At 35.2% G+C, this 72089-nt stretch overlaps 4 protein-coding genes, 1 long non-coding RNA gene and 1 other non-coding gene across 8 annotated transcripts; 1 reads left to right on the plus strand and 5 right to left on the minus strand.

The window, feature by feature from the left end:
* The first annotated feature begins 10470 nt into the window (after positions 1-10470).
* LOC111904777 (leucine-rich repeat receptor protein kinase HPCA1) lies at positions 10471-16521 on the plus strand. The gene is made up of 19 exons (XM_023900502.3): positions 10471-10784; positions 11257-11377; positions 11471-11542; positions 12253-12327; positions 12409-12480; positions 12617-12778; positions 12879-12953; positions 13029-13100; positions 13195-13266; positions 13351-13419; positions 13504-13578; positions 13708-13776; positions 13878-14009; positions 14083-14552; positions 14653-14784; positions 14870-15012; positions 15206-15425; positions 15584-15816; positions 15914-16521. The coding sequence occupies exons 1-19, from the start codon at positions 10703-10705 to the stop codon at positions 16379-16381; spliced, it is 2814 nt and encodes a 937-aa protein (XP_023756270.1). The 5' UTR covers positions 10471-10702; the 3' UTR covers positions 16382-16521.
* Positions 16522-16735: 214 nt separating this feature from the next.
* On the minus strand, positions 16736-24650 carry LOC111904776 (leucine-rich repeat receptor protein kinase HPCA1). 3 transcript variants are annotated; one of them, XM_023900501.3, is made up of 19 exons: positions 24032-24650; positions 23707-23799; positions 23549-23620; positions 23349-23423; positions 23173-23244; positions 22625-22786; positions 22069-22143; positions 21916-21987; positions 21731-21802; positions 21552-21620; positions 21383-21454; positions 21197-21265; positions 20929-21060; positions 20243-20721; positions 18628-18789; positions 18414-18556; positions 18127-18346; positions 17491-17726; positions 16736-17363 (listed from the first exon to the last, which is right to left on the minus strand). In XM_023900501.3, the coding sequence occupies exons 3-19, from the start codon at positions 23605-23607 to the stop codon at positions 16887-16889; spliced, it is 2646 nt and encodes an 881-aa protein (XP_023756269.1). In that variant the 5' UTR covers positions 23608-23620; positions 23707-23799; positions 24032-24650; the 3' UTR covers positions 16736-16886. The 3 variants fall into 3 exon arrangements, with proteins under 3 accessions (XP_023756269.1, XP_023756268.1, XP_023756267.1); XM_023900500.3 differs by having other exon boundaries at positions 18628-18768; positions 23707-23827; XM_023900499.3 differs by having other exon boundaries at positions 23707-23827.
* A 12137-nt stretch (positions 24651-36787) lies between these two features.
* On the minus strand, positions 36788-38782 carry LOC111904775 (uncharacterized). Its single transcript, XM_023900498.3, has 2 exons — positions 38546-38782; positions 36788-38193 (listed from the first exon to the last, which is right to left on the minus strand). Exon 2 carries the CDS (start codon positions 38113-38115, stop codon positions 37210-37212), a length of 906 nt encoding a protein of 301 aa, XP_023756266.1. The 5' UTR covers positions 38116-38193; positions 38546-38782; the 3' UTR covers positions 36788-37209.
* A 2253-nt stretch (positions 38783-41035) lies between these two features.
* On the minus strand, positions 41036-45002 carry LOC128128813 (uncharacterized). The gene is made up of 2 exons (XR_008226861.1): positions 43159-45002; positions 41036-42457 (listed from the first exon to the last, which is right to left on the minus strand). It is a non-coding gene; the product is annotated as an uncharacterized LOC128128813 (long non-coding RNA).
* A 12490-nt stretch (positions 45003-57492) lies between these two features.
* Positions 57493-64989, minus strand: LOC111904784 (leucine-rich repeat receptor protein kinase HPCA1). Its single transcript, XM_042898072.2, has 19 exons — positions 64838-64989; positions 64380-64500; positions 63963-64034; positions 63800-63874; positions 63477-63548; positions 63241-63402; positions 62995-63069; positions 62826-62897; positions 62663-62734; positions 62522-62590; positions 62346-62420; positions 62186-62257; positions 61956-62090; positions 61257-61744; positions 60844-60993; positions 60453-60586; positions 60147-60366; positions 58355-58590; positions 57493-58127 (listed from the first exon to the last, which is right to left on the minus strand). Exons 1-19 carry the CDS (start codon positions 64911-64913, stop codon positions 57654-57656), a joined length of 2850 nt encoding a protein of 949 aa, XP_042754006.1. The 5' UTR covers positions 64914-64989; the 3' UTR covers positions 57493-57653.
* A 5101-nt stretch (positions 64990-70090) lies between these two features.
* Positions 70091-70197, minus strand: LOC111904791 (small nucleolar RNA R71). The gene has a single exon (XR_002854629.1). It is a non-coding gene; the product is annotated as a small nucleolar RNA R71 (small nucleolar RNA).
* Positions 70198-72089: the final 1892 nt, after the last annotated feature.

Consider the following 72089-nt stretch of genomic DNA (forward strand, 5'->3'; position numbering starts at 1 on the left):
TATCTTTATAGACTTTATCAGTAAGTAATGATACCCTTCCTAGGGTATCTACATGAAATGATTGGACGAATGCATAACAAGAAATTTGAAAAGAATACGTTAATTCATGAGACACAAAGGAATCTGAGATACCAGAATCAAATAAGATTTGAGTAGGTCTAGAATTGACAAGAAATGTACTAGTCACAATATTCGGGTTTTTGCGTGCCTCCTCTAAAATGTACGGTCTTTAACTTTTGGTTTGCCAAACGATTGTAAAACTCTCCAAACTTCTTAGTTAATAGATTTGCTCAAACTTACACTCGCTCTTCATTCTCTATTAGGCATTTGGTCCTAATCTCCGAGTTAAAAACTCAATTCTTATTGCAGACTCCTGCTCCTTCTTGGTTTATAGAATAAACCCAAAATAAGGTCTTTACTCTTTTACTACAACAACAATTTGAATGGGCATATTCTAATGACCTTTGATTTTATAACACAAAAGACACATGACAAATCATACTCTTGTATTAGAATCAGATAGAACAGGTCGAGCTGATGGAATAAAGGAAACAGAGATAGTTTAATCAACATGTGGATGCTTCGGAACAGAAAGAGTGGCACCACATATTTCTAAGTCATGATCATGCTTTCAAGTATACTCAACAGTTTTGTCAAATGATAGAATATTTTGATTAATTACGAATTCAGGGATTTCATATCGTAATCCTTTCATGGATAACTAAATTCTTCATTGTTTTCATAACAGGTAACATCTCTAGCTAATGGTTGTTCAATCCTTTAATGAAGATCGTTATATTTCTATCGACTACCTTGACCATATCCTTCTTCTATCTTCTGAGTGAAATTTCATCACTACACGAGATATGGTTCTCTAAACCAATCAACTCACTTTGTAGATTTATATTAATCAGACTCGATTTGATATGACAACTAGGGTCGGAAAAACAATAATCTTCTTAGTCATTACCGAAACGATGTTAACAATATACATGAATAAAATGGAATCAATTACTAGCTTCTTGGTAACCTTGTGACTTTCCTGATCAAAGTGTGAGTCCTATGCTTCCGGTAGTATAGGCCTCTACTACCATTCACACCTACTTATACTCATCCCAAGTATTGTCTCACAGTTTTTCCAAGTTACCAAACAAAATCACAAAGCAACTTCTCACAAATGAATGTGTTCAAACAAGTACATACAACAATTTCTCCTAGACTTAACTAGGGATTTTGCATTTCTATCAAACATATTTAGATTTCCTAAATTCGTCTTCTAGAACTCTTCTCACATATATGCTTGATCTAGCATATTCTAATACTTTTTCATAGGTTGATAGAAATTTGACTTCCAATTCTTCATATAAATTCTTTTCTTGGGTAGTGTTTACTCTACACGACATACTACACCAAAAATTCACTCTAGCAGTGTGGCGATAAGCGGTTTCCAACTTCATGCATCCTCTTCTAACTGATGCAAGTCACCATGCATATTTGTTCATTTCATTATCCTTTCATGACATCGTCATTCCTTATATGAGTAAGTCTTCTTCTCATAGGTGTATCTTTTAAGTTAACTTCATAGGAGTCTATCTTATGAAATCCACTTTATAGCTGCATCTCAACAAGCTCTACTAGCTTCAACTTGGTTCTCTGTCATTCCTATCTACAACATATCTTCTCATACAATACTATGAGTGTATTGCTTCTTCAACTAAGCATTCTACCTTACATAGACAAGTAAGTTACTTAGCCTTTTACCACTAAATGAATTAATTCACCATCTTAATCATGTATGTTAAAGTCGGCTTAACAGACAATGGAACTTCCATAAGGATGTGATAGAAGTCAATCGTCACTCATTATTATTAAATACTATGTTTGAACATCATGTATCGGGTTACTACTTGAACTACATGCTACATCACAATGTTTAGACAAAGTCTTGTCCTATTGAGTCTGAAAACTTCATCAGCCTTTCATTTGATCTTCATTTAATTCTTCTAAATCTTGTACAACATCAATTGCGATACTGCAGAAGTATTGATCACCATCTTCGGTTCTTCCGACTGTATAAACAATCACTACTTCAATCTAGACAGCGGTGGAACAATACATGGATTGCACCAACACATTTATCTCGTCCAAATGTGTTTCAAATGCACATCATTCTTCTAAAGGTGTTATTAGTTCATCAAATTTATACCTTAAATGTACAATACCACTCTATTGGTATTAATACACTATTTACGATATCACTTGATAAATATTATTTTACGATATCCCTCGATCGTTTATCTATAAAATTATCGATGTCAACTATCACAAGTCTCTTTATCACTTCGAAAGTTTCATAAATTCTAATACGGAAATTCTTAGAATTCCGAACATAAAATTTTCTCTTCTAAACCAAGGTCGGTAACAGACCTTAAACTTTCTCAAGTAATAGTAATATAGGTAAGAAACCTAAGGCATGCTATATTCATTTATCATTTAGCACTTAATAGAATATAAGGCATATCTCCTCTTAATATTCTAGTGCGTATGTCCATTAGGTATTCAACCTAAAGTATACTAGATACATATCGTATGATCATCACTTAACTATCCATGTTTAAGTCTAGAAATTCTCAAAATTCCTAGTTCACTTAAACTAACTTTCTGAAAATTTTGAAGTAAATTAATATCTTAGAATACTAGGGTTTATCACTACCCAATACCCCACTTAAGTATTTCCTATAGTTTATATCCATATACTTACTATGAATCTGTTCATATATTGAACTTCCAACGGTTTAAGTCTAATTACGAATCCGTGGTATTTAGTTCACTTAAACTATTGCTCTGATACCATGATTGAAAAACCCTCGCTTTCATAATTGAAACATTATTACTCCAAAACATGCTACATGCATATTCACAGATAATAATTTACATTGATAATTTTTGTTTACAAACGACTAGATACAAACCCACTATTATAAAGTGTTGTATATTACATAACTACCCAGGAATCTATTATTCATATACATACATGAGTACAAAATACAATAATTTAAAACTATTCACAATTCATCTGTCAGTATATAACTATACTGGTTGCTTATTTCCTGCAGTTATTAAAAATTGAGAGGGTAAGCGGTGACACTTAGTAAGTTCAATAATAGATACAATATAACGTTATGCCATATATATACTTCAATATGGCAGAAGCAAAGAGGAACAAGGAACAACAAAGGCATATGTGAATCATGCGACAAGCTTTCCATATCAATCGATGATCTAATTCAAATGGTATACAATCGATGAGACATAACTATTTCCAAACTTGATGTACATGAATAACACTTTGGCCCAAATGGCACAGAAGACATACACTTTCTGATTTAATCATTTTGGAAGATTTCAGGCTTTCAACCCTATCTAACCTTCTGCTAATGCTATAGGGGTAGAAGTCATTCTCTTACGAGACATGCTCTACACAGCCAAAGGGTACATACCTTTACCCAAGTGATGCTTATGTCATACACTTCGTGGTCAAGGGTACAACTTCGCTATCAAAATAGTGGAAATAATAACACGAGATGATAACACATAAAATCACATAGCACATATAACATATAACATACAATTGTTCCTATATATTGAACTCATTGTGAATTAACCGAATAATGATATGTCGATTCGGGCAGCACTTCATTTCTATATATAACTTTCTTTGACGAAACCGACGATTTTAGTTAAAATCCGGACTTTATGCGGGCAGAGTTTCAACTAGAAAATATGATTTTCTTAGGAATTTTGGAGCGTCGGGACTTGCTTCGGGTGTCGGGGATGATACCAGGACTTCGGGGGGTGTTAGAGGGGCTTAAGAGAGGTTAGAGAGTGAATGAGAGTGGGAATTTGTAACATAAATCCGGAGGGCTCTATTTCTATTTATTGGCGAAAAAATCGACTCTCTCGTCGTGAACCATATATTTTCACATCATGACTTTGATCATGGTCATCCCTTAGGATTTACGTTTCTTCTAGGCTCGAAACGCGTCGTTCACTGAGTTAACGTCGTGAACACTGTGTTCACGTCGTGAATGCAGTCAAATCCTCGAAGTTTGTGCTCCGAACTTCAAAAATCCATATCTTTCGCAGATGAGTTCCGTTTTTGACGTTCTTTATATCCACGCGTAGGTGAGATTATTCTCTAAAACTTTCATTTAGACTCCGTCAGCTAAATTTGAATTTATTTTTAATATTATATTATATTATATTTTGAACGTGTCGGGACATGAAAATTCCGTTAAAATTTCATATCTTCTTCATCCGACGTCCGTTTTTGTCTGTCTTTTTACCGTTGTATTGCTATTGACGAGACCTTCGATTCTCATTTAGGTTGTGTCTGCTAAATATCGCTTGATCTTTATTTCGAGTTTTTAGCTGTCTATTGCTATACTGAATCTTTAGAAAAATCATAACTTAAAGTGATGATTCCAAATTCGGGCAGCGCTTCGCTTCTAAGAATTCTATTTTCCTTCGACGAAACCTAGTATCATTACGACTATATTTTAGTCTAATATTTATTGTGACTATTTACGAGTGATATTGTTATATAGGTTTTAAACAATATTTTTCAACCACTATGTATAGACAGGGTCAAACATGAAACACCGGAGGACCGGACCATTTTGCCATTTAAGCACGTCTGAAATCCAACAACCCTATGCGGCCCTTCAAACCAGATTCCCCGTACCACGAGTAGTTAAAAGATATTACAATAGCACTTTGTATATTATATTTTGTAATATATATATATATATATATATATATATATATATATATATATATATATATATATTGTTTATAAGTTCATACTAACGATATTGAACTTAAACATAAGTTATACTTAAAGTAGGGTAATCATAACTCACTTACTAGGAGGTTTGGCTGGGAACCGGGCTTTATGGGGGCAGAACTTCTACGCTAAAAGCTCTTCTTCTCGGAGCATTTTGGCGCTCCGCAACTCGCCTCCAACACTTGGGAAGTGCTAAGGAATGGAAGAAAGTGTTTGTTGGTATTGGGAGAGAAAGAATGGTTAGTGTGATGAAAACGAGTGATTTGCGCCTCTACTTATAGGCTATCTGCGGGCCTTTTACGTCGTGCGACATGCCTCTCACATCTTGAGCCTTGCGTAGGCACCAAGGCGAAGCCTGGTGCTGACATGTGGCACCGGACGCATGTAAAACAACCTATTTAAAAAAAATCATAATGTTCACATACCAACTCTGTTTTTGACGTTCTTTATATCTACGCGTAGGTATTAACAAGATCTAAAACTTTCCTTTTGATCTCATCGGCTAATTCACAACCGATTTTAAGTTTAACAGTCTGAGAAGATTACATTGTTAACAACCATGTAAAATTCATAACTTCTACATGCGGACTCCGTTTTTTACTGTATTTTTATTGTGTTACACCTATTAATGAGATCTTTAATTCTCATTTAGATCATTTTGGCTAAAAATCGATCGATCTAATATTCGAGTTTTGGACTACAAACTATTATGTCAAATCTTAGAAAAATCATAACTTCCTCAAACGAAACATGATTTAGATGTTCTTTTTATGTAAGTTCTTGGTTTAACATATACTACGACTTTCATTTAGATTGCTAAGGCTAAAAAGTAATTTATCATGCCGGATTTGTTGCAAAACTTCGACGGTTATAACTTCTTCGTTATAAGTTGGATTTCAGTGTTGTTTATATGTATGAAATCCATGTGACTTATTCTATAACTTTGGTGATCTTCTATCAAAATGTCATTTTTAACGCTCATTGTCTCTAAATTGACTAGCCCGAATCTGCGGGCTTTACAATATGCATATGAGTCATTTGGGACCTTGTCAAACTCAGAAATCTTTTTCTCACAGTCATAGGAAGCTGAATCTACCTTTTCCCTTTTGAATGTTAAAAAGAGAAAAAGTTTCTTATATTGTTCTTTACTTATGTCCGATGAATGATTTAAATCAGTCAATTTAGCATATAGTCTTTTGGCCGAGTTAGAATAAATGTTGCGTTGTTTTAGCAAAATACAATTATCTATCCTCAAATTATCACTATCACACGTAACATTCTTTAATTTCAATTCTATGTTGTCTATTCTACTTCTCTTCGACACCAACCTTTTCTGTGATTCTAGCAGTAAAGATTTTGATTTCTCGGCATCACTACTAACAAAAATAAGCATGTCATTAATGTAAGATATAGTATCATCGAAGTCAGATAGAATAGCATTATATGAACTGAAAGGAATATCAAAAGATTCGAGAAGAGAACATACCTTCAAAGTCATTGGAGACTTGTCAGCACCAACATAAACGAAACACTTTCCTGTCACCTTCTTCTCATCCTCACTTCCCTCTTCATACTTTTCATACAGGGCTCCATGAGTGGGGTTTCGCATTTCCTCATCATCTGATCTAGATGACTAGATCTGATAAGTACCATCCCTTCGCCACTTCTTCTTGCAACCAAAGACATCCCTTTCATCGTAGCCCTCACTTCGTCTAGCCTTTTAACATAATAGGCTTCATCTTTCACCCTTGCCTTCTTCTCTTCTTTATTCCTTAACATAAAATCGATTGCCATATGGTTCACACCATTGCAGTAGTGACAATCGAAACTAGAGTCACCCTTCAATTTCTTTTCTGGCTTCTCAACCTCATACTTGTTTTCTTTCTTCTCGGCCTTCGTTTACTCTCTTATATTCTTCCCAGATAAGTTTCCTTTGGAATCACTTCCTTTAAACTTCGGATTGAATGGCTTTTTGTAATACTTCTTGACTTTATTATTCGAATAATACGCCACAACTTCGTCATCCAAGTTTATGATAAAACATTCATTATTAGAAGCTTCATTCTCAGCAGACACAACCTCGGTTTCTTTCCCTGATACCTTGAAACTAAGTCAAGAGGACCTCCCAAACTCATTTTCATTTCTTCAGCTATTTCATTAATCTCACTTTCATGAGCTCTCAGAATATTGTAGATCATCCAGAGAGTAGTTTCCAAAGCTTTGTTAAGTCTTGATCATAAGACTGATATTTCACCACTCTTTTCGAAGTCCCATCAGAAAGGTCAAGTTGAATTCAAAATTAGAACAATTGACCCCATATCCAACTGCATTTGAAGATTAATTCATTAAGACGATCATGGTAGAGTTAAACATTTTCACCTTCCTTTTGTCTGATTTCTCCTAATTCAAGTAGACACTGCTTAACCAAGCTTTTCTTCGTCTTCTCACTCCCTTGATACTTGTCTTTCAAAGTATCCAAAATTTCTTTAGCCTTTTTGCATCCACGAACATAGTTGTAAACTACTGATGGAAGAGCACCACATAGTTCATGCAAACATCATTTGTCATTTTCTTTATGTTTTTTAGCTTGAGTAGCAACATCAGCAGATGAACCAGCACTTCCAACTTCTGCAAGTATTGATGGACGAAAGTTTCCACTATTGATACATCGCTATAGATCTTCGTCTATCCCATTCAGAGAATCTTCCATCCTATCGGCCCATTGTTCATAGTATGTAGGGATTAGCATCGGAATTTTGGTTGATGATCCAAGAAGATGAGAAAATCCAGACATCGTGTTTATATTGAAGTTCGCCACTATTTTATGTACTGGAATAATGAAAAGCTTCAAAAACTGGAATTTGATGGATGAATCTTTATGAAAAAGATCATAAAATAATCGATTGGACAAACAAAGCATAGAATCAAATCAAATCTAATGATTAGATCAACTTTTTTGATCAAAAATGCGGAAAACTTTTGAACCAAGAATCGCGATTCAAAAACTTTTGATACCGAGAGAAAAACCAGAAATCACTAGACAGAATCCTACTCTGATATCAAATATAGTTTGAATAAATCGAGTAAAGTGAATGAAATCAGAGTACATATCTAATCGAGATGACAAAATGTAAATAAGATCTGTTTGGCCTTATTCTCACTTCAGTACGAGTACAAGAATGGGGGAGTAAAGTGCACAAAAGTTCTACACTCGTTACTCTTACCCTAGTACTACTCCCGATTTATAGGAACAACTGACGTGGACAAAAAATACGTGAGGGCGTAAACTTGAAAGCTTCGATAACTAAATTACCCTTATAAAATACATACATTCAAATCTAACATACAGACTTTGAATCTTAACAAGCTACAAATGTCTTCAACACCTCACAACTAAATTCGAACCCAACAACTATGGGACCATTAATGAACAAATCTTACAATAAAGCTAGATCGAAAGAAATATGCATCAAGGTTGGAGCTTTATACCTCTAAAAGGTGTATAAGGGAGAGTAATTGCTTGATCCAAAGGCTTGAGTGAAACACCACAGCTCCAAAAGTCTTCCTTCACCTCCAAGAACACCCAAAATAACCTCTTAAGAATTAAAAACACACACGCTCAATTAAGGTTTCGAAATGGAGGCTAAGAGAGGTGGAGGCTGGAGTTAAGAAAGGGTGTAAGGCCATAATGATCCTTAAATATGTAGGGGTGTACAGAAATTAACCGATCCAATTAAAAAATGAACAATTGGATTGGATATTCAATTACAATTGGACTGCATCGGATGCAAAATTTGACAATCCAATTAGATTGGATCGATTATTGGATCATCCTGAAAATCCAATGGATAACCGAAATGATCCAATCCAATTCGATATCCAATTTAATCCAAAATTATTATCCAATCCGATTACTATTCTTACATATTCAATAAAAAAGTTAAGTTGAAAACTTAAAGTTAATGTTACTTTGCTAGTCTTATTTAGCATAATTATGTGCAATTTTATTTTTAGTTATCATAGTTATATTTGGTTACTAGGTGTAAGACCCGTATATTATACGGGTTTATTAAAAGTAAATTTTTAATATGAAAATATATAAACATTAAATATTTTATAAAATAATGCTTTTCCATACAAAATGTAATCTTTTGGAGCATTTATGAAAGAAATCAAATCGTTTGGAGCATTTATGAGAATATATATTCAAATTAATAGAATGATAACCTTACATATATAACCCATTAGAATTTATTAAAATTTTATTTTAAGAAATGTGAAATCCTTAAAAAATGACAAGTGAAAAATAATAATTTTAAAAATCTTAGAAAAATTACATGTGGCAAATTGAATGAGAGTTTGACAAATGACAAAAAAAAGCCTTCATTTATTAGTAATAAAGATTCAATAGAAAATAATTAAAATTCAGTGGATGATGGATACCAAATGGATTAAACCAATCAAAAATGTCCAATGGATAAAATCGATCCAATCCAACATCCAATTGAATCGGATTGGATCCATTTTTTATATTAAATTGGATAGATCAATTGATAAAATCCAAAATCCAACGGATGATTGGATTGGACCGGTTCCATCAAAATCCATTGGATTTGAACCGAGGAAACCCCTTATAAATAGGGTCCGAACCCTAAAAATTAGGGTTTGCCCTCTGAAGCAATATGCCTAGCATACGCAAGGGATTCACGATCCTTACTTACACGCCTGACATACCTATCTCGTATGCTTAGTGTCGGGACCATATTTGCAAACTTTTTAAAGAATTGAGTCACAATTGAACATACATGGAACATTGGTGTTACAATTACACAAATTTTTTCTGAGATGACTCAAAGACCTTACATATTGGAATTATCATCAATATTCTTTTTCGTTCTTTCTCTCATCCTTCATTTATCAATATCCTTTCTTTTTTATTTCAATTGACAACTCATTATTAATATTTTTATCTGTATCTCTCTTCGAGAATACATCATGGTTTGGTAATACTCCACATAATTAATATTTTTTATGTGTGCACTTGGAGCACATGTTCGAAAATCCCAAGATTAAGAGTTATTTCAATTAAGTTCGTTAAAAACTGTACTACTACGTTTTGATAATTAAATTTAGAACTACAACACATTGGTAAATAATTTTTTAAAATACTACCGTCTTGTACAAAACTCACATAAAATTATATAAGGTAGGTATAGAATGTCCAGCCCGTTGAGCCTTGACCAAGTATTTATACCATACTAAATTACTTTATTAAAAAATTATGAAAAAAAAAACACTGAGGAGTCGACATCATCTTTTTTGTCTATTCTTACAAACTCTAAGCAAATCAATTGACAATGTAATAAAAAGACTATTTATGTAATTTACCGTATTGAAACCATCAAATATAGTAGTTGAACATGAAGGGTAATCTAGTAAATTTCACATATAATAACAGTTGACATTCATCACCTACTATATTTACCAAATCCATTAGAAAAACTCAAGTGTCACCAATAGAATTCTTTTTCCAAGTGATATCAACATCGAAAACAAAGTCTAACCAACTGAAAAGCATTGTATATCTTTTTCATTATCAACTGTCAGTTTTCAGATGGAAAATTCGTCGAACAGTAGGGTTTCGTATCAGATGCTGGCATGCTGCATCATGACAGATCTACGTGGCTATGAGTCTATGACCAATTCTTGTTTCTTTATTCTCTGTTATCACACAAGGTTATATATAACATGAGAAGAAGAAAGGGTGAGGCCTGGTGGGTGTGCCAAATGTGACCATTTATACTGTCTAAATATCTTATTGTAGCCTGGAAGAATATATAGTTTTTATTTAGATAAATGGGTTCAAGAATTTCGTTATGGATGCTGATTGTTTGCACTCAAATTTTGGTAATCACAGGTGTGACAGATGGAAATGATGGTAAGTTTTGTGATAATCTTTGTGTAGAGCTTTTATGACTTTTATATATATGGTTAACTTTCTCTTGCACTTTTGAGTCATGGTCTGTTGATATGCTCCCCTCATTTCAGAAATGAGATCACTATCAATTGTTCTACACTATAACTTCTAGATTGATCCATTTTATGTTTTTCAGAATTATTAACTAAATTAAACTCTATATAATAGCCCTACCTTAATGTTGTCACATTTTTAAATCAGAACTCTCAAAGATAGCTTAGTATTTGCTTTATAGGTGAATGGAGTTATAATATTTGAGGTAACTCCAACAATCATAACCAAAGATCCTCTCTATTCATCACATAACCTTTCTATTCCCAATTAAAACAACCCCTCATGTATGTTGTACATCATAACTATGGATGTTACCTTAAACGTATTTTGTGTTTTACTTTGTTGACATATAGCTTAAAATTTTCTGTTATTCTTGTAGTTGGTGCGCTAAATGCTATAAAGTCTAGCTGGCAGAACGTACCACCTAACTGGAGTGGTTCAGATCCATGTGGAAGTAAATGGGACGGAATTAACTGCACAAACTCACGTGTAACCAATTTGTAAGTTATAGATGTTTCAATCTTATTACAGAATTTTAGAAAAATCTAAACCTTTATTTCGTTTTAATTTATGTTTGAACCCTTCCATTACAGAGTGTTGGCAGGCATGGGGGTGAAAAGTGACGACATTGGAGACATTCCATCACTTTCCCAGTTGATATATTTGTATATATGTTTTCCTTTTCCATTTCATATATTCCTATATATACTTCTTTTCATTGTTTTCTCTTCCTCTTATTGTTTCTAAGATATTCGTATTATTGATTAAGATCAACACTCTTTTCGGAAAAACAAACTATTTTCAGTGTTTTTAAGTTGATAGTAAACTGATTTATTGAATAATTAAGATTGAAACAACCTTTTTTTTACCTGCTATACCAGGCATAAAATATCATTTTACAAACCATTTATTTTCTTGTGTTGGTTGAGTCTATGAGTTTCGATTTATTTCTTGTGTTGGCTGTAACACAATTTTAAAAACGTCTTTAAAAAGTTTAAAAATGTTCTAAAAACCGTTATGAAAAAGTTGTATAAAAGAGTGTAAAATAATTGTAAAAAAGGTTTAAAAAGGTTGTACAAAAGGGTGTAATTTTTTTTATTAAAAGTTCAAAAACAATCTGTAAAAAAATCTTTAAAAAAAAAGTTACGTTGTAAAGAAAAACCAATTTTGGGGAGAATAGTAAAAAAAGTTTTAAATGTTTGGAGCAAAATTGTAACTAAGTTTAAAATTTTAGTTAAAAGTGTAAATTTATACAATAAAATTGGTTTGCTGAGAAATTGAAGTCACTTCATATAACATTTTCCCAAAAATGTAGTGTAAACCTTATTAATTATTTCTAGAACTTGACATTTCTCAATTTAATTTTTGGCTATAGAGATCTTTCCAACAACAAAGGAATTAAAGCTCCTCTTCCACCATCAATTCAGAATTTGAAGAACTTGACCACATTGTAAGAAATGAATTTTACTTCTCAAATGCATCAACCTAATTCATCTTATTTTTGTCTAATTGTTCAAAACCTTGCATGTAGAATACTGGTTGGTTGCAGTTTTTTTGGTCCAATTCCTGATACAATAGGATCCCTCGAGAAACTAATATTTTTGTAAGTATTCCAAATTCTTGTTCATGTTGTATCACTTGATCATAATAGATTAACTACCATACCATTTTTAATTTAAAACCAAATATTTTTGTAAGTATTCCAAATTCTTGTTCATCTTGTATCCCTTGTGTTGCAGAGGTCTGAATAATAACAGCTTCACTGGAATTATCCCACCATCCATTGGTAATTTACGCAGTCTTTCATGGTTGGATGTAAGTGGTAACAAGCTTGAGGGACCCATTCCTGTGTCTAATGGAACAGCACCTGGTCTTGACATGTTAAAGAATGCAAAACACTTGTAAGTTTTGTATCTTATATATATAACATTTGTCAGTTTATTAAACTTTTAGAGTGATTTTTCTCACTCGTGTTATCTTAATCTTATGGCAATTATGCAGCCATTTAGCAGATAATCAGTTATCTGGTGACATTCGATCTGAACTGTTCAGATCAGATATGACCCTATTACATGTGTAAGTATCACATTACCTGATGAAATATCTCAAGTGTCATTGGTTGACATATATATACGTACACTTTTCAAACAGGATATTCAACAATAATCGGTTAACTGGAAATATTCCTTCCTCGATAGGACTTGTGAGTACTCTTCAGGCAGTGTAAGCATTATTATTTAATAATCCTTGAACATTATAGCTAGATATGAACATATTTAATTTATTTGCTTTTTCAATTCCCTCCTTTATTTCACAGACGCCTGGACTCAAATTCCTTGGATGGGATAGTGCCTCAAAACATCACGAATCTCAAAAGTGTTAGTAAGCTGTAAGTGATAAGAGAAGTCGATCGATGTTTTTGTTGTGTATAATAATAGCTTTTATTTGGTGGTTGAAATTTATTCATTTTTAGATACTTGTCCAACAACAAACTGAGTGGACCTGTTCCAAATCTCACAGGAATGGTCTCCCTCTTTTATGTGTAAGTTAATTTAAAGTTTAAACTTCATAAATCATCATCTTCTAGTTGCTAACATGACATGTTTTATCATGATGTCATTCTCAGGGACATGAGCAATAATAGTTTTGATGCATCAGATATTCCTACATGGTTCTCCGAACTTCCATCTTTGACAACATTGTAATCTTTCTTTCACTCATTTCATGTCTTTCACCAGAAAGACTAGTCCAAGTAGTTCCTCAATCTGTGTGTTTGTGTGTAAAATATGGAGGACTTTATTATTAAGCATGTTTAATCTTCTACTGACAGATTGATGGAGAAGACTCAACTTCAAGGAGAAATCCCATCAACTCTCTTCCAACCTCAGTTGGAGAAATTGTGAGTATCAACTGCATGCTTGCTACTCAAGTTAATATGCATATTCAATTGTATCATTTATCATTCCAAACAATAGAACATGAACTTATTTATATTCACAGGTTGCTAAGCAACAACGGTCTTAACGGAATACTAGATGTGGGCAACACCTATAACAGTGATTTGAATGTTGATCTGACAAACAATTCCATTCTTGACTTCAATCAAAAATCCGTATACAATATGACCTTAAAGTGAGCTCATTATTAGCCTTGAATATTTCCAATTTACCATCCATTAAATTCTTACTTTTCTACTACTTTCCAGTCTTGCAAGTAATCCAGTGTGTGAAGGAGGAGCAACAGGAAGATATTGTGCAACTGGAAAGACGAATATACAAAGCCGTTCACCATCAAATGGCTGTGATCATGTGCGATGCGGTTCAGATAAAGTGCCAAGTCCCAACTGTACATGCGCACATCCGTACATAGGAACCATAACTTTTTTACTCCATTCTTTCTCAAACTTAGATAACACCACCTACTATAAACTTCTCAATGATTCTTTGATGTCAGCCTTTAGGAGCAAACAACTTCCAGTAGAATCAATATTTATTTCCAATGCATTTATTGGCGAATACCTTCAATATACATTGCATATCTTTCCCTCTGGTCAAGATCATTTTAATCTTTTAGAAGTCTCTTCAATAGGAACAGTGATCAATCGCCAACCAGCAGAACTCATAGTTCTCCCACGCTTTGGTCCCTTCTTCTTTCTTGATGTTAATTATTTTGAAGGTGATTATTCATTTCAATCATATAATTTGTCACTAAATCTTGAAAGGTGTATACAGTTATAAATATGGGAAACACGATTTCTGATTTTGATTATCCACAGGAGACAAGTCATCGAATCATGGTGCTATCATTGGGGTATCAGTTGGTAGTTTTGTGATCGTATGCCTGGCTATAAGTTATGCTATCTATCAGAAAAGACGGGCAACACGAGCGAGACAGAGCGATCCTTTTGGTAAGACGAATTGGATCATAACACAAGGGTATTCATGTCTTTTTACAAGTTCATGTGTTCACATACGTATATTTTGATAATGCAGCATCTTGGGTGATGGATAATGGTAGTGACGCTGGTGGTGTTCCTGAATTGAAAGGAGCAAGACTTTGTTCATTTGAAGAACTCAAAAGATGCACCGATAATTTTTCAGAAGAATACGTAATTGGATCTGGGGGATATGGGAAGGTATCTTCATGGTGTATCCCTTTAAGTTAAAATCACTACTACTTCTTTGGTATATATATGATCAGGCTTTCCATACTTGTGTTACATTCAACTCTATTGATCAATATATATGTGCTTATTCATATATGTAAACTATTGTGTTATTGTTTGGTAAGTGACAAATTCCTATAACGGGTAAGATGTTGACTTGCAGGTTTATAGAGGGACTCTTAGCACTGGCCATGAAGTTGCAATCAAAAGAGCTAAACAAGGGTCATTGCAGGGTGCTCAAGAATTTAAAACAGAAATTGAGCTTCTTTCAAGGATTCATCATAAGAATGTGGTAGCTCTTGTGGGGTTCTGTTATGAGCAAGGTGAACAAATGCTGGTGTATGAGTACATTTCAAATGGTACTCTAAAAGATAACCTTTCAGGTAGATTCACATCTTTCTTGGCTTTTCCTTTCATCCAAAGGAGTGATATTAAAAATGAAAGATTATCGACTGAAACACATGTAAAGAGGTCATTTTTGATGTTGTGAACATGCATATTTCAGCTAAGCTTCTAAAAGTTATTGAAATTGTACATGCAGGGAAGTCAGGAATGAGGCTGAATTGGATGAAGAGGCTTACAATAGCTCTTGATTCTGCCAAAGGTCTGACATATTTGCATGAGCTTGCAAATCCTCCAATCATACATAGAGACATTAAATCAAATAACATTCTGGTTGATGATCATCTGATTGCTAAGGTTGCTGATTTTGGTTTGTCCAAACTGTTAGGAGATTCCAAGGATTATGTATCTACTCAAGTGAAGGGGACACTGGTAGGTATTAAATTCCATTTGTGTATGCCTAATGTTGCTCGTCTACTTTTACCCTTGAAGTTAACAGTATTTACGTTTTGATCCTTTCTGAATGCAGGGTTACATGGATCCCGAATACTTCATGACCCAAAAGTTGACCGAAAAGAGTGATGTTTACAGTTTTGGAGTTGTACTTTTGGAGCTTTTAACTGCAAGACCACCAATACACAAGGGTAAATATATTGTAAGGGAGGTTAATGAGGCGATTGACAAGTCTCCAAATGAACTCCACAAGATTCTTGATCCATATCTTGGTTCATCCAAAACAGTTGGAGGTTTGACCAAATTTGTGAATTTAGCAATGAGATGTGTCCAAGATTTAGGAGTTGATAGGCCTAAAATGGGAGATGTGGTGAGAGAGATTGAGGCTATTATAAATTTGGCTGTTGTAAACGTTGATGCTGAATCACCATCTACTTTCTCAACCCAAAATATAGGAAAAGTTGAGGACCTTTATCATCCATATAGTGATTCAGTCTCTGATTCGAGTAGTTTGTATGTATTTGAAACAGAACTACGCAGGTGAAAACAGTTGGAAATAAGATTGTAAAAATGTGAATTTACAAAGATTCAAAGTACATGAACTTTATGGTGTGTTTTGTATTGGGAGCTAATAATTTAGATAACTTTTTTGCTATCAAGCAAAATATTTGTTAACTTAAGCAAAATTTTCCCATAAGACTCTTCTTTAATTGCAAAGAAAGTTGTTGTTGCACTAACTATATCATCTGTGTTTCTTGGATACAATGGTGCAATTTTTTATTCAAATCAAGACCCAATTGCTATACCTCTGTTATTAGTCAAGTAATTTAGACAGTGGTATTATGGGAAAATCCTCAAAATAAAGAGCATCTTATGTGGGAGGAGTATTTTGGGTATCTTTTAGTTTGTTTCAACATAGTATAGTAAAAACAGCATATCATAAACATCATACAATTTGAATCATTCTAAATCTACATATCAATAAGTATTCTTCCATATGTTTCCATATATACCAACAAATGTTCTTGTTTTCATCATCTTCCCACAATTCACCTTCTCAGTTCTGTTTCAAATGGTAGAGTCAAACTACTCACATCAGAGACCGAATCACCATACGGATGATAAAGATCCCCAACTTCTCCTTTATTTTGACTTAAAAAACTAGAAGCTGACTCAGCATCAAGGCTTAAAACAGCCAAATCTATAATTCTTTCAATCTCTCTCACAACCTCTCCCATTTTAGGCCTTTCAACTCCTGAATCTCGGACACAACTCATTGCCAGGTTTAGAAATTCAGTCAAACCTCCAAGGTTTTGTGAAGAACCAAGAGAAGGATCAAGAATCCTGTATAGACCGTTTAGGTCCCCCGACTTTCCAATTGCCTCATTTACCTCCTTCACGATGAATTTACCCTTATGTATTGGTGATCTTGCGGTTAAAAGCTCCAAAAGTACAACTCCAAAACTGTAAACATCACTCTTTTCGGTTAACTGTTGGGTCATGTAGTATTCGGGATCCATGTAACCCTACATTTAGAAAGGATCAAAATGCAAATACTGTTAACTTCAAGGGTACAACTTGACAATTGGCATATTTTAGACCCACAACAAAAACAAAAAAAAGAGACCCTTTGAATCATCTCTCAACACATACCAATGTCCCCTTGACTTGAGTAGATACATAACCCTTTGAATCATCTCCCAACAGTTTTGATAATCCAAAATCAGCAACTTTAGCAATTAAATTATCATCAAGAAGAATGTTAGTTGATTTGATGTCTCTGTGAATGATTGGAGGATTAGCAAGCTCATGCATATATGTCAGCCCTTTTGCAGAATCAAGAGCTGCTCTAAGCCTCTTCACCCAATCCAACCTCATTCCCGCTTTTCCTGTATTCAAAATTTCAAAAAATTTACAAGTTTAGCCACACTGCATTAAAGTCCTTACATATTGGCTTCATAATCGATTAAGTCCTTATATATATATATATATATATATATATATATATATATATATATATATATATATATATATATATTTTATTCAATGAAGTCCCAAAAACTGGTAATTGTATTCATTTTGACCCTTTTACCCGGTCAACAGGTCATCCCACTTTCAAAAATTACACTTTTGGCCCAGATTTGAAGTTTTTTTAGAAATTTGGTCCGAAATTTACACTTTTGGCCCAGTTTTTAAATTTTATTACAAAGTTGGTCTAAAATTTGAGGCCAATATGTAAGGACTTTTATGCAAATTGTCTCTATAAAAACATGTGTATGTAAATTTTACCTGTAAGATTATCTTTAAGAGTACCATTTGAAATGTACTCATAGATCAGCATTTGTTCACCTTGTTCATAACAGAATCCCACTAGGGCTACAACATTTTTATGATGAATCCTTGAAAGAAGCTCGATTTCTGTTTTGAATTCATGAGCACCTTGTAATGACCCTTGTTGAGCTCTTTTGATTGCTACTACATGACCAGAGTCAAGAGTCCCTTTATACACCTGTGAGTCAGCATTAAAAAATAAATTAAAGAAAGAAAGAAGAAATTGAAATATAATAAAAAGATACCTGTCCATATCCACCAGATCCAATTAAGTTTTCTTCTGAAAAATTGTTTGTGCATCTTTTGAGTTCTTCAAATGAACACCATCTTGCTCCTTTCAGTTGAGGAACACCACCCACAATACTTCCATTATCCAACGCCCAAGATGCTGTATTATTATGGAAGTAAGTAAGTAAGCACGTGACGTTGTTGTAAAAAGACGAGAATACCCTGGCTTACCAAAAGGGTTGCTGTGTTTTGCTCTTGTTGCGTTTCTTTTCTGATAGATGGCATAGGTTATAGCCAAGGCTATTAGTAATAGGATCACACAACCACCAACTGCTGCCCCAATGATGATGCCATGATTCGATGATTTGTTTCCTGTTATTTGCCCATGTACACCTTTCAAGGTTTAGTCATAAATATATAAGTTTCTTTTTTATATATATTTAAAAGGGAAAAATACAGAAAAGCACTTGTAGTTTCACAATCTTATGGATGTAGCCACTTAACTATCCTCAGTGACAATGAAATCATTCTACTTTTTTGGATTGTCTAAAAGATGTTAGATTCAAGAAATATCAATGTAGTTTGATTATTTTTTTTTATTATTATAGCATCTTATTTATATTTCTTCCTACTAAAGCATTGTACTTTGAAAAACATAGCTAATTACGGCTATGTCATCTAAATACAAATAAGTTTTCAAACAAATAAGGAAAAAAAAACGAATAGAAGTAGAATATTTTCCAAAGTACAATACCTTAATAACAAAAATAAAAAATTGAGAGTACAATGTTCTAATAGAAAGAAAAGAAAGTCGGATGCTATACTACACAAATATATGAAAATACATCTCTATTAAGACTTAACAATTTATAATTTAGCCACTGAAATACTTTTTTTAACGATTTAACCTCTGAACTACTATTATAACAATCATAAAAGATTAGTTCAATAGCTAAATCAAGAAAATGGTGAGCGTACATTGTGCTTAGCTGTGTTATTCCATTTTTCAAACCATCAGAAAAAGCATAATTATATAATTAGTACAGAGGGTAAATCTCAAAAAAGACCTTATATTTTGTGTTTTTTCCGGATTAAACCTTAATTTTAATTTTTTTTCCTGAAAAAACCTTGTAGTTTTTCATTTTTTCTGAAAAAAAACCTCAACTTTGTCTTTTTTCCGAAAAAAAAAAACCTCAACCTTCTATCTGTTTCCGAAAAACCCTCAACTTTTTAGTATTTTCCAAAAAAAAGCCTCACATTTTACAAGTTTTTCCGGGAAAAAAAGGGTTAATCTCAAAAAAGACCTTATATTTTGTGTTTTTTCCGGACTAAACCTCATCTTTATTTCTTTTTACTGAAAAAACCTTGTATATTTTCATTTTTTCCGATCTGGCCCTTTTAGTCTTTTTTTGCCAAAAACATTTTTAAAATGTGAGGGTTTTTTCAAGAAACAATAAAAAAGTTGAGGGTTTATTTGGAAGCATTTAGAAGGTTGAGGGTTTTTTTTTCGGAAAAAAAAAATACAAAGTTGAGGGTTTTCCGGAAAAAATGAAAAAATACAAGGTCTTTTTCAGGAAAAAAATAAATTTGAGGTTTAATCTGGAAAAAAACACAAAATATAAGATCTTTTTTGAGACTGACTAAAAGGGCCAGATCAAAAATAATGAAAAAATCCAAGGTGTTTTTCAGGAAAAATATAAAATTGAGGTCTAATCCGTATAAAACACAAAAATATAATGTCTTTTATGAGATTAACCCTAGTACAAAATATGATTAAGTGGCTCAATCAATAAGATGGTGTCTATATTTCACCCTATTATAAATAAAACATATTATATAAAATTACCTGGAAAACAACAATAGCTATCATCAAGAAAGAACAAGGGTCCAAACTGTGGGAGAGAAAATAGGTTTTGTCTGTTGATCACAGTCCCAATAGAGGAGATAGTTGACCGAGTAAAAAAATCTTGACCAGAGGGAAATACATGCAATGTATATTGAAGGTATGAAAACTCATTAACACGTGCATTTGAAACAGAAATTGACTCCACAGGAAGTTGACTTGACCTAAAAGCTGATATCAAAGCATCATGGAGAAGCATATAGTATGTGGAGTTTTCCAAGTTTGAAAAAGAATAAGACAGAAAATATATGGTTCCTGTGTATGGATGTGTGCATGCACAATTTGGACTTAGAATTTTATCCGAAGGGCAACGGACAGGTGGACAATTATTATTGGATGGAAAACCATTTGGTAAATTAGGGTTTCTAGCTGAACAATATCTTCCTGTTGTTCCACCTTCACATAGTGGATTATTGGCAAGACTGCAAAAAAAAAATTAGAAAACTATTTGTGTAAGATTGTGAATAGCAATGCACTTTCTTTTTATAGCAATAAAGATTGCAATTTTTTAATTGACATTGTAACACTCAGGTAGAGTTTTTAGAATTTAGTCTTAAAATAAAAAGAAATGAAAGTACATTACTGTTTCTTGCATCTAACCTAAAGATGAAAAGGCATTAAGAGCTCACATTAAGTTCATATTATATTCAGATTTCTGAGTAAAGTCACCAATGGAATTATTTGTTAGATCAACAATCAAATCACTTCTATAGCTGTTGCCAACATCCAAGGTTCCATTAAGAGCATTGTTACTTAGCCCCCTGTCATTAACACCCAAAAACAGAGAAGAAAAGAATAATCTCAGTTCCACATTTCACTACTGAAACTACAAATATTAATAGCTTATAATAAAGTATAGAGATGAATTTGAGAATAAAGCATTCAGCTAACACTCACAATCTTTGCAACTGAGGTTGGAAGACATCAGATGGGATTTCCCCTTGAAGTTGTGTCTTATCCATCAGTCTGTCAGAAGAACATGTTAAGAATGCTTCAAAATAAATTCCTCCATATTTAATGTCATTAAAAGAGAATTTTTATGCAAATTATCGACTTTGCATAACATGAGTGGAAGAAGATTACATTGTTGTCAATGATGGAAGTGAGAACCATGTAGGGATATCTGAAGCATCAAAACTGTTATTGCTCATGTCCCTAAAAAATTCATCATAATAAAAGACATGTTATGTTATGTTATGTTAAAAAGTAGAAAATGAATAGTTTCTACAAAAGGGTTGTTCTTCAAACTTACACATAAAAGAGGGATTCCATTCCTATGAGGTTTGGAAAAGGTCCACTTAGGTTGTTGTTTGATAAGTACCTGAAAATAAATAGAAATAGATCTTTGAATTAATTTCAACCACTGAATAAACATTATTTAAATAAAAAAAAAGGAAATGAAAAGATTTATTGACTTCTCTTATCACTTACAACTCCCCAACTCTTTTGAGGTTTGTGATGTTTCTATGCATATTCCCATCCAATGAATTTGAGTCCAAGCGTCTGAAATAAAGGAGGGAAAGAGTGACACATACGTAAATAAATTGCAAATATTCATATTCTGAATTGAGTAAATGACCATTTTACCCTTGTGTCTAGTAATCATTAATACTTACATTGCCTCAAGAGTATCCACTAGTCCCATCGAAGATGGGATTTTTCCAGATAATTGATTATTGTTGAATAGCCTGTTCAAAAATGTATATATGCTTTTAGTATTACAAATGCCACATCATTATAAAATTATACATATAAAAAATGATACTTACACATGTATTAGACTCATACTTGAGCTGAAAAGTCTAAATGGAATAACACCTGATAACTGATTGTTTGCAAAATGACTTCACAATGGCCAAAAACATAACACCAATAAGAAAGTCACGTTAAAAGTTGATAAAGTGACAAATGCATGTGTGTGTATATATAGGAATAGGTTCAAATGAAGACACTGAATAAAGTGAAGACGTGAAGACACTACTTTTATGTTATTATTCTGCTATGAATCTTGTATATACTGCCTTATGTCATTATTCAACAATGAATATATGAATAATCATACATTAATATTCACTTTTAAACTTACTACAAATGAATATACAAATAATCATTCGTTGATATTCACATTAGAATTTATTACAAAACTAAACATATATAAAATTCATAGCAAAATAATAACATAAAAGTAGTATCTTCACATCTTCACTTTATTTAGTCTCTTCATTTGAACCATCCCCTGTGTGTGTGTATGTACAACTGTGTGTGTGTGTGTGTGTGTATATATATATATATATATATATATACTATGAAAGAAAGGAAACATACAAGTGCCTTGCTTTGACTAGAAAATCAAGACCAGGGTCTGTTTCATTTGAGACAGGAATGGCTCCACGAAGCTGGTTATCAGTAAGATCCAACCATAAAAGATTGGCTAAATTGCCAATGGATCTTGGGATATTTCCAGTGAAGCTGTTATTATTCAGACCTCTGAAACAAAAGGGATAGATTCAGAAGTACTATATACGAAAAAGATTGTTTGTTCCTAATGGAATACAACTTATTTTCAAATATGCAACAAAATGCATAGTATTTAGCTATAGGTGAAATGCAAAAAGTAGCAATGGAATTTCATTGATTTCTTTATTAAAACTAACTATTTTCATTTCTTACTATTACAATATGATACTTTGAAAAATCTACCCAAAATACTAATATGATACAAAGGAATTTCTAAGAAATGATAGTAGGATGCTATAATACACAAATAATTAAAAGTTGTTGCTATTGCTTGCATTTAGCTCTTTAATTATATGGCATGGTACTTAGTCTTATAACAAATTATACAAAATACTCAAGAATTTTGGAATACTTACAAAAAGACTAACTGCTCGAGGGATCCTATGGAATCAGGAATTGGACCAAAGAAATTGCAACCAACCAGGATTCTACATGCAGAGAGTACTTTGTCAAACAAGAAAAATCAGATAAGGCTTTAAACAATCAGGAGTTCAAGAGAAGATAAGATAGATACACAAAATGGATATCTTACAGTGTTGTCAAGTTCTTCAAATTCTGAATTGTTGGTGGAAGAGGTGCTTTAATCCCTTTGTTGTTGGAAAGATCTCTATATGCAAGTATCAAAATCAGAAATCATCCACTATTAGCAATAGTTAAGTATATGAAAATCTGAAATAACAACAATAGAAAGAAAAGGCAAAGAAAAGACGTATAGAAGAATGGAAAACATACAAATATTCCAATTGGGAAAGTGATGGAATGTCTCCAATGGTGTTAGTTTTCACCCCCATGCCTGCTAACACTCTGTAATGGAAGGATTCAAACATAAGAAACACAGGGTTTTGATTTTTCAAGAATTTTGTATTAAGATTGAAACATCTACAACTTACAAGGAGATTACTCGTGAGTTTGTACATTTAATTCCTTCCCAATTACTTCCACAAGGATCAGAACCACTCCAATCAGGTGGTAGATTCTGCCAGCTAGATTTTATAGCATTTAGCACAGCAACTACAAGAATAAACATGATTTTTCAAGTGGAAATTATATATATTCAGCTTCCAATAAGTAATCCGTCTTGTTTAATTGAAGTTAATAACTCTGAGAATCATATAATGAACAATCTTGAAGTCATGTTGTAGAAACAATATCATGAACTACTGTAAACATGTCATAATAGGAAAAACTCCACACAGGTTGTCTGAAAAAACTTACCATCATTTTGGTTCGTCACTGCTGTGATTACGATAACTTGACTGAAAGCAATCAGCATCCATACCGGAATTCTTGAACCCATTTCTGTAAAATGAACAGTATCTTCTTCCGGACTACACGAAGAAATTTAGATAGCAAACGGCTACATTTGGCACACCCATAGAGCCTCGCCTTTTCTCTCTCCGCATATTCGATGTTATGTAACACTCGTTTGTAATCGGAATAAAGAAATAAGAATTGAGGATATCGACGTACAGTCGTAGACCTGGTCATTGTCCAGCATTTGTTAAGAAGCCCAACTGTTCGACGATATTTCCAACCGAAAACAGACAGCCGATAGAGACAAACTAATGCACAACAAGACTTTTTCAATCGGTTCGATTTTGTTTTTGGTGTGGACATCACTTGGAAGAAGATTCCGATTGGCGACAATTGAGTTTTCGTAATTGTTTTGGAAATAGTGGAGTAGGTGAGGGATGTCATCTGCTTCGACCATAAACTATTTCTGTAACACTGCAATCGTGTTTGAGTTTGAGTTTGAGTGGCAGGACTGCTCTAATTCTGTTGGCGAAATAAACAGCAAATCCACCAGATTACCCCCTTCATAACACCTTTGCTATGTCAACATTTTGAGTGTCCGTTTTATTTTTATTTTTCAATTTAGAGCATTCGCTAGTTCTATTTTTTTTTTTTTTTCTAATTTAATTAAAATATTTTTTTTAATACACAAATATTTTTTATGCATAAATATTGAACAATTTTTACTTTTGTAAACCACAAACAATTAATATAATATAAATTATATTTTTTAAAACACAAACTTTTTATATTAAATTAAAAAAGTTATAATAAATTAAAATTTATAATACCTAGAAACACGGTTTAATAATTCAAACTATGAAAAACACAGACTTAATACATAAAAAACACACTTCATAACTAAATCACACTTTATAAAAAAAAACATTAAAGTAACAGGTCTTCCTCCGAAAACTGGTCTTCCAATTCGTCTTTCGGTGACATATTTAGATCAAGATTGTCCATCGTCTAAAGATGATCGGTCAAATAACGGCGAAGATCGATATAGATTATTGCACTGTTGATTATCCTCATTCTTAGTAGCCATTCTTGACCAGCATATTCTAGTGGTTGTGTCTCTAGGATGACTTCATTATCGTCATACACACATACCACGTTTCCTTCATGTTCTAGTATCATATTATGCAAATACAATACACGTATACATCACCTCTATCATAGTAGAAAATATCACGAAATATGGATGTTTTGGTAATTATTTGCCAATGCTTTTAAGTGCTCCAAACGCTTGTTCGATATCTTTTCTCGCTTTTTCTTGGACTCTCTTAAATTTGGACCTCTAAGGGTCATGCAGACATTACCTAACTTTTAATGAAAACAAAAAGGTTAGGATAGATCCCATCCACAAGATATTACCTAAATTTATATTATGTTCGTCGGAGTACAAATGACGAATCTAGGGCAGTACTGTCATATACCTTGTTGAATATTGGTGAGTTATTGAGACTATTAATATCATTAAGCGTACCGGCACTACCAAAAAAGGCATGTTAGATCCATAAATCCTATGAGGGTACAGCTTTAAGCATGATTATAGAGTAATGATAATTGACCTTTGTATATTGGTCATGATATGCGTTAGGACATATACTCCATTTCCAATGCATGCAATCTAAACTTCCTAACATTCCAGGTAAACCATGCGCATTCACATGATGACCATAAAACTTTTGGATGTCACTAGAAGTAGGACATCTGATTTGATTATTTAATGCACTGGTTTTTTATTTATAAGTCATAATTTATCGCATCTAAACCACACCTTACAGACAGTGAACCCGATCGAGTATAGCATAGCTTTGATAAGCAAGGGTGTCGAACACAAGGGGAACGGTAGTGAATTAATTTAAAATATTTGATTATAGGTTACACAAAACACACAAAAGCATTAACGAAATGGTTTATTAAATCTCAGACGAACAATTAATTAGCAAATCTCGATAAACTGATAGGAATACAAATTTCTTTAGGTACTTTGATTTAGATGAATTACTTCTTAAATTAATGGTTAACTGCTGATACAATGGATAATTATTCATTATTCACCGATTCCTAATATGACTAGTGTCATGGTCACGACTGCTAATCCTTTGATTTCAACATAATTATTTTTTGGATTAGGTGTCTAAGCCCATAACTATAATTGGTATGTACTTGAATTGATAGCAGCACAGTCCTTTTGGGTTGCCGTCAAACCTAGCAACCAGACAAGGAAATTATGAAAGGAGAGATATTAATTTATTATAAAATTAATAAATTAATATAAATGAATTTATTAATATGTTAAAAGATTAATATATTAATGAGAAATCATTTTGTTTAATTAATTGTTAGCCAGAAATTAATTAAAATTAATTTTGGGGTTAAAAGAATTGATTATAAGGTGCAGGGACTAGTTTGCAATTATCTAATAGTTGAGTGGAAGGCTCTAGAACCCCCTTGGATAAGGGTGGATGAAATCTTTAGGGGAAACCCTAATAATTTCGTCCATAGGGGCTTGGATAAGGCCCTTGGGTTTGCTTAGGCCCTAAGCAAAGGATAACTAGGGTTTCCCCTAAACCCTAGATCCCTCAGCTATATAAGGAGCCTCCTGGTTCATGTTTTGGTCACTCCTTTTCTTTTGAAGAAACCCTAAGGGCCGAAATTTTGCATACTCCCTCTCCCCTCTCTCCTCTACTTTCCTTCTTGCTAGTTTGGGTGTGATTCCATTAGAGGCATTACACTTGTGGTGCTAAGCTTCCAAGAAGATCAAGATCAAGATCAAGGGAATTATCAATTGTTTACTATAACAATTGAAAGGTATGTAATTACTAAACCCTAGGTTGTAAATTTCGATTATAGCCTCTCTCCTCTAGGGTTCTTGTTTTGCAATTCAAAGTTGTATGTTCAATAGATAAAACATAGATCCAAAGTAGGTTGCATGTGAACTTAGGAATTGTTTTCTAGTTTATTTGTTTTACCTAAAACCCATCAGCGGTATCAGAGCCATTGTTTGTTTTAAATTGAATTGTTATAATTGTTGAATTGCAAATTAGGGTTTATAGCTATTAAACCCTAAAGGCCATTTTTTCGATTTTTAGGGTTGTGGATCAAAGGGTTATTGAAAACCCTAGCCTCCAAAGAACCCTAATCGAAATTAGGGTTAGGGTTTTGAAAATCCTAGCCTCCTCCCTTGAAAATTTCGAAATATGCTATAAAGATTAGGGTTTCTTTGTTTTGGATAATAGTTGCCTTATTGGATAATTGAGAAAAATAAGGAAATTATCCTATCCCCATATTTTCGAAATCTAGAAGGGATATGGATTAGGATTAAATTAATTGTTTAATTTAATTAGATAATCCTTACAAGATTTAATAAATTAATTAAAAGTTAATTAATAGATAAATATTAAATCTAATTAATTGGTTTATTTAAATTTAAAATTTAATAGTTTAAATTTCGAAAAAAAATTTATATAAACCCTTGAAGTTTTAAAATGTTATTAAAACACACCTTATATATATTATAATTAAAAGTTAAATATTATATATGTATAAGAATATGGTCAGTCAAATCGCTAGTATGCCTCATTCACGAAGCTAGTCTATAAGGGGGTATAAGGAAACTGCCTATAAAATGGTAGTTGAATGGGTGTCCACTCTCACCCACCGCTTCCTTGATTAGTGGAGGGTCGTTAGCAGAACGGATTTGATAGGACAACTACTTCCCATTAAAAGTATAATGCTATTAAAGAAAGTACTATAACACTATTTTTCAAAATCCCAACTCTCGTTACTTTAGGAAAAATGTGAAAAGTATGCTAATCCATGAAATTGCACATTATGCTTTATTGGTCGTTAGTGGAGCGTGTGTGGTTAACCGGCACACTAAAAGGCACTAATAAAGAGTAGTAATGGGTATCTTATAATTATCATTTTGATGGAGCGTGTGTAGTTTACCGGCACATCAATAGGTAATGATAAAGACAATAAGGTTACCAAGCACATTTGCATGGTTATTCACATCTAGTTTGTGATCCTCGGTATCCCAGTCACAAATAGTAGAGCATAATCCGAGATTAAAACATGCCATTAAATAGTTTTAATGTATCTCAAAAAGAATTAGGAATTTCACTTCGTTTATTTTGTCTAATGGTGGAATTGGTGAATCGTCATTCACCTACCTTTATGAGATTTGAACTTGGATCTCGGTGTCCCATTTCTAAGTTGTAAATCGTCATAGTGGGGTCCTAACCTTGATATGATATCTTTGGGTTATTATATTGAGGTGTCTTGAAATCTAACTAAAACTATCTTTCTTTTCAGATGTCTACTCTTGGAAACACTTTTGCTTCATCATCCTCCAGCCACAACTTCTCTCTACTAAACATCTGCTCCAAAGTCGTTATACATGGCTCCAACTATAACGATTGGATGCGTAACATCAAGATGGCGCTTAGATTCGAGGACAAAGAGTATGTCCTTGAAAAGGAGCTCAAAGAACTTGATGAGTCAAAAGCCACTCCCGAAGAGTATGCTGCCTACAAGAAACACTATGATGATGCTATCAAAGTGGCATGCATCATGGTTGCAACCATGTCCCCAGAATTGCAGAGGTACTATGAGGACTATTGGCCTTTTGAGATGAACAATGACCTTATGGAAAAGTACCATAAGCGAGCTCGTCAAGAAAAGTTTGAGGTAGTCAAGTCACTCATGGCTTGCAAGATGAAAGAGGGGGAATCGGTTGTATCTCATGTGCAAAGAATGCAACGCTACATAGAGCGTTTGGTCAAGCTCAACATTCACTTCGATGAGGAATTGGCCATTGACATGGTCTTGAACTCATTGCCTGATTGTTATGGTCAGTTTATCTTAACTTACCATTTGAACAACACTGAGCAGACTTTGGCCCAATTGCACAACTTGTTGCAGACAGCTGAGGCAGGGATGAAGGGTAAAAGTATACCCTCCACACCTGCAAGTGCCCCTGTCTTGGCCATTGGACAGGGAAAGGGGAAGAAGAGGAAAGGTCCTCCCAAGCAAAACTGGAAGAGCAAGGCTCAAGCTGTGTCATATAGTAATGGCCCGAAGGCTAAGCCCAATGGTTCCACTCCCCATGTTTCTGATCCAAAAGAGGCCATTTGCTTTTACTGCAATCAAAAGGGGCATTGGAAGAGATCTTGCCCACAATATCTGCAAGATATCAAGGATGGCAAAGTGAAGCCATCCTTGGCAGGTATTTACACTATTTCTGCTAATAACTCATTATCTTCTCGTTCATGGGTCCTTGATACAGGATGTGGATTTCATATCTGTTCTGATTTGCAGGGGCTAAGGGAAAGTGAGGAGATAGAGCATGGGAGAATAAACTTGATCATGCGTAACAGAAAGTCTTCACCAGTTACCAAGATCGGAGTTTATCAACTTTTGCTCAGTAATGATGTTAGATTAGATTTAATAAATTGTTGCTATTCGTCTGAGATGACGAGAAACATTATTTCATTTCATGCATTGTTCAGACAAGGTTTTAAATATTCTTTTAATGATTTGAATGGTTCAATTTCTGTTTATAAGAATGGTGTTTTTGTGTTTGAAGCTTTACCTTGTGATGGTGTGTATGAAACAGTGACTTGTGTTGATAGCTTAGGAAATAGTGTACTTAATATTGACTTGTCTAATAGTGTAGACAAGGCATGCTTGTGGCATTGTCGTCTTGGACACATTAACAAGAAACGCATAGCCCAACTCCAAAAGGATGGAGTGTTGGAATCATTTGACCTAAAATCAGATGATATGTGTGAATCATGTCTTTTGGGAAAGATGACAAAATCACCATTCACAGGGTCTTGTGAAAGAGGTGAAGGTCTGTTGGATCTCATACACACAGATGTGTGTGGGCCCTTCATATCAACCACAAGGGATGCTAATCGATTCTATGTGACTTTCACTGACAATTATAGCAGATATGGTTACATCTACTTGATCAAACATAAGTCAGAAACCTTTGAAAAGTTCAAAGAGTTTAAGCATGAAGTCGAAAATCAATTAGGCAGAAAGATCAAGATACTTAGATCCGATAGAGGCGGGGAGTATCTTAGTACCGAGTTCAATGACTATCTGAAAGAATGTGGGATAGTCTCACAATTGACTCCTCCTAGGACACCACAGTTAAATGGTGTAGCTGAGAGGCGTAATCGAACCTTGTTAGACATGGTTCGTTCTATGATGAGTCGTGCCTCGCTTCCTATTCACTTCTGGGGGTATGCCTTAGAGACAGCCGTCCACATCCTCAATCTTGTCCCTACAAAGAAGGTTGCCAAAACACCTCACGAAATGTGGACAGGGAAAGTTCCCTCGTTAGCACATATTAAAGTCTGGGGTTGTGAAGCTTTCGTAAGACGAGAGACTCACGACAAGCTAGCAGCTAGAAGTGAGAAATGTGTTTTCATTGGTTACCCAAAGTAGTCTTTTGGATATTTGTTCTACAGACCTAGTGAAAACGTGGTGTTTGTAGCTCGAAGAGGAGTCTTTCTAGAAAGAGAGCCCATATTCAAAAAGGACAGTGGGAGTACCATTGACCTTAAAGAGATTCAAGAGTCAACCAATGAAGGAACCTTATATGACACTAGCACTCAACCAGAGGAAACAGTTCCTGTTGAACCGGTTGATAAATCATTACCTCTTCGAAGATCCACTAGGGTGAGTGTGCCACCTGAGTTGTATGGTTTTCATATTACTTTAGATGGTGACACATTCATAAGTGACAGAACACTGGTAAACTTAGATGAACCAGTCACTTATAAGGAAGCAATGGCAGGCCTAGAGTATTCCAAGTGGAAAGAGGCAATGGACAGCGAGATTAAGTCCATGTATGACAACCAAGTTTGGAATTTGGTTGATAGTGCACCAAGTCGGAAGACAGTTGGGTGCAAATGGATCTTCAAGAAGAAGACAGACATGGATGGGAATGTGCATACGTTCAAGGCTCGACTGGTTGCAAAAGGTTTCACTCAAACCCCAGGGGTTGACTATGATGAGACTTTTTCGCCGGTGGCTAAGATTAAATCTATTAGGATATTGCTCGCCATAGCTGCCTTTCATGACTATGAAATCTGGCAGATGGATGTCAAGACTGTCTTCCTTAACGGGAAGTTGGCTGAGGATGTTTACATGAGTCAGCCAGAGGGTTTTGTTGATGCAAAGTTTCCCAATAGAGTATGCAAGCTTGAGAAATCCATTTATGGATTGAAACAAGCATCTCGCAGCTGGAATCTTTGCTTCCATGAGAAAGTCAAAGAGTTTGGTTTCTCTAGAAGTGAAGATGAGTTTTGTGTGTATATCAAGGCTAGTGGGAGTATAGTAACTTTTCTGGTGTTATATGTCGATGACATATTACTCATTGGTAACGACGTTCCAACCTTGAATGAAGTTAAGTCTTGGCTTGGAAAGTGTTTTGCCATGAAAGACCTAGGAGAAGCCGCCTATATTCTTGGGATTAGAATATTGAGAGATAGAAAGAAGAGACTAATTGGACTTAGTCAAAGCACATACTTGGATAAGGTACTAAAGAGGTTTAGTATGGAAAATTCCAAGAAGGGAGAGCTACCTATCCAGAGCAATACCAAATTGAGTAAGACTCAATGCCCGAGTACAGATGAGGAAATAGATGACATGAGTCGTGTACCTTATGCTTCCGCTGTCGGATCGATCATGTACGCTATGACATGTACTCGCCCTAACGTGGCATTTTCTTTGAGCATGGTCAGTCGCTATCAGGGAAACCCAGGTAGAGCTCATTGGATAACCGTGAAGAATATACTCAAGTATTTGCGAAGAACAAAGGACTGGGTCCTTGTACTTGGTGGCAATGATACTTTGAGAGTAGATGGTTACAGTGATGCCATCTTTCAGACGGATAGAGATAACTTTCGTTCTCAGTCAGGCTGGGTATTCTTATTAAATGGAGGAGCAGTTACTTGGAAGAGTTCCAAGCAAGATACGGTGGCTGATTCTACTTGTGAATCAGAGTACATAGCAGCAAGTGAAGCGTCGAAAGAAGCAGCTTGGTTGAGGAACTTCATCGGGGATCTCGGAGTTGTTCCAACCATCCAGGAGCCTATGAAACTGTTCTGCGATAATGAAGGAGCGGTTGCCTTGACAAAGGAACCGAGAGATCATGGTAAAACCAGACATATCGACAGAAAGTACCATTTCATCAGACATAGAGTAGAAGAAGGCCATCTTATAGTGAAGAGGGTGTCATCTGAAGATAACCCAGCAGATCCCCTCACAAAGGGTCTGAGTAGGGCTAAGCATATTCAGCATGCTCGGAGCATAGGACTGAAAGATGATATTAGTTTTAGTAGTTAGATTAGTTTTCTGAAACTTGTAACAAAGTAAATGTAATTGACTTTTGGTGATTAAATAATAAAGTATTATTTATAAGTTTGGGTTCTACCTTTTGTCAATTGTTTATTATTGTGTTTCATTTTTGCATGTTTTACTTCCCGAATAATAAGATTATTCAAACTCCACAGTCGCTCATACTTTTGGAAGTAAGTAGTGAATCAAGACTGTCATGAACTGGATTGTAGATTGTCTAAGGATAGACATGGCAATGTATTTGCTGCAACGTTCATGAGTACTCAGAAATTGAGATTTGAGTATTGGATAAACCCTCGCTCAGAGTATTACTTCATGGAATTCATCACGAGTAATACTGAGACGATAATATCTTATAATCTTGAAACAGAGATATATGAGTTGTGATTTGCAAGTCGACTATGCATTGGTGATATGAAAACGCATCAGTAACTTGGTGTTATAAAACGTATTATCATGTATGGTTTGATGAGTAAAAGATACAAGCATATGAGTCAATGTTTATTCGTTCCTTTTGCCCTAACGGAAAAAGCGATATCTGTGGGCCCCTCGATGATTTGGTGTTGACTTGTGTGCTGGGCCCAGCCAGGACTAAATTGATGTGTTCAATTAGAAGTCCTACATCATCACAAATCAGGAATCGGGAAACATAGATTCTGGACAAAGAGGTTGATTGCATTCCATGTCTTTTGTCTAGGGATATCTAGCAGAACGAAGGATTATATGATCACTTATCTTAGGACACGTAACTGACTGGGTCAGAGTTCGACAGCAGTTTTTATTTTTTTGGAAGCTACAATTTGATGGTCAAATTTAGAAGGCATACTAGCAATTATAGTTACAGACTTATCCAAGTGGGAGACTGTTGGATTAGGTGTCTAAGCCCATAACTATAATTGGTATGTACTTGAATTGATAGCAGCACAGTCTTTTTGGGTTGCCCTCAAACCTAGCAACCAGACAAGGAAATTATGAAAGGAGAGATATTAATTTATTATAAGATTAATAAATTAATATAAATGAATTTATTAATATGTTAAAAGATTAATATATTAATGAGAAATCATTTTGTTTAATTAATTGTTAGCCAGAAATTAATTAAAATTAATTTTGGGGTTAAAAGAATTGATTATAAGGTGCAGGGACTAGTTTGCAATTATCTAATAGTTGAGTGGAAGGCTCTAGAACCCCCTTGGATAAGGGTGGACGAAATCTTTAGGGGAAACCCTATTAATTTCGTCCATAGGGGCTTGGATAAGGCCCTTGGGTTTGCTTAGGCCCTAAGCAAAGGATAACTAGGGTTTCCCCTAAACCCTAGATCCCTCAGCTATATAAGGAGCCTCCTGGTTCATGTTTTGGTCACTCCTTTTCTTTTGAAGAAACCCTAAGGGCCGAAATTTTGCATACTCCCTCTCCCCTCTCTCCTCTACTTTCCTTCTTGCTAGTTTGGGTGTGATTCCATTAGAGGCATTACACTTGTGGTGCTAAGCTTCCAAGAAGATCAAGATCAAGATCAAGGGAATTATCAATTGTTTACTATAACAATTGAAAGGTATGTAATTACTAAACCCTAGGTTGTAAATTTCGATTATAGCCTCTCTCCTCTAGGGTTCTTGTTTTGCAATTCAAAGTTGTATGTTCAATAGATAAAACATAGATCCAAAGTAGGTTGCATGTGAACTTAGGAATTGTTTTCTAGTTTATTTGTTTTACCTAAAACCCATCATTATTAACTCGTTGATCAAGTGAACAAACAATCATGCAAATCAGTATTTGGTTCGTATTAAGCAAGATTTGATCTTATTTGACTCTAATAGTCTTAGAAGTTAAATCATGCAGTGAATGATCATTCTCCTCATGCACACACATTAAAGTTCATTACTTTATTTCCTAACCCTAGGTTTTGGTCAAAACTCTAGTCATAATCACCAATGGTCATTAGACAACTATGATTCAAACTAACATAGCTACATGGTCATCTAAACTTTATTAATTCAGCAATAGGAAACAAAACAACAATCTTTAACACATATGGATCTTCAATCAAACTTGACAAAATAAATTAAATAAGAATAAATAATCCAAATAGCAATTAAACCATAAATCCAAAAATTCATTCAATCATAAACACAAAGTAAAAGGTTTTTACACCTAAATCAGAAAGTAAACACATAATGGCATCACAATGGAATGCAAACATGGTCACAATAACAAACCACATGATTACCGACACGAATCCGCTCTCTAATCCTTCAGATCTTCGCTCCTGTCATCTTAACGGCCTTCCAGCCGCCTTCTAGACCCTCAAAACGGCTTAACAGAAGTTAATTGTCGACTAAATTAGTTTAGAAGTCGGAATCCCATCTTAGAACGAATTAAATGTCAATATATAGTAAGTTTACACCGCCAAACGAACGCGACGCGTAGGTCCAAGGAGCGTAGGGCGTTCCTTTAGGCGATCCCGTAATCCCCAAGACATGAATGCAGCACGTTCGTCCTAGGAACGCAGGGCATTCGGCCCACCTTCAACCCATTTTCTTCTCATTTGTGGTCCAACTCCGTTTTTCCATCCCTTTTCTCCATATCCGCTCCAGCAACATATATTAGCTGTAAATTAAAATTCAAAGTATTATGAGTACCTTTTAGTTATAAATAAGAATAATAAATGCTAGAATATTCAGATATAATGTATAAAAGTATGTATAAAAATACACATATCAAAATACCCCACACTTAACATTTGGTTGCCCCCAAGCAAACTTATTTTTAATTTACTAATATCGCAGAAAACAATCCATTTTAAACTCAGCCATTATCCCAAGACCGCAATGCATGTATTTGTGTCTATGAATCCTTAGAAACTTCCCACTCCTAAATACTCACAATCCTTATGAACATTCACCCCTTAGCTTATACAACATTCATTTCTGCAACCCTCTAAATTAATCCTCAGAAACCTTCCTTAACCTCAAGATATTTTTGTAAAGCTACCCAAGCATACATAATCTAGAAATTACAACTTTTGATACCACAATGGAGCTCTTAGAATTCTTCACTTCTTTGAATATTTGATATTGATTTCTTTGAATTCACCACCTTTTGGATTTTTGGTATCTTCAACTTTTTGATTCTTGGAATTTTGATCTTTTGATCTTCAACTTGATAGCTCCAAAATTCTTTCACTTTTTAGTAATTTCTCTCTCTTTTTTTTCACTCAATACCTACATGTTTAAGCAGGGGTGTTTAACTTCAACCCTTATTGGTTAATATATTAGTCTATGTGCAATGACTGCATGAGCTTTCCTGGATAGATTTCAGGTTTAGGCTGCAAAACATATTATGTCATATAAACTACCAGATTACCTTTCCTATCTCATGACTTTTCACTAGGAAAATGGGAAGCCACAAATACACTATAACATGTGTAGGCTCAGGTAAACATTTGAGTTCTCATCGGATCATCCCATACAATATTAGCAAAATTTTAAATTATCACTAGATTTTCTAAATTAAACTATTGTTTCAAGTTTATAAATTTTTAAAATTTCCTAATCTAGCAATTTAATTACTATTATTTCAGTTTTTAATTTCCTTTTATCGACCCCTTACCCCACACTTATTTCATACAATGCCCTTATTGTATGCATAAAACTAATTAAGCAAATAAACACAATAAAAAGGAGAAAAAGGAACAGACTCCCCTGGGATAGTTGTGGCGAGATCGAATGGGGCTGCTAAAAGTTGCTCCATAAATTGTTGGAGGACTGGAAACTGGAACTGCTGCTTCTGAATATTCCGGAAAATGAATCAAGAGCGCCGACTTCTAAGATGTGGTGCAATGATTGCAAATAAATGCAATATGTAGTAACCATGATGTGGGAAAGTGTCAACCACGTCGTCGAGTTAGGTGACGTGGTATTTGGTGGCCACGTCATGATATCGAGAATGACAACCTCCTCTCGCGATGAAAAACTCCCCCACGACATACGAAAGTATCAACCATGTTATGGCAGCCGGGATGATTACCTCGCGTCGAAATAAAACTCTATGGTGTGGGAACAAATCATCATACCATAAGAGTCAAAATATAGTAAAAATGCCACTCTTCTAAATAATCTCTCAAGAAATCAACACGCACCCCACACTTATGAAAAATCGTGGGTCTTGACTATAATCTTCAAACTCTCACACGGCTCTCTCTAGCAACAGTCGGACCTAGCTGCTGAACTTACTGCCAGCTTTCTAAGGGCGAAAAATCTGCAAAGATCTAAACAACTAAAGAGCATCAACATGGAAAACAAAAGTACCAAAAATAAAACAACCTAACTTAAACTAATTACATACCAAATAAAAATATTAAGTCTAAGAAACGCACAAAAAAAAAACTAAAAATAACATAAAAACAATAAATAAAAACAAAAAGGAAAAACTAAGTCACTCGTCATCGTGTTGCTGTGTCCCAGATGTACCGCTCCATCATGTCATGATTGGAATGGTGAAGGAAAAGGAACTGGGTACTAAAATCCCTGATGGGCAAAGAATGCGGTCAACACATCCCCATACCACTGATGTCGTCTCTCTACGTGTGCAACGCGCTCACCCAGGCTCTGAAATCCCTCGTCAATGCGCTGACGTAGGTAACGTATATCAATCTTTGGCTCAGGTCCCTGCTGCGCTCCTCGAGGAGCAAGTCTACGCCTCTGAACTCGTTGCGGCTATGGCTCGACTGCACCCTCCGGTGCCTCATCATCAGGCACTATCCTAAAAATACCATCACCCCCTCGTGCAATCACCCGCATAGACTCCAGCTTCTGAACACCCATCACCCTCATGTCATAGCGGATCATCGCCCTCGTAGTATCCCTGGTCAATAATGAATACGATGCTGCTAACTGAGTAACGAAATGTCCACCACAAATCGGATCCTCCCGACGCCCGCTGGCCTTCCGCGCCATATACAATGCTAAAGTCAATGGAAGGTTTAAGTTCCTCCCCGGTGTAATAAGAGTCCATAAAGCTGAAAGATCTCCAGAAGGCACCCTCTCACTAATTTTGTGACGAGTGAGAGAGCTCGTGATCAATCGGTGCAACAATCTATAAGTAGTCGATCTAATCATGCTGCCCCGAGCAGAAGATGGCACATATACCTCCCCAGTAAGCTGAGCCCAAAAAGTGTTTTCATTATACTCCTGATGCGTCCCTACAATACAGGATGAAAGAAAATCACGAATATGAGGAGTCCTCGTCTCATCTGCAGTATATACCCCAACCATGATGGCAAGCTCAATCGCACTACATTCCCTGCTAACACCACCTAATTGAAAAGAAAATGCATTCCTATCATTGAGAGGCTTTATAGGATCAAAAGCAACTGTAGTGTAGAACTCCAGCAAAAACTCCCGATAGACCGGCTCCCGAATCCTAAATAACCGGTCCCAACCCCGACATGTAAACAGAGGCACGCCACCTGCGTCCAAGTGAGTGTATGTCAAAAAAATCCCGGATGAGGACATCAATCCCATGTTGGGCTGCAAATTCCCAGTCAAAATATGGTGCAATATCAATTCTTTTCTGAAGTAATGTTTCGAGCCTTCCTTGGTGTCTTGTAAGTGTGGCTGCATTCAAAGAACGAGGAGATTGCAAGAACGGGTGATTCGTGATTTCCTCATGAGGTGGCTAATTTCTCCTTGCCATTTTGCCTGCAAAAATTTAAGCACACAAAACCATCCAAATAACGAAGATTTATTATTATGCAAAAATAAAGAGTTGGGCAGATTGTTGAACGCAGGACGTTCATCCAACGAGCGCAGTGCGTTCGTTCATCCCCTACGGTTTCAGTTCATCCAAAATCAACATTGCCACAATTTCAGGCTAGGCTTTGGTCTACGTGACGTATTTGATCCGATAATACAATAACAAAAATCAATTTCATCACAATCGAACCAGAAATCGATAAAAGCATAAACCCTAGTTTTACTATTTAGCACAATGCAACAGTAATTAGGGGTTTAAACTAACCTCAAAGCATAAGGATTATAAAAAAAAACTTACTTCTTGAGCCGATTACAGGAAAAGAAGAAGAGAAATCGTGGCTTTTGTGGAGAATCACCAGCACAGTAGCGAGAATCACCGAGAGGGGGACCAACGATTTTAGAAGAGGAGTGATAAAAGTAAAAAGTAAAAGGGGTAATAAAATATAACCTGTAACTTTGAACGCGGGGCATTCAAGAGGAATGCAGTGCGTTCCCGATGAGTTCGAATTCTACTAATCGCGATCCATAAATTGAACTCCGCGCGTTCCAATATACTACACATGGCGTTTCCTTCTGGTTTATTCCAATCATTTTCTTATTATTATTATTATTATTATTATTATTATTATTATTATTATTAACTCTATTCTACATTTAATACTCATAACATCTTTTATTTTTACTGTGTTCTTTTAATACCTAGCTCCATCGGGTTTATTGAATATTTCCAAGATGTTAAACTAGCAGCATAATCCTCTGGCAAGTGACACATTATCATTAAAATATTAAAATAAAATAAAACTGAAATAACTAGAAGGATATCATGATCACTCGTCTTCGTCAAGAACAAACAACAATCATTGATCAAATTCCTTGCATGCAAGAGGTGGTTCGTGAAAACGAAAACTTTCGGGATCTGTCAGACTATTTCCTTTGTTTTCTTTGCACCATTAACTAAAAGTAGAACAAGAGGTGACCTAACTAGTCAAGAATAGCAAGAGCTCGGTCTTCCACTTAACCATCATGGTACGCCTTGCTATACTACGACTCATGGATTGAGTTGGATAAATCACCAAATTAGTAGGCTAAGCAGGTCAAGAACTCCCTAATTGTTTGCAATCTCGAAACCCATGCAAAAGAGTAAAACCAAGCAATGTGTGTGATCCCGAATTCTTGCACATAACAACAAGAACCTTCCCGACAAGTGAAATGATATCAATGAAAATAAAACTAAAAATAAAAACTAACTTAAAACAAATAACTAAACTAAATTAATTGAAAGCCGTTCCCAAGCAACGACACCAAAAACTTGATGTGAATATTTAATGCACTGGTTTTTTATTTACAAGTCCTAATTTATCGCATCTAAACCACACCATACAGGCAATGAACCCGATCGAGTATATCATAACTTTGATAAGCAAGGGTATCGAACACAAGGGGAACGGTATTGAATTAATTTAAAAATATTGATTATAGGTTACACAAAACACACAAAAGCATTAACGAAATGGTTTATTAAATCTCAGATGCACAACTAATTAGCAAATCTCGATAAACTGACAGGAATACAAATTTCTTTAGGTACTTTGATTTAGATGAATTACTTCTTAAATTAATGGTTAACTACTGATACAATGGATAATTATTCATTATTCACCGATTCCTAATATGACTAGTGTCATGGTCACGACTGCTAATCCTTTGATTTCAACACAATTATTAACTCATTGATCAAGTGAACAAACAATCATGCAAATCAGTATTTGGTTCGTATTAAGCAAGATTTGATCTTATTTAACTCTAATAGTCTTAAAAGTTAAATCATGCAGTGAATGGTCATTCTCCTCATGCACACACATTAAAGTTCATTACTTTATTTCCTAACCCTAGGTTTTGGTCAAAACTCTAGTCATAATCACCAATGGTCATTGGACAACTATGATTCAAACTAACATAGCTACATGGTCATCTAAACTTTATTAATTCAGCAATAGGAAACAAAACAACAATCTTTAACACATATGGATCTTCAATCAAACTTGACAAAATAAATTAAATAAGAATAAATAATCCAAATAGCAATTAAACCATAAATCCAAAAATTCATTCAATCATAAACACAAAGTAAAAGGTTTTTACACCTAAATCAGAAAGTAAACACATAATGGCATCACAATGGAATGCAAACATGGTCACAATAACAAACCACATGATTACCGACACGAATCCGCTCTCTAATCCTTCAGATCTTCGCTCCTGTCATCTTAACGGCCTTCCAGCCGCCTTCTAGACCCTCAAAACGGCTTAACAGAAGTTAATTGTCGACTAAATTAGGTTAGAAATCCGAATCCCCTCTTAGAACGAATTAAATGTCAATATATAGTAAGTTTACACCACAAACGAACGTGACGTGTAGGTCCAAGGAACGCATGGCGTTCCTTTAAGCGATCCCGTAATCCCCAAGATAGGAATGCAATGCGTTCGTCCTGGGAACGTAGGGCGTTCGGCCCACCTTCAGCCTATTTTCTTCTCATTTGTGGTCCACCTCCGTTTTTCCAGCCCTCTTCTCCATATCCGCTCTAGCAACATATATTAGCTGTAAGTTACAATTCAAAGTATTATGAGTACCTTTTAGTTCTAAATAAGAATAATAAATGCTAGAATATTAAGATATAATGTATAAAAGTATGCATAAAAATACACATATCAACGTCACAAATATCGTGGATCGTATAAAGACATGACAGATTGCAAAATTTGGTAAGACTTTCTCATGCACTATGTGCAGATATCCTAAAACTCTCGTCTAGTGCATTAGGGGAGTGACATATGTTAACATACGAAATACATCAGTATATTTTTGAATTGGATCAAAGCCTAATGTACCTCTTGTGTCCGGGCATTGCCTCATATACTCAACTCTCACCTTCGACAATACGCATAAATAAATCTTTATGCATCCGGAACCATCAACGGAAATAATATCCGTGAAAGAGTGCATGCCCGTCAAAATAATCATGCATTGCATTAGGGGAGTGGCATATGTTAACATACGAAATACATCAATATATTTTTGAATTGGATCAAAGCCTAATGTACCTCTTGTGTCCGGGCATTGCCTCATATACTCAACTCTCACCTTCGACAATACACATAAATAAATCTTTATGCATCCAGAACCATCAGCGGAAATAATATCTGTGAAAGAGTGCATGCTCGTCAAAATAATCATGCAAGAGATGTTGGTGGGCTACTTCACGTTGTCTTTGGATATATCTTCTTTGTCTATGTTGCGCATTGTTGGATTCATAGTTGTTAAAATTTTGTTCTAGCCTATTACGTATGGAGAAGATCGACTGTACTAAGTTGTCGAAAACATCGTCTGATGAAGACGATGAAGACGAACACGACATTGTTTTTTATAGGAAAGACACAATTTATGAGAAAAATGAATAATAGTTTGTGTGTATTAAAATGTTGAGAATGTGTTCTTATATATAGTGGTTGATATGGACGAAAGTGGGTGAAAAATTTAATGAAATTTGCTGGAAATTTAAATATATAAAAGTTGGTGGAAAAAGTTATGGAAATTTAAATGTATAAAAGTTCATGGAAAATGTTGGTGGAAATCTAAATGTATACAAGTTGCTGGAAAAAGTTTGTGGAAATTTAAATGTTATAAATTAAATTATATAAAAAGTTTTTTTTTAGTTATATAAAAGTTGGTAAAAAATTAAATGTTATAAACATCTCTTAATACTTTGGTTTTTCAACTATGTAGGCATTATCAGGTCGTATCTTGTGGGGGTATGAAGTTTGAAGCAAGGAATATGGACGAGGCATATATTGTTCATGTTAAAAAAAAATGCAGTTGCAGGCTATGACAACTTAATGGGTATGGTTGCATACATTCAGTTGCCACTTTAGCATATTTAAATATCACACCTATTAGACCATATGTAGAGCCACTGTACTTGTGTAACATCCCAAAATTCAAGGCCAAAAATTTCATTTTTAAATAAGTTATTACATAAAACCATCTGTATAAAAACATTCATAATAATATCTCGTGTCAAACCAAAGTATCAGTAATCAAAACATATTATCATAGAATAATATCAGAGTGTCATCCCAATGATCTCATGTGCGGAAAACATAGTGTGATGCGCTGCGATCAAGCCGGTTCCTTTCCTTTGAAAACGAATACCTAAAACCAATATTGTAAACCGTAAGCACAAAGCTTAGTGAATTCCCCCATCATACCACATGCCATACAAGCACATATAACATACATACTGCCAGGCATATCTGGGTTCCCAACCTACCCCTTCGGCCCTCTCGACTGGTGACCTTGCCTAGCATATATGGGTGCTGGCCTACCCCTTCGGTCCTCTCGACCGGTGACTGCCTAGCATATCTGGGTACTGGCCTACCCCTTCGGTATCTTTCAACCGGTAACCAGGAGCTGGCCTCCCCTTCGGTATCTTTCAACCGGTAACCAGGGACTATTTCACCCTTACCACCACCACATAAAACCCTAGCATATAAACATAAATCACATACTGCCTAGCATATCTAGGTGCCGACCTACCCCTTCAGTCCTGTCGAACGGTAACCAGGGACTATTTCAGCCCCTACTACTACCACATAATATCATATCACATATATCATAATCTGGCTAGCATGGATGGGTACTAAACTACCCCTTCGGTCCTATCGACCAGTAACAGGGGACTATTTCACCCCCTACTACCACTATCATATAACATCATAACATACTAGCATATAAAATATAACATGTAGCAACAAACCTAGATGAATATCACAAAGACAATCATCTAACATATAACTCCTACTAGTGGGCCGACATTATGGCCGTAGACCCACCGCTACTGGAAGGTAACTCACCTCACACGGCTAAAGTCCCGTACACAATCCCACACTGCTGAAGTCCCGCAGACTCAACCCCACTGCTGGATGACAGATTCCCGAACTGTCAACACCAAAATAACACCCAATTAATAATTGGGTTCCACTACATAACCATGAGTCCATGCTTGGGGGTAAAAGGCTACTCTACCCCTAACTTGGCTTGATTCAAGCCTGAGGCCCAATCCAAAGACCCAAAAGTCCAACTATAGCTCAAAGCCCAACATATGGCCCAATTTTCCAAATTGGGCCCAAACCTTTACATGGTCTCACTCTAAGGCCCAACCATTTATTCCAGTCCAACATTTGACATTCTAATGGCCCAATATCATATAATCATTAATGCCCAAACTATGGCTCATCTATGGCCCAATTTTCCAAATTGGGCCCAAACCCCTTGCATGGGGCTTACCTTATGCCCATTAAATTATTCTAGTCCAATTGATTGACTTTGGATGACCCATTAATAACCCAATCATCAAGACCCAAAAGAGAGGCCCAACAATAAACCCAAGTGAAATTAGAGTTTCACATAAAATGATGGTTAGGGTTAAGTTTCCTACTTAACCCATTAAGGACTTAATCCATTAAGTCCAATATCACTTAGATTAATCTTTGCCAATGATTATTATTTAATATCTCAAGTTATTAAATAATTCCCGCATGTCCCGGTTAGTTCCCCAAATTAGGGTTTTATTGGCATTAGGGGTTTCCAAACCCTAATTAGGGTTTCCAATCCAAATATTAGCCCATTTATCAATTTATTGGGCTTTTAGGTCAATTAGGGCTTTATTGGGCCTATTAAGCCCACTAAAATATCATTAAGCCCATTAGATTTTTATTTGGGTCAATTAGGGTCCATTAAGCTTCATTGGGCCCATTAGGGCTTACAAGGCCCACTAGGGTTTCAAGCACCCCAAACGAATCGATCACAACGAGGCAAAACACACCGCCACCCGACACGGTGGCCGGTGGCAGCAGGAGGCGGCAGCTACCACCCTAAGGTGGTGGTTTTCAATTTCTTTTCATTATTTTTCTTTCCGGTTACATTTTACAATGCTAAAACCCCAAATAATCACACACACATACACACACACACACTAATACAACACATGTATCCAACAACCTAATGGTGGTTGGCGGCAGCGAACGGCGGCAGCCACCATGGCTAGCGGCCATGGTGGTTTCTTGGCAACTCCAGCCAACAGAAAATGACCATACACCCGATCACACACTCATGGCAGCGACAACAGCAGACTTGGGATGGCAAAAACGGTAACAGCTTGTTAGCAGCGGCAGCCACCATGGCCGACGGCCATGGTGGTTTGTCTTCAGGTCCTCCTGTCCATCAAGCATTCAAATCGAGATCAGCAAACCAAAAGCACCCCCATGCCGACGACACACGACTGAAACTCACACGCACCCATCCTTACAGCGGTGGTGAGCGGCGACAGTTGCGGAAACAACATAATGGCGGCGATAGCAGCGATCTAGGGCAGCAAAAACAACCGCTGTCTCGGTTTTTCACTCTTGTCGCCGGGTTCACCATGGCGTCACAAAGGCGTTGGATAGAGGGAAGCATAAAAAGAAGAAGAAGAAGTTGTGAAGGGACGGTAGCGGCTGGTGTTGGCGTCAGAACCGCCGCAACAACTTCGTGAAGGTGGTTTCGGTGGTCACCAGTCCCAACCGTGGTGGTGCGACGCCGGAAGTGAAGAAGGAGGTGGCGGTTAGCGACGACAGTGGGCTCAACAGCACAACGACGGCTTGCTGGTCGGAGGAACAAGGGTGGCCAATGGGGGCATAAGGGGTGACGGCTGGAAAGGGTTTGGCTAGGGTTAGGGTTTGTTTCATTATATATGGAGGCTGCATGAGGCATACCCGTGTTCCTTCAAACTTATGCCCATTTCAACACTATCGACCCCTATCTTCATAATTATTTTCGAAATAGGTCCCATATTTACCCTTTAAACCCTGACCCTTGAATTTCTTTGCAAACTAAGTTCGGATTTTACTAAACAACCCCCATCTTCTAAAATCTTTACAAGTCTAATAAAAAATTTACCTTTTCAACCCAATCCATGGAAATTCCCTTACAAATTAAGTCCCATAAACTACCAAACAACCCCCAATATCTTAATTATGACATAATCAACCCTTCCACTTCATTTCCTTTTAAATTAAGTTCAAATAATTACCACGGAGCCCCTGTCTTCATAAATAATTATAAACTGAGTTCGAAAATTACACTTTGAACCCTCAAATTCCAAATTATGCCAATTAACTCCTCGAAACAAACACCCTGCATATAATTATTGGTTTTAGGGCTACTATACATTCATCAATTTATTTATTTATTTATTTAATAAATAAACAGGTGTTACAACTTGACAACATTCTTCCATAATACTTATAAACAACCAATCCATGGGATGAATGGAAAAAAACATGTAGCATTCTACAAACTTCATACCCCCTTTACCTCCATTGAAAAGACGAATGCCAGGCAGGCGAATCATAAAGAGAAAAAGGGATGCTTCTGAACGGATGGGAAAACACACCATTTCAAAGGCAGGAAAGAAGGTTTCTTATAGTATATGCAAAGAGAAAGGCCATAACAAGGCCATTTCCAGTCAAGTTACAGCTTCATCCAAACAAAATGGGACAAAGAAACAAAAGATTATACCTACACACGAGTCTGTAAACCTTACAAAATGGGGTGGGGATGATGAGGTGATGGTTGATGCAGGTGATGCATTGTAGATGAGTGGCCAAGATGAGCAAGTTGTGGGAGTCAATGGATGTGGGGAAGGGGTCAGGGTCAATGCTCGTGTTCGTGAAGTTCACCATGTAAGACCACCTAAAAAAAGGAAGAAGTCGGAAAGAATCATTAAAATGAGTCTTTCTAAAAAAGTGGGAGGTGAAGGTAGCAGTCCTGCAACGACCATGGAGTTGGATTAGATAATGGTTTCATATTTGTATTTTAAGTGTGCTATTTAATCGTATGACTGTGTATGAGAACAAGGATTAATGTGTTGTTCATCATTCCAGCGTGTTGCAATAAATGAAATGATGTATGTTATGTTGTTTTATGGTATGGAAAGTTATTATATTCTATTTATGATTAAGTTAGATAGGTATTGATATTATAGTCATCTGGATTAACTAATAAAGTAGGAGAATTATAACCATTGTGTTGGATTAGGTGTCTAAGCTCATAACTATTTTGGTATGTACTTGACTCGATTATGAGCATGGTCCTTTTGGGTTGCCTTCACTCTTGCAACTTGATAGGATGACAAGAGGAGAGAGAGTAGAATTTATTATATGAATAATAAATAGGTACTCGAAAATGGTTATATTAATATATTACAAGTTTAATATATTATTTGGAAATCATATTATTTAATTAGTATTGATCAGAAATTAATTTGGTGATAAAAAGAGACTGATTAAATAAAAGGGGACTGATAATGTAATTATCTAATAGTTGCTAGTTGGGCCATGGATTCCTAATAGATAGGGATTGGACAAAATCTATGGAGAGTCCAAGAAGATTTCTAGGTGGGCTCCATGGATTGCTTAAGGCCTAAGCAGATACTTAGGGTTTCCATATGAAACCCTAGCAGCCCACACAACTATAAATAGACCCCATTACAAGGGAAATTTCGTCCAAGGCTTAAGAAACCCTAGAATGGTCGACATTCTCCTCTCTCCTACTTCATCCTTTACATAGAGTGTTTGTGACTCCATTAGAGGTGCAACACTTGGGGAACTAGGCTTTCAGAAATCAAGATGTTAGATTAGGGTTTATGCTTTGGAAGATTGTTTGCATGTATAACTTGAGGAAAACCTAGATCCAAAGCATTAGGGTTGAATGTACACCATAAGAATGATGTTATGCTCAAAACCCATCAGTGGTATCAGATCCTAGGGTAGTTTTCTATCATATGATGCAAAATTTAAGTTTTCAAAGATGAAAAATTGCGAATTTCAAATCTGACTAGACTCACGTCGTGAACATAGTGTGTTCACCTCGTGAATATACTCTGACAACAGAATTTTGAATTTTTTTTGTTGAAAATTAGAATTGGATAATTACCATAAGTTGTTTTACTTATCAAAATTCGATTTTATGATATGGTAACTGATATCCTAATCTAATTAAAAGATAATGGTCAAATTTTAAGATAATTATTATATTATAAGATAAAATAATTATTTGTAAAATTTGAATTGTGTTTATCTTACCATATAAAGAAGATTAGGTCAAATTTTTTATAGAGATAAAATTATATGATTATTTTTTTATTATTTTAAATTTGATCAAGAAGTTTTGAAAGGTTTCAAAATTTGCCCTCAAGTTTTGGAATTTAAAATTTAATTAAAAGTTTTAATTTTGAAATATTAAATTCTAAAACCCTAGTATTTTGAATAGTTCAAATTACCCCTTATGATTTTATTAAATTAATTAAGTGTTTAATTAAAAGAGAAAATTAATAAATTCATAATAATTTGGTTTAAGATTAATCAAATTAAAAGTCTAATTTGTTAATAGATTAAACCACCTAGTATTTTAAAAGTGTAAAATACACCCTTATACTATATAAAATTAAAAGTCTAATATTATATATGTATGAGTAAAGAGTCAGTCTTACCGTTAGTAGGCCTCATTCACGAAGTTGATCTATAAGTGGTGTTTAAGGAAGCGGCCTATAAAATGACTGTCATTGGGTATCCAGTCTTACCCACCCCACTCTTGACTAGTGAAGGGTCGTTAGCCGAACGGGTAGGATATGACACAACTTTCTATTATAAGTATAATGAAATACGAAGTAACTAAACGCTTTTACAAATTCCCAAATCTTAGTTACTTTAGGAAAAATGTGGAATTGGTGCTAATCCATAAAATTGCACATTGCACCTTGTTGGTCATTAGTAGAGCGTGTGTGGTTAAATGGTACACTAATATGGGACCAATGAAGGATGGCAATTGGTAGCTCGTAGATTATCATAGATCAATGGAGTGTGTATGGTTAAGCGACACATTGATTAGGTGATGACATCCTCGAGAGTACCAAGCTAATTTGCATGGTTATCAACACCTTGTTTGTGATCCTCGACATCCTAGTCACAAACTTGAAGGGAACAATTGAGATTTAAACATGTCATTGAAAAGTTCAATGAATCTCAAAGGATCTAGGAGTTTCAATTCATTTAAAACCTAATTTTTAATTTTCGTTTTTCATGTTGGAAATTGTTAAATCGTCATTTACCTACCTTCAAATGTTCTGTGATTTGGATTACGACATCCCTCTTCCAAATTATAGAATATTGTGTTGGATCCTAGCCTCAATATTTCATTTGGGTGCTATATTGAGGGTTTTATCAACTAACTTGAATTTCTCCTGTTTTGTAGATGTCAAAATCTAACAGCTATGGTATTCCTGAAGCTATTGGAAAAAGTTTTCCACTTGAAGATGATGTTCCACGATTGGATTGTGGAAATGGAAATCATTCTTCATGTCCTCCACCTCCTCCAATAATTCTCCCTGACCCACGTGTTCGAAGACTTGAAAAGTTCATGGTCACTCAAGCCCTATTGGCAAAAAGACACAAAGATGGAAAGTTTGTATGTGCTCATGTCTTGGATATGAAGTTGCATATTGATAGATTGGGAATGTTGGGAGTCGATGTCTCAAGGAAGTTGGTTGTTGACTTGGTTCTTCCGTCACTTCTCGAATCATATAGTGAGTTCATTGGAGAGTACTATATGATGGACGACGACGTGACCCTTATTGATTTGATTTATTTGCTTATTGCTGCTGAATCAACGATGATTTGGCGCACTAGTCAAGCAAATTTGTCTGGTAGATCAATGTCCCATCCTTCTATGGGAAATGTAAACATTGGAAGTCCAGAAAAAGTTTTCTCTACGCAAGAGAAAGGTTGAGTCTGAGATAGTCCCGTGTACCATTCCCGAAGAATCCATATGTTTCTACTACCAAAAGAAGTGGAATTGCTTACGAAGTTGCCCTGACTACCTGAGAGATCTAAGAGATGGGGGAGTCAAAGTGTATGACTCTGCTTCAGGTAACATCCACTATCTAACTCTATTAAGTTTTCTATTTTAGATTCTTAATACATGATGTGATAAGATTGCATTTTGATGTGTTGTAGGATTGAAGAAAGGAAAGGAAGCTTGAATGAAGAAGTGAGTTGAGTCTGATCGCGAAGAAATGGATTTTAATCACATGATTCGATGATCGGATTTTTGAGCTGCTGCTTAGAGTTATTATAGATTGCTTAGGAATATGTGATAGCATAGTTTTCATTTGAATTTGTGTTGGAAGGACACGTTTTTTCCGCACCTTTTTATAAATAAAATAAATTTTGAGTTTTGTCTTATTTATATCTCCTTGCAATGTCATTTGTGAAAATTGATGCTTGTGCGTTTCTATTATAAGCAACATTAAGTGGATGTGATTCTTAGTTATGTTATTTATGGTAGTGTCGTAATTTTTAAGTAAGGAAAGATTCCCATCACCCAAGTTTCAATTGGACAGAAGCTTGTAATAACATGATTTGAGACATGTGATGTATGGAAATCTTAGTACTTAGGAAATTAAGACTAATTCCTTGTTCACACAAGTATGTGAGTCAAGTGAAGGACTAAAAGACTAGAAAACAATGATGTGCACTGGTCTAGTCCACCACAAATAACAGTAATATTATTTTTCATGATTTACTAAAAGTCTAGTAAATGTGGTTATGCTTACAAGATTAAGTATAATTCGGAATCATTGAAAAATTTTCAATGTATAGCAGAATGAATAAGAAGAATCAATTAGGCAGAAAGATAAAAGTTTCTCCAATCTAAAAAAAGAAGGGAGAGTACTTAAGTATCATGTTTTATGATCATATTAGTGATTATGAAACCATATCATAATTGATCCTCTAAGGACACCTTAGTGCACTAGTATGGCTAATAAGAGGAATCATAAATTATTGAAATGGTTAAATCAAAAGGTGAATCATACTTCGTTCCAAAATCAAGTCTTAAAAAGTCATACTCCAAAATTGTGACTTGAGTGACACATCTTAAGAAGTTTTTAAAACACTCATCAAATGTGGAGTAGAAAAATGTTTTTCTTAATCTTGCACATTTGAAATTGCTAAGTTGTGATGTCTTGGATAAGACAAAGACCAACTAAGACCAATTGTGTGTAGTGTTTGTCTTGATAAGAATCCACACTAACTCTTGAATATTTGTTTGTCAAGAAATGATTCTTGACAAGAGAATCTTATATGTCAAGAGGTCAATGGGAGTCTAAATGATCTTGAAAAGTTTCAAGAACTAATCAATAATAAACCTATTATTAAACACTAGCACACGACTTCAGGTTTGTAACCTATCATGTTGACATATTCTTGTTTTGTGCCATTCTAGTTTGGTCAACTATGCATGTGAGTCCTATGAGTTCTCAATTGATTGCATAGAGGTAAGGCACCCTGATCATTGGAAAGTACATTGATAGGTAGGGGTGAGTTGCTAAATAACTTGGAAGCAATGGTGCGACCCTTGACGGGAAGAAATTAAGAATGAACAAGTTATGTCCATAAGAGTTTGGATTTGTCTCAAACATTATCTTATGATTATGGTTATGACAATTTCACATGGATAGGAGCACATACACCATAAAATCTAAGTGTCATAAGGTTTCTCTCCGTTTCATGAAAATGATTGTGAGGAAACGCTTTCACTAAGAGAGATTTTAAGGAGATAGCAATTGTGATATTTGCGTTCTCAAATTCGATTATGATTACGACATCCCTCTTCATAGTTCGAATTGTGAGATTTGACAATTAGTCTAAACATTTAGGACTTATTGCTATAAGTTTTGAATTAGTTTAGACATACATATGAGCTATCTAAGGAAAGGTGTATGAGTTTGAGAATCTTAGATAAAGGCTTATCGAAGCATATCGTATTAGATAATGAACTTTGGAAGTCAATAAGTATTGATTTCTAGAAGTCCAACTGTTTTCTGAAAACGTGTCAAAGCTAGTGGGAGCATAAATGTTATGCTGGTATGGATATAATTATCATGTTAGTGTGAGCATGATTATTATTTTATATGTTGCAAGTTAGCAATATTAGTTATAGAAAACAAAACTTTCACTTTGTAAAGTTGCAGGGGTTGAAAAGTTGTTTTGCTATAATTAAGGGAGAGAATATTATACTTCATTTCAAGAATCTATCGAGAAATTTTAATTAAATTTAGTCAAAGGACATATATGGATGTTATGTTGAAAAGGTTCAACTTAAAAGAATTCTATATATGGCAATATTATAGCAATAAACTGGTAAAGTATCACGTTTTTCATGAATCGTGTCCCATACGCTTCTGGTATAGGATCGATTGCATTTGTTGTAATATTCGACCGCTATAAATTTTCCAAATGCCCAGGGCATTAAGAGGGAAAAAGGACTAGAACCGAATTTGACCAAAATAATTAAACAATTGTCAAGTACAATCTAAGGTTCGCCAAGGATTGGTCACTTGTGGGAAGTTGGAAGTATAGTAAGGAATGGACGATATTGACATTATTATGATTAGATATGATTCTATTAATAATGATTTTTCGTATGGAAAATATGGAAATGTTTCCATATTGGGAGTTGGATATCGAGAATCCATGTCTAGATTACAGACTTTTATGCAAGAAGGATGTTCAAAGGAATGTACTTTGAATATGAGACTTCACTTCTATGGAATTGCCTTGTAACAATCTCCATTAGAGCACTTTGTAATATCATTGGTCAAGTCTTGGTGGCTTTGGTGCCGTGACATTACGAAATGATCATTGCGTAAAATGTTAGAATCTAACATATTCTAACAGTGACAAGAATTTGGTATTCTTACACCTATGACAAGGATTAGGAGTTGTGAAATGAGTATCATTGGAAATGTGTTCAATTGATCTATTTCACAAAGTATGGACCATATGTAAACAAAGTGTGCATGCTTGGAGCATCGGACAACTGTTGTTATAATTCAAATAATAAGTTGATTATCAGAAACATTATACAATGAATAATGAGTAATCAATATGGTGATTAAATAAAGGTGTTTTATTTATACTCAAAAGTTTGGGACCATATAGGATTACTATTATTATTGTGTTTCACTTTTCATGTTTTGACTTCCCGAATAATAAGATTATTCAAACCATCCACAGTCGATGTAACGACGTGATTTTCAAAACAAAAATTTCATTTTTCAACAACCAAAATTTTCATATAATAAACATTCTCAAAAGTTTTCCACAATTGTTATCAATTCAAAACATGTCCCAAGATCAAAATCAAGTCTTCTCTCTGTGTGTACAGGTCATGCCGGCGCCTTCCCACGGTCCTCGCTAGTACCTGAAACAAATAACACAACAATTGTAAGCATAAATGCTTAGTGAGTTCCCCAAAATACCGCATACAACACATACGCCACTCGAGGCTATAGCACGACCCTCCGGTCGTTGTGTCTCAGTGGGACCCTTCAATCCCGTAGCTTGTTGGACCCTCTGGTCCGGTCATAGCTCGTTGGGCCCTCTGGCCTGGTCTGTATCGTTGGACCCTCCGGTCTGGTCTGTATCGTTGGACCCTCCGGTACGGTCTATAAAATCATACAACATACATATATCACATAGCACATAATCTCATACTTAGCACATAAGACCCTCTGGTCAACACATAATACCACTTTAGGTAACGTATAGTGAGAAGACTCACCTCGGATGTCTCGGTAAATCTCTGACTCGGTAGAAATAGGGTCTAGCCTCCGCCTAATCACATAAAGTAAATACTCTCATAAATATAAATCCTCGAGACTAGATTCAACCCTCTCTTAGCACCCTCAGAAGGGTAAAAGCCCATTTTACCCCTCTCTTGACACAAAGGCCCCATTGTTGACTAAACCCGAAAAGTCAACAAAAGTCAACGGTCAAACTTTGACCCGACTCGTCGAGTTCATACGAGTGACTCGGCGAGTCCATGCGAGTTCTCTGAATCCTTTTAAACCTCTCAGACACGACAAGTTCCCTCTTCACTCGTCGAGTTACTCGGCAACGCATCGCGGGGCAACCCCGACTCGACTCGTCGAGTCTACTTATGGACTCGGCGAGTTGCTCCCATGACAACATGCATCTGACCTTCTGAGGTCAGATCTGCTCCTCCAATCCATAGATCTAGCTTCCCTATAGTCCATAATCTCATAAAGGTAGAATCTGGGGCCCTCATGCAAGGTCCTTTATGCTCATTTGAGTGAAATCCCTCATTTCATGACAACTCTAGCTCATTACCCCAAGAGGAAGGCATAAAGCCGAATAGAATGGATCCTCTGGACCTCTTAGGGTCCAGATCTATGAATCATTTCACCATGGGACCTCTCTTACTCTAGATCCAAGCTAAATAAAGCATGAAGAAACCCTAAATTCAACCATAACAACAAAATACGAGAATGGACTCGAGTCATACCTCAAAGATGATGATTCAAGCTGAAAGCTCTCTGGAATGAAGTCCTCTTGCCCCCTTCTTGCTGGAAACCCTTTCCTCTTTAGCTAAATCACACCACAAATGAACAAGGAACTCTAATTCTCTCACAACGCACTCAAGATCGAAAGGGATACTCTCTCTGGACAGGTAGCCGCAAATGGAGGCTATAAAACCATTTAAATGGGGCTCAGACCTGGGGAATTAGGGCTTCATTAAACAGCGCGGACTCGCCGAGTCCACTAGTTGACTCGCCGAGTCCGGTCATTAACTCAGATGGAGAATCGCGACTCTACTCAGCGAGTCTAAGCATCAACTCGCCGAGTCCCTCTCAAAATCTCCAAAATAAATGAATAAACAATGTACCTGGAAATCCGGATGTTACAGTTGATAAGTACTTTGGAAGTAGGCATTGAAGCTAGATTGTCATGAATCTGACCATAGATTGTCTGAAGCATTTTAGACATATCAAAGGTCTTCTGCAGTGTTCATGAGTACTCCTGAAATAAGATTTGAGTATTGGATTAAATACACGCTCACTTGAATCAATTCATGGATTTTATCAAGGGTGATTAGTGAGATGATAATATCTTAATTTCTTGAAACCGAGATGTGTGAGTTGTAATTTATTAGTCGGTTGCACATTGATAATATGTAAAAGCACCAGTAACTTGGTGTTATAAAACATATTGTTGTGTGTGATTTGATGAGTAAGTACAAGCAAGCATTTGAGTCAAAGTTTATCGGTTCCTTTTATCCAATGTGGGATAAAAGCGATATATGTGGGCCCCTTGATGGTTTAGTGATGACACCCTAAGCGCTTGGCCAAGTCTGGACTAAGTTGATGTATTTAATTGTAGTCGGTTGTCAGTCATCTTAAATCAAAAATCGGGAAACAACACATGGATAGAGAGTATGATTAAAATCCATGTCTCGGTTCATACAATATCTAGAATGGAGGAATATATGATCCCTTATCTAAAGGACGTATTTCTAATAAGATCAGAGTTGACAACAACTTTTGAAAGCTACGATTGTTGATCAGGTTATGAAGTCGTACTTGCAAAATAGTTATTAGACTTATCCAAGTGGGAGAATGTTGGATTAGGTGTCTAAGCCATAACTATTTTGGTATGTACTTGACCCGATTATGAGCATCGTCCTTTTAGGTTGCCTTCACTCCTGCAACTTGATAGGATGACAAGAGGAGAGAGAGTAGAAGTTATTATATGAATAATAAATTGGTACTTGAAAATGGTTTTATTAATATATTAAAAGTTTAATATATTATTTGGAAATCATATTATTTAATTATTATTGATCAGAAATTAATTTGGTGATAAAAAAAGACTGATTAAATAATAGGGGGACTGATAATGTAATTATCTGATAGTTGCTAGTTGGGCCATGGATTCCTAATAGATAGGGATTGGACGAAATCTATGGAGAGTACAAGAAGATTTCATCCAAGGGCTTTCTAGGTGGGCTCCATGGATTGCTTAAGGTCTAAGCAGAGAATTAGGGTTTCTATATGAAACCCTAGCATCCCACACAACTATAAATTAACCCCATTACAAGGGAAATTTCATCCAAGGCTTAAGAAACCCTAGAGTGGTCGAAATTCTCCTCTTTCCTACTTCATCATTTGCATAGAGTGTTTGTGACTCCATTAGAGGTGCAACACTTGGGATACTAGGATTTCAGAAGTCAAGATCAAGGAGGTTTGTGATTGGTATTGCTACATAACAATCAATGTAAGATTCTAAACCCTTATTTACATATGAATTTAATTCTTAGACATGTTAGATTAGGGTTTATGCTTTGGAAGATTGTATACATGTATAACTTGAGGAAAACCTAGATCTAAAGCATTAGGGTTGCATGTACACCATAGGAATGATGTTATGCTCAAAACTCATCACAAAGTTGTAGGGGTATTTTGGTCATTTATATTAAGTTTAGCCATTTACAGTATGTAAGCAACTTTGGGGTATTTTACTCATTTCCATAAAACAAAACTGTAGGGGTATTTTGGTCATTTAAATTAAGTTATTTTGGAATTCCTATTTTACTCATGTGGATTAACTAAGAAATTCAAGAATTTTAGCCACTACAAGGAGTTAGGATTGCATGGGTATTTAAGTCATTTCCATCAAACAATACTATAGGGGTATTTTGGTCATTTAGGGTGGTTTAGCCATTTACAGTATGTAATATGTTCGTCATATAAATAAAGTGATCATTTAGGGGCTACTTGTGTCATTACTAAAATTTTTGGATGTAGAGGTAATTAAGTCAATTTTTGTAACAGGTTAGATGTGACTTAATCCATTAAGCTATTCCTGTAACAGGTTATCTAGCACTTAATCCATTAACAAACTAACAAGAAGACGTGCACTGACAAGGAAACAAGAAAAAGTACACTTTAGAAAAGTTTTTTCAAAAAAGGGTTACAGACAAGCAACATTGTGCCTTGTGTGCAAAAATTATGTTTTTTGTCCATTTTCCCCAACTTCAGCATTTGTAGTCCCTGTGTATCTGCTTAAAAAATATATTGACATTGTTTTGGCTTGTGGTCCCATCCCAGCGATGAAGATCCACATGACTGGGACTAACTTACCCAAACATATATAATCCCCAAATGTTTCATTCGTTCATGCACAGACACAGACACAAGTGTAAGACAATTTTTTTAATATATAAACCAACATTTCAACCATGGGTTTGCTTACATCATTTTTTCCTATTCAATAACCTATTACAAAGATTATCGAAAAAAACTTCATTTAAAAAGGATGACCATCACCAATCCAGTCACCATCACCACCAACTATATGCACTAGCACCACACCCACAAACTATTACCAGCACTAGCAACAAGCACCACCAGACATAAAAATCTATTACTAATATCGACAATAAACAACTTTAATAACACATCAAAACACAAACCCAAGACAAAAATGCTTTAACCTAGACTTCTTTTCTTACTTGAAGAACATGTACGTACACACACCCACAGTAGCAACACCAACAATCCCAACAAAATACTTCACTTTCTTACGTTTGTTGTGCTCTACGACCATCTTCACATACGACCCTTGCAGAGAAAAAACAATGATTCTTAAGATCAGAAAGGATATTAGAGATATCCAACTAACCAGCACGAACTTCATCGACCTTACGGTTCATGGCATCCAAGTCTCGATTAATACCCTGTCGGAGCTCACGCAACTGGTCTTGGAAGTCCTCTCGTATGAGAGACAATTCCAACTGGGTTTACAATAGATTGATGGCCATGTGTTCACCATTCGAATGATTCTACGCCATGTGACGGCGGTAGTTTGGAGACCAGTTGTGTTCTGCAGATGCTCGTGAAGGCATTTTCCTATTTCCGAGTGAAGTTAAAGACGAGATTGGGGTAAGCAAGTTTCCAGATGTGTCATTTTAGGGCAACAAAATCTTCAATTTATACGGAGGCGGATTGAACAGACCAAGCGTTCTCCCTACGATTCACATACAAGACGATGTCATTTGGTTTTTTAGGACGCTTTGACTTCTTACCATGTCATCGCTTACGTGTTAAGTTACGCTTATGTGACAATGGAAACCGGCTACAATATGTGAAAGGGATTAGATTGCTAGGTTACAAATAATTCGTTCCCTTAAAAACCCACAAAATAAGTTAAATGCCTAAATGGGTAAAACCTAGTAACTTAATAAGGCATATATGTCATTTTCCCAAAAAAAATCAATAGCTTAAAATTCCATAAGGTCGAGATATATATAATAATATAAACAAATTTAGATAAATCAATAAATCCTCACACGCTTCATTCGAAAATCCGTGTACTTATACAAAACAATGTTAATTAGAAAAAATTAAGAAATTGTTTTATCATCAAGTAGCCGAAACCGGTTATCATTTCTACTTGGGGTCAAACTTCATTGAAAAATGGTGACCACTATAAGCAAAAAGATTATCATTAGTATATAGATGCTCACTCCCTCGACCCCTATCATCATAGCCTGATGAATTTGCTGCTGACTCAGCATGCGGGTTAAGACCCATGAGTTCCATAATGGCCTCGATTTCTTTCACAATATCACTCATTGTTGGTCTTTCACTTCCTGTTTCTTCCACACAACTCAATGCCAAATCAACAAATCTTTCCAAACCTTTGAGTTGACTACTCAAACCAATGGTCGGGTCAAGGACCTCGTGAAGATTGTATAACTCTTTGCTTTTGTCCATGGCTTGTCTCACTTCTCTCACGATGTGCTTCCCTCTCTCGATTGGATTCCTTGCAGTTATCAGTTCCAACAACACGACTCCAAAGCTATAAACATCACTTTTTTCTGTCAACTGTTGTGTCATGTAATACTCAGGATCCATGTAACCCTGCATCAAACAAAAAATAGACGTTTAGACTATGAAGTAATTGCATGGATTACTCTCTTTTGTATAGATTAATAACTAATCCTCTGTCATGGCATAAATACAACAACACTCCCCAAGAGAATATGCGAGATGTAAAATAGGTAGACCTAGTCCACTACTTACTGGCATAGGGTCGAGTGCACACATAGGGTTCATAAATAAAAGTTAGAAATATCAAAATTACTGACCATTGTGCCTTTGACTTGAGTCGTAACATGAGTTCTATTAGCATCGCCCAGTGATTTGGAAAGGCCAAAATCAGCAACTTTTGCGACAAGGCGTTCATCTAATAAAATATTATTTGTTTTAACATCTCTATGTATAATTGGAGGATCGGCAAGATCATGCATGTATTGTAACCCTTTTGCTGCTCCTAGTGCTATTCGAAGTCTTCTCGTCCAATCTAACCTCATTCCAGATCTTCCTGCATGGTTAATGTCCATTGATAATCACTTTTGCAATTTAGATTGTTAACATTACAAGCATGTTCAAATAAGAAAGATAATTCTCATGAGAACGGTAGGAATATCCATCGCTATGCGTAATACAATTATTTAGAACATAAAAAAATGATAAATATTTCTCGTCGTTAACAGATAAAATAATTAAATCCCTATATGAAAATAAAAAATCCATTCATGCATGGCATTTAGTTTTTATTTGAAGGGATTTGTTTCGGTTGTGTGGGTGCTTATACCAATTAATATTGTTTTTTTTATCTTTCTCATCCGCGGGTAATGTAAATATACTACTGATAATATATATATATATATATATATATATATATATATATATATATATATATATATATATATATATATATATATCAAACTCGACTTCAATCCTAACATGGTATTAGAGTTGTTTCCATTCGACAAGGCATATAAAAAACAAGTTTAGGTTTAACAAAGCCTATGAGCAACCAACAAGTAGTATAAGAGTTGAATAGAGTGATGATTATGATTAAATAAGAGTTGAATGGAGTGTGGGTGATGACATGGAGTAGAGTTGAATGATCATTGAATGCTTCAATAAAAAGAATAAAGTTGTGATTAAGATTGAATAGGTGTTTAATGGGTTGTGGGTAATGTTGTATAGATGTTTAATGGATGATATGTCAATCTATTGAACTCTATAAAGTTTAATGGATTGTGGATGCCTAAGCAACGTGAAACAATAATTAAGAATTTAAGTGTATAAACTCACATGTGACTTAAAAAATGTGAAGTCTCCGTATAAGTGCCAGAGCCATTTTGATATATTATTAATATATAGTGTATTTACATTACATAAAGATAATAAAGACGGAAAACAATATATACCTAACATAAGAGCTCTGATGACAATAGTAATCCATAGACTATATACAAATACAATAACAGCCTTATAATGCTAACCAGAAAATAGCTAGCGATGCTTGTTAGAATGGAAAAGAAGGGAAAATGACTTAAAAGACCATCAAAGTTTTCAAACCGTTCAGAAAAACTAATTATGTTTTGTATTTTCAAGAAAACCCAATGAACTGACCTTTTATCTAAAAAGGCCCAACTAACTTACACTTTTGTTCACTTCCCATTTAGGGTCAATTGGCTAATTAAAGTCAACGAATGACGTGGTTTATGACGTGTAATTAAATATCGGAAAATGACTTGTAAAACCAACGAAGTTTCAAAACCGTTCAAGTACCTCCAATCATCTTTTTTCAACGAACAAAACATGATTGGGGTTAGTGAACGGTTTTGAAGTTTCGTTGGTCTTACAAGCCATTTTCCGATATTTAATTACACGTCATAAACCATATCATTCGTTGACTTTCATTAGCTGGTTGATCCTAAATGAGAAGTATAAGTTAGTTGTGATTTTTAGACAAAAGGTTAAGTTCATTGGGTTTTCTTGAACAAACAAAACATAATTGGTGTTTTTTGAACGGTTTGGAAACTTCGTTGGACTTATAATTCATTTTCCCGGTAAAGAAAGTACCTGAAAGACTATCCTTGACTGTGCCATTGACGATATACTCATAGACCAACATCTGTTCACCTTGATCAAAACAAAAACCTACCAAACTCACAAGATTCTTGTGATGAACTCTCGAAAGAAGCTCAATCTCAGTTTTGAACTCTAGTGCCCCTTGTGTTGAATCCTGTTTAGCTCGTTTAATGGCAATCAACTGCCCATTTGGTAGACTTCCTCTATATACCTACACAAATAATCCCATTGTTAATCTTTTTTTATATTTATAAATGTATACACACACATACACACATGTGTGTCAAACATACTTACCATCCCATATCCACCGGTTCCTATGGTGTTCGTTTCTGAGAAGTTGTTTGTGCATTTGACAAGTGCCTCGAAAGAGAAAGCTTTTGCTCCTTTCACTTGAGGGACACCACCACTAGTGGTTGGATCCCATAATGCTACAAGTTTCACACAAAAACTGTTAGACGCCAAATTCTATACTCCAAGAGACTAAGACTCATGTCATCACATAAATTGTATTTTTTTGTCCAACCCTAAAAAGATAGAACATGATGGGACTGGTAAGGGATTCGTTGATCTTCTGTGTGTATAAAGACACGAATACCCTCCTCGTGAACAAAATAATTAACCCTAGAATTTTTTTTCAATCTATCCGGTTATACAAGTAGCTATAGTGGATAATGATAAATCATACCAAAAGGGCTGCTCTCATGTGTTGCTCTTTCAGCTCGGCCTTTTTGTCGTAAAGCATACATTCCTGCAAATATCAATAGTGCCACAAGCACGCAACCACCAACTGCCGCTCCCACGACAAGTCCAGTGTGTGATGACTTCTTTCCGGATACTGATGCTCCCATGAGATAACAACAAAATAAGTTTTCATCATTGACCAACAGTAAATTAGTTTCTATAAAAGGGTTACTTTTCTGGCAACCCCTACCCTGTCCCACGAGAGCTTCATGTGAAATGTAAATCAAGAACACATGAATTGAAACTCTCACACTCCAATTGAAACTCTCACACTATGTTATGCCCTAGAGACATTGTAGACAAGTTTAAGAGGCTGGTATGGTATTATTCGGATGTGGATAAGAACCCATTACGTACCTAGGAAATATTCATAGTCGTCACCTTTGAAGACGTAGGTACCGAAGTCTGGGGGAGGCTTGAAAGTTTGGTTACTAAGTGACCACCCGATTCCATTTATCCCATTCCTATCGAACGTTTCATCTCCATTAGATGGGAAAACATGAAGATTGATCACAAGGTAATCGTCTAACGTTTTGCTAGGATTCGCGAATGCAACTGAGTCTACGGGGAGTTGAGACATCTGAAAAGAACTAATCATCGAATCTCGTAAAGAGTCGTAGTCAGTTGAAATTCCATGCTCAGACAAGCGAGAAGCCCGGAAGAAAAGGTTGCCTGTGTATGGAAATGCACACCGGCAGTTTGGACTCATAATTTGAAGCGAATGACTACACTTCATAGGCACACACTTATTTGATTGTCTAGAGTCTGAAGGAGTAGTATTTTCGGGAAGAGAGCAAAATTTTTCGGTCACGCCTGATTCCATACAAACTGGATTACCCACAAGTCTGCAGACAAATTGTAACCACATGTGTTTAGTTCATCAATTATAAATTTTCTTTCCTCTTTCTGAAAACAAAAAACATATGTATTAACTTGCTACTAGAAAAATGAGCATCAACATTGGAACTCTCAACGGACTATTCTTTGCTAAAAACATGACACCCGTCCATTTTGGTAAAAACTTTAGCTAAAAGTTGTTATAATTACAAAACTCACATTAATTCGATAGTAGATTGGCTTCTTTGAGTGAATTCAACGATTTGATTATTCTGCAAATCAACTTGTTGTAGTTGTTTGCTATGGGTAGACAAGATATCCAAGGTGCCATTTAGTGTGTTGTCACTTAAATCACTGATGAAAACCCGATACGTTGCAAATCATGAGATTTCAGTAAGTAAAAGACCATGAAAACCGAAAATGAAAAACCAACTGAATCATTAACTCACACAATCTGTAACTCAGGGAGGCTGAAAAGGGCAGCAGGCAGCACTCCTTCAAGATTTGTATTGGACATCTTACTGCCAAACAATGTAAAGATGTAAATAAATTAATACCCACATTGCAATTAATTACCACATAGAAATGGAGATGGTTAAAGGGATTTACAGTTTTGTAAGGGAGTTTATATCTGAAAACCAAGAAGGAATGCTCCATTTGTCAAAACTGTTGTTGCTCAAATCCCTAGAATCAGATTTGCGTGTTAGAATTTTAATGATTACTTTCTGTAATCAAGATCATGATCAGTTTAAACAAAATAAATTGGTTTCTCTCTTTTTACTTACAAATAATTCAGGCGTTTCAATCCGGTTAAATCGGGCATAGGGCCAGTCAATTGATTGTTTGACAAGTACCTATAAACATATTTATCACACATTAACTCAATTTTGGATTAAATAAATGGACTATGAATTTCTGATACTTACATCAGATTTACACCAGCAAGATTGTTGATGTTTGATGGAACATGGCCAGTAAATCGATTCCTATCAAGACGTCTAACATCACATGAAATACACCATTAAAAAATTAGACTTAGAGATTTACAAAAAGTCTTGAGGAATTAATATGATCATCATGGGTACTCACACGACTTCTAATGTTTGAACAAGCCCTAGTGTAGAAGGAATGGAGCCATCAAGCGTGTTATTTTCAAATAGACTGCTCAGAAAACAAAAAGGCAAAATGTAATTTAGTTTTTTTCATCATCATGCATAATATGTTTTTACAGAAGAATGATTGTCATATTGAAACATACAGATGAATTAGATTCATATTTGAGCTAAAGAGCTGGGCTGGAAGATTGCCAGTGAGCATGTTCCCTCCAAGATGGCTGAAAATACGTAAGTGAGTAGAGCTCTAATTAATTAAATTCTTTTCATCGCAAAATGCCTTTTTGTTTGAGAAATAGTGATGGACTACTGTTAGCGACAAAAGAATTGAAGCATTAGCAACAGATTATTCCGTTACTAATGCCTATTTTTGAAGTAATGAATAGACTTACAAGTGTCCTGCATGAATCAGCATGTCAAGACCAGGGGTTGTGTCACTAGAAACCGGTATACTTCCAGATAGCCTATTATCGCTCAAATCCAACCAGTAAAGATTTTTGATATTACCAATGGAAGGTGGAATCGCTCCAGTAAAATTATTTGAATTGAGCGACCTACAAAATCCAATTCCGAAATTCATCATCTTATATAAAATTCGAATTATTAATTTCAACGTATTGATACTCACATAGAGATAAGATTTTCTAGACTCCCGAGGGTATCTGGAAGTCTACCGCTGAATCCGCAGTCTATCAGGATTCTGATAAACAAGTTCAGACAAAAGTCATGCTAGCATACACAAAAACGTGTCATGTAAAATTATACTACTATTTATGTAATGTTACTAACAATAATATATATTAATACAATGGCCCACAAGGTAGTCACTGTATGTGCTCGATCAGATGCAGTTTATTTAATAAGTATACCAGTTGTGCATATAGAAAAAACATAGCGCAAAAGATTTTGAGGTCTATTGTTAAAAACATATAAATTGTAACAACTACTTACAAGTTTGTTAATTTCTTCAATTTCCCAATTGCTGTAGGTAGACGCCCGGTCAAACGCTTATTGTAAGATAGATTTCTACATACGAAAGGAATTATGAGACCAAAACTCTGAAAGTAATCAGAATCACCCGAAAATCATGAAGCCATTTGAAGGAAAAACTTACAGAATCTGCAATTCAGAGAACTGCACTATATCTCCGGTAAGGGTGCCAATCAAACTCATGCTTAACAAAATTCTGAAATTTCAAATGATATGAGAAAAAATAGAGATGAAACTTAATGGTTGTTAATTAGTAATAACTTGTCCCACATGGATAAATTAAAGAGTTGGAAGAAGTTCAAGTTGAAGGTTTATAACTTCATCCCATTATGAGCCCTTAAACTTGTTAGCTACTTATAAGTACTCTCACCATGTTGACAAAGGGTTTATTGGGCTAGTTAGTATATACGTTGCTAGGGTGTTACCAAATGACATGAGATCAATAACTTTCATCTTACTTTTTAACTTGATCATGTAAGTTTGGACCTATATAGCTAGGTGTTACATATCCTTGAAGATGAATAGTGGAGTAAGAACTCACATGGAGGTGACACGACCGTTTGTGCATGTGATTCCATCCCAACCACTACACGGATCGGGTTTATCATCCCAGTTCGGTGGTGTGTTCTTCCATCCATTTGTGAGAGCTTGAAGATATGCATCTGCTCATTCATGAAAATTAAAACAATTTTCTCTTAGTAATCAAGCAAATCCGAATGAATTTCCCCTCGAAATCATCTTCCATTAATTTGGTAACACAATTATGAAAAAATCTTGAAGTGTTAGTAAAATAGAAATTCTAAAACCATATCTTCATTCGTGAATAGAATCTAGTTTCGAGCAAAACAGACAGAGTGAAGTCCATATAGATTAGTTTGCCAAACACTAGGAGCATTGTAGTCTCCAATCTCTATAATCTCGAAATTATGATGTATGAGTCATTAAAGAAAGGTACTTGAATTAAAAATGATGGAAGTAATATGATGGTAATGAACTTACAATCATTTTTTTGGGCTGCTACAAACGAAAATTTGATGAAAATGATTAGAAGTAGTTGAACTATTGATGCACCCATTTTTGAATTGGATGATTGAGAAACATGAAGTTGTTAAAATAGAAAAACCGATTACTAACTCCAAAGAAGAAAGCTTCTTGATCATGACAACAAGTTGGCATGTACCATTGACTTTACCATCAAATGGGAGTTAATATATTGATCAGTTAATTGAAAATGTTTGAGCGTGGAGGTACTGTATAGATTTTACCGTTTGCTAATTCTTTCTTTGAATTTTGCAAGTTGTAGAGTCTACTAATCCATTCTTTGAATTTTTTATGTTGCAGAGTCGGAACGTAGGATCAAATTTACTAATTTATTTCTATACAAAGATCAAAATTAGTATGTGAATTACGAGCAATAGTAGGGGGTATAGACGTGTAGTAATCGCAGGTTGCTTTAGTAGTCGTTGTATAACATGTATCGCATAATAGATGTACAGATTTCTTATACGTTGAAAATTTGTCTTTTATAGAATCACGCTAGACGGCATCTATTACTAGAATCTAAATCTACAACCTAAGATTTGAAGTACAACATGAGTTTTAACTTTAACATTAAACTATGGTCATTTGGTGATGACTTACCTATATAACTAAAATAACTCAAGAATTTATTAAGTTTAATAATCTCTTAACTAATTAACAAGAATATTGTTGTAATTGTCATTTTGATTAGATGTGACTTTGATTAGGTGATGATAGACATTAGCTAAATTTATATCATGTTATATGGAGCTTTTAATTTTCTCTACAAAAGAGCTTTTAAGAAAATATATGAAACTCCCAACTTATAGTTATATCGAGACCTTTGGCTGCCTCCTTCACCTTCAACCGCTGTAAGCTCTACATCACTCCCTAATTCCGATTTTACTCCTCTTTTTAGGTTTCATTTTGATTTGGGTGAATATTGTTCCACAATTCTCTTTGTTTATTTTCTATCATAGCATCGTACTTTAATATTATATTACATAACACTACGGTTTAAATAATTTAATGTTTAATTTGATTTTTTTATTAAAACACGTTGAATCATTGATTTTTAGTTTAACCCTCTTCTTCATAATCATCAAGAGCTTAGAAATACCCGCCCGAAACTAATTTTGAAATTAATTTCGGGTTGTCCTTCTTTGGGACTGCTTTTTGAATACTTTATCTCATTTAGCATGTAATGTGTATTGCATGATTGTTTGTTTAAGAAAAATTTGGTTGTCATTTTCTATTTGCACCTCGAGTATATATTTCTTTATATACTTGGGAGCTAGAAAGGAAAAGTTACCATTTTTTTCTTAAACAAACAACTATGCAATACACATTCACATATGAGATAAGGTATTCAAAAAGTGGGTTTAGAAGCCTACCATTGTGAATACTTTATTCATTCCGACAGATTTTTACTTCCTGGGTATATATTTCATTATATACTTGTGAATACTACATCTATTCTCGGGTATATATTTCTTTATATAACTCAAAACAATCTGACTTTCAATAACTCTATATATAATATAAATTTTTAATAATGAAACAAAAATTACGATCGATAAAAGCTAGATTAGAGAGAACCCAACGTCTACAAAATTCTTGGAAGGTCTTGATAACTTTATGAAGATTGCCGAGAAACATGTCAACTCTAAAGGCAAGGTGCATTGCTCGTGCAAAAAATGTATGAATATGTATCAACAACTTTTTTTCTATGGTTTATGCCCACGTATATGACCGTGGGTTTCTAGAATAGTATATTACATGGGTTCATCACGATGAGAAACATGTTGCTTCTTTGAATTTAGGCTACAGTTCGACTCTAAGAATAAACACTCCAGCAACTAATGAGATGTTTGATATAATTGATGATGTTATGGTGGTACATAATACAAATGAAGAAAATATAGACATGGAGGGACAATGTATAGACCTAAAATTTGATGCTTTGTCTGCGGAGCTTAATACCAAGTTATAACCTAATTGTAGCGATATGTCTTCATTAATTTTGTTTTGGCAAAGTTGTTGCATATTAAAGTGATCAATAGATGGACATATAGTTCGTTTTACTAACTTGTAGGGTTACTAAGAGCTTCTTTCCTGAAGAGCAAGATTCCAGCCTCACACTATGAAGCTAAGAAGAAGTTGAGAAAGATAGGCTTAGGATATCAATCCATCCACGCTTGAAAAAATGGTTGTGGTTTGTTTTGGAAGGATAATGATTCCATGTAGAATTACCTGATTTGTAAGAAGAGTAGATGGGTGAACACAACTACAAAGGTGAAGAAAGTACCATAAAAAGTGTTGTGCTACTTTCCTTTGACTCTAAGGCTTTGACAAATGTATAGCTCCAGATTAATAGCTAAAGATATGAGTTAGCATAATATTGGATTGTAACACTCGGTTTCAGATTTGCTCCATTGCCTGGGGTTGCGGCCAAGTCATCAGTTGTCATGAGGATTAGGGTTTGGAGAAAGGAAGGATTTAGCCCATTTCGAACGTAATTACCATAATATAAGTGATCCATGTATTCGAGTGTGTCTTTAGAGCCAAGATTATTTTTTAATTGGGTATCTCGGCATTTTATAGATTTTGGGTTTTGCTCGGAAGGTTTTAAGGCTTGGGTGTGCCTTTAAGAGCGTAGGGCTTCTCGCCACTTTTTTGTGGATATAAGGTTCGTTGGAAACAGACCTAGGACGAGCGAGTTATGGTATTTTGAAGTTATTGGCAGTTTTGGTCCCTAATGGAAATATTTGGCAGGGCAGTTCCATGCATGCAAGGATGCATGCGCGTGAGTACACCTAGCGTAAACTGGGGTACGCCCAACGTAGTGCTGGCTAAGTGAAACGCGGGCGATATTGCCATATTTATAAATATTTTTAGGCTATATTTATTTACATTTTTACTAATAATTTGGTTATTTGCATAGAATAATTGTACTTATAAGCTTAAATTATATTTTGCAGCCAAATAGAAGCATTTTCAAAGAGAGGGACTAAAGTTGACTAAACATTGAACTTTGGAGGCTTGAAGGAAAGAAGAATAAAAACTCAGCAAAAAAAAAACATACTCACAACGTGAGTAATTGAAGACTCACGACGCGAGTGGAGTATTTTAGAAGATATGCACCAAATGAAAGAAGAGTCTTTGTCGAATACGTTAATCTCATATTCACGACGTGAGGCTTATTGGCTCACGACGTGAGATTAGAAAAATCGGAAATTATATAAACCCTTGTTCATTACGACTTTGGGAGACTTTTGGCTGATTGAAGGAGTTCCTGGAGACGATATTAGAGAAGGAGAAGTTCTGGAATTGGCTCTCAACACCAAAGGAGAAGAGTAGCTCATAATTTGTGTTAGATTTGGTACTTTTCAATATGCTTATGAATATGAATCTTGTTAGTTTGATTGCTAGGATGTCCAACTAAATCTAGCTACTTCTGTTAGCTAGATGAAGTTGGAACTCATGGATTTGATATTTTAGATTTGATTTACTAGTTGGTTATGACTTGTGTTGATTGATTTTTACCTAGCATGTTTAATTTAGTACTTGATTGCTTTCAATTCTTGTTCTATGCAACTTCGTGATTATTAATATGCATGAATTAGAATACCCGGTAATTTAGTGAGCATTAAATTATTAGAGCTAGGATCGAAGCAATCTTAGTTAAGCAGTTGAGTCATTAAATTAGGTTGTGCTAGAGAATACAAATTATGAATATAATTGTGTTTTGCAAATCAATAGTACATAGCTCCAATCCATTAAGTAATTAATTCTGTGTTAACTAATGTGTGAACATACATTGATTACATGAATTAATTGAATATTAGTAAATTTGGAATTGAATTGCTAATACTTTATTAATTGGTAACCAACACTAATGATCATATCTAGTTTATTAACCATTAAGGGAAAGCGGATTCGAACTAAAAAAAGTGGTTGTTTATAATTGAATTTGAGTTAAGAGTTAAGTTTTTCAGATCTTGCAAAATTAGATAAAACCCCCAACTTTATTAGAAAATTAGGTTAATTTAATAGTAGATAAGTTAACTAGTCAAAAACCGTTCCCTGTGATCAACACCCGACTTACCCAACTATTCTATAATTTGACTACGTACACTGCCTAGGTGCAATTTAGTTAGTTAAGTTAGTTAGGTTATAAATAAAAAATTAGGTGTAGCTATTTGCACGCATCAAGTTTTTGGCACCGTTGCTGGGGAACGACTTATTTGATAGTTTATTTATATGCTTTAGATTAGTCGATCCTTTTTGTGGGATAAAACCTACAAAAAGTTACTTTTTCAGCTTATTTTTTTGTTCAAGTACCTAGCTCACGACGTGAGCCTTAAGCTCGCGACGTGAGTTCAGTAGATTTTACGTTTTCTTCGTTTTTTTCTTTTCTGTTAGCTTTTCTGCGACAACATGAGGTAGTAGCCTTTACCACGTCGTGGTGGCCAGTCAGTAGGAAGTTTTTATTTAGTTTTTGTTAAATTTTACGTTTTTATTTTGTTTATTTTGCAGGAGTTCATGACCAGAGGCTCTAAGACACCTTTGGTGCCACCACTTGAAGATCCAGAGTCGGCCTTTCACAAAAAGAAGGATAAGAACGTGAAAGAATATCAAACACCAAAGAAGACAACCTTACAAGAATTCAAGTCAGTTTTCTCAAAGAAGTCAGGGAAGAAAACAGAAGAGTCGAGTTCATCTTCAAAGAACAAGAGCAAGGTTGAAAGCTTAGATCAAATACCTATCCCAACCGAATCCGAGTACGACTCCGAGACCGAGTTTGGACTATATACGAGTGAACCCGAGAGCGAGCCAAGAAACGAGATGGCAAACAATGAAGAAATGTCAATGGGAGCTTACAAGAAGCGATTTCGAGACGATGTTGGCCTAGGGTTAGCACAATCCGCAATTCCTGCCACCGCCACATTCGAGCTACAGGGACACATCCTTACTGTACTTAAGGATGTTCCATTTTATGGGAAGGATCATGAGGATGCCTTTAAGCACCTATATGAGGTCAACGACATTGCTGATTACTTCAATGTCCTGAATGTCAATAGACATACCATCTTGCTAAGGATGCTTCTCGTTAATTTTAAGGGAGCTGCTAAAGATTGGTTAAAAGCACTTCCACCTGGTACAATCACTACTTGGGCTCAGATGCACGAACAATTTTTGGACCAATTTTTCCCACCATCAAAGATAGCTAAACTCAAGAAAGCGATAGCCAACTTTGAGCAACAACCGGGGGAGTCACTATACGAAGCTTGGGAGCGCTACAAAGGGTTGTTATGGAATTGTCATCAACATGTGTTGGATTAATGTCTAAGTCCATAACTATAATTGGTAAGACTTGACCCGACCCGGCATGGTCCATTTGGGTTGCATGGCATCATGCACTTAGATAGACTAAATGAGAGGAATAAGACACTTATGGTTATTAATATATTATAAGTTCTAGTATATTAATAATAAGAATAATAAGATTATTTAATTAGTATTTATCAAGAATTAATCTAGGATTAATTAAGTGATCAAAAGAAGACTAATTAAATATATGGGTTGATTGTGCAAATCATCCATACTTATATAGTGCGCTAATGCTCCATGGATTATCTAGTTGGGCTAAAACCCATATGATGTTCCATGGATGCTCCATGGTGTTTTTGTACCCATGGATCATGGAAATGAAAGGCCATGTCAATTAGGGTTTACATGGTGTAACCCTAACTATATAAGCATCTTATTCTTGACCAAACTCGGCCACTAGTGTGTGTAAAAGAAGGGCTAGCCGATTTCATGAGTTGTGGATTTCTCTCAAGTTATTCCAAGTGTATTTGGTGTTGTGTGAACCATTTGAGGTGTCACACTTGAGGCACTAGGCACTCAAGCTTCATGAAGACATTCTACATCAAATAGGTATGTATTCTATCTTGTTATATTTAGTGTTTTGTATGCTAGATTAGGATAATACCTTGGATGTTCATATTTGCATGTATAATAGAGAAAACATAGATCCATGGTATTTAGGGTTGCATGTACACTTAGGAGTGTTAGAATGCTGAAAACCCAACAGTGGTATCAGAGCCTAGGCTTGTTTTCTTGTTATACTTGCAAAAGGAGCTGAAAAATCGAGTTTTGATGCTGTCTGCCCAGCAGACTCGCCGAGTCCAAGGCAAAATTCATCCAACTCGCCGAGTTGGTTCGTGCACTCGACGAGTTGGACCCCTAGATAGCATAAATTCGACTTTTTTGGCTAGAAATGGACTAGGAACATTACCCTAAGTTGTTTTTGAACTTATAAACTTGTTTTTGATGTGGTAATGTTCATGCTAATCCAATTTCAGAGATAATTGTCAATAAATTCATGTTTTGTATTAGTTTAAGGTTTAGACTAATTACATGAAAAAGTTTGATTTAAATTATCTTGTTCTTATGAGTTGCTTAGATTAATAGAAAAATAGAGTGAAATAGTTGCTTTCAATCCAAATTAATCTAAGAGTTGATTCTAAAATGTGTTTTTGTAACTTGTCCTCAAGTTATATGAAAAGTCACATTTAAGTTTCATAAAACTCATAGTAGTTGGCAAAGGTTACAAAAATGAAGAGTCCAGTTCTAATTAAATGGTTTTATGACTTCATAACTTGTCCTCAAGTTATGGAGGACCAAAAGTCTCTTCATTAAATAATAATAAAAAAAGTGTAACCTTAATTAATTCCATAAGTTATAAAATAAAGAAAAGTTAATTATTTTATTAGTTTAAAGTCTTCCATAACTTGTTCTCAAGTTATGGAACTTGAAGAGTTTTTGGATTAAAACTACTTTAAACACATAAGTTATGGAATTAATTAGTTTTGAATAGTTTCAAAACTTTTCCTCAAGTTTTGGAATTTGTAAAGTTTTCTCTTATGAATACTTTAATTCCAAGTTAGCCCTTAGAATTTTAAAAGTTAAAATTCAACCCTTATACTTTATAATATTATAAGTTAATAATATATATATATATATATATATATATATATATATATATATATATATATATATATATATATATATATATATATATATATATATATATAAGAGTAAAGTCAGTCTTACCGCTAGTACGGTCTATAAGGTGGGTATAAGGTTGTTGCCTATAAAATGGCAACTTAATGGGTGTCCACTCTCACCCACCGCTTGCTTGACTGGTGGAGGGTCGTTAGCC

The sequence above is a fragment of the Lactuca sativa genome, chromosome 9, assembly GCF_002870075.4.
Source record: "Lactuca sativa cultivar Salinas chromosome 9, Lsat_Salinas_v11, whole genome shotgun sequence".
Classification (NCBI taxonomy): Eukaryota; Viridiplantae; Streptophyta; class Magnoliopsida; order Asterales; family Asteraceae; genus Lactuca; species Lactuca sativa.

Excerpts from the sequence above, each read along its gene's own strand:
- LOC111904777 (XM_023900502.3), top strand. The coding sequence starts at position 10,703 with ATGGGTTCAAGAATTTCGTTATGGATGCTGATTGTTTGCACTCAAATT. Across the intron at positions 13,420-13,503 it reads ATGGTCTCCCTCTTTTATGT|GGACATGAGCAATAATAGTT; the intron begins GTAAGTTAATTT and ends TGTCATTCTCAG. Across the intron at positions 15,817-15,913 it reads CTCAAGTGAAGGGGACACTG|GGTTACATGGATCCCGAATA; the intron begins GTAGGTATTAAA and ends TTCTGAATGCAG.
- LOC111904776 (XM_023900499.3), bottom strand. The coding sequence starts at position 24,113 with ATGGGTTCAAGAATTCCGGTATGGATGCTGATTGCTTTCAGTCAAGTT. Across the intron at positions 18,790-20,242 it reads TAGCTATTGTTGTTTTCCAG|GTGTACATGGGCAAATAACA; the intron begins GTAATTTTATAT and ends AAACCTTGAAAG. Across the intron at positions 18,557-18,627 it reads AAAACACAGCAACCCTTTTG|CATCTTGGGCGTTGGATAAT; the intron begins GTAAGCCAGGGT and ends ATAATAATACAG.
- LOC111904775 (XM_023900498.3), bottom strand. The coding sequence starts at position 38,115 with ATGCAGCCACACTTACAAGACACCAAGGAAGGCTCGAAACATTACTTC.
- LOC111904784 (XM_042898072.2), bottom strand. The coding sequence starts at position 64,913 with ATGGGTGCATCAATAGTTCAACTACTTCTAATCATTTTCATCAAATTT. Across the intron at positions 62,258-62,345 it reads ATAAACTCCCTTACAAAACT|TAAGATGTCCAATACAAATC; the intron begins GTAAATCCCTTT and ends ATTGTTTGGCAG. Across the intron at positions 62,091-62,185 it reads CTCCCTGAGTTACAGATTGT|TGATTTAAGTGACAACACAC; the intron begins GTGAGTTAATGA and ends GGTTTTCATCAG.